This window comes from Panthera onca, chromosome E1 (genome assembly GCF_046562875.1).
Source record: "Panthera onca isolate mPanOnc1 chromosome E1, mPanOnc1 haplotype 2, whole genome shotgun sequence".
Lineage (NCBI taxonomy): Eukaryota > Metazoa > Chordata > Mammalia > Carnivora > Felidae > Panthera > Panthera onca.
In genome coordinates, this window is record NC_138352.1 from 25083672 (window position 1) to 25155184 (window position 71513).

General features: G+C 49.6%; 1 protein-coding gene across 2 annotated transcripts; it reads right to left on the bottom strand.

Moving 5' to 3' along the window:
- Positions 1-23471: 23471 nt before the first annotated feature.
- Positions 23472-56026, bottom strand: PMP22 (peripheral myelin protein 22). 2 transcript variants are annotated; one of them, XM_078437726.2, is made up of 5 exons: positions 55849-56026; positions 51165-51276; positions 49706-49805; positions 33048-33188; positions 23472-24839 (listed from the first exon to the last, which is right to left on the bottom strand). In XM_078437726.2, the coding sequence occupies exons 2-5, from the start codon at positions 51240-51242 to the stop codon at positions 24676-24678; spliced, it is 483 nt and encodes a 160-aa protein (XP_078293852.1). In that variant the 5' UTR covers positions 51243-51276; positions 55849-56026; the 3' UTR covers positions 23472-24675. The 2 variants fall into 2 exon arrangements, with proteins under 2 accessions (XP_078293852.1, XP_078293851.1); XM_078437725.2 differs by lacking the exon at positions 55849-56026 and adding an exon at positions 53048-53197.
- Between the last annotated feature and the right edge of the window lie 15487 nt (positions 56027-71513).

The following is a 71513-nucleotide window of genomic DNA, read 5'->3' on the forward strand; positions in this document are numbered from 1 at the left end:
ATAAATCTGCTCCCCCAGGAGCTTCACCACTGAGGGAAGACTGACCCTCGTGCCGGGAGGGGAGCCTAGCAGCTGACGCCCCACCCAGATCTCATCTGATCTCCCCTGTTCCGTTGCGAGATTAGAGGGCCAATTTGATTACTTTCCTTTTTCAGCTGACTTGCCCAGAGTAGACCCTCCATAACTATTTACTGCAGAGCGAAAAAATGAAGAAACTGCAGTTCAGGGGTGGTATGTGCGTGCACGTGTGGGCGTGTGTGGGCTCGGCCCCAGATCGCACCAGGCGTGAAAGGCAGAACCCATGTTTTCTGGCATCCGGCCAGAATATTTGGCCTGCCAACGGTAGTCTTTCCTGAGCCTCTGTCTGCTGGTCCTCCTGGCAAAGGATCCAAGCGAGCCCCAGGTCTGATCAGGACCCGTCCCAAGGTGAAAATGTCAGGAGTCTCGTGCAGGAGCAAGTCAGCTCTTTCAGAGCTCTGGGTCCTTGAGGCCAAGTCATGTCCTGGACAGAAATGATGACGTTCAGCCGGATCACCAGGCAGAAAAAAAGGGAGGGCAGGAGAAGTCTCCGCTCTGGAGAGCTGGATCTCTTGATCTTCTGGGAGACGGTGCTTTTAATTTTCATCAGTGCAAGACTACGTCCCCAACCAGAAGGGGTTTGCCTAATTCATCATGCTCCCTGGCCACACAATGGGACCCTTGACAAGCAGAACATTGGAGAGCGAGAGAAACGAACATCACCAGTGCCCATGAATTGCAAATGCTTCTTCCTTAAAGGATGGTCTCTTGCTCGGGACCATCTGCTTGATGTAACTGGGCCCAGGTCCTCGGGCTAGCAACATCTGCCACGTTAATAATTTTACCTCTTAATTAAAGCCCAGCCACAAGGGGGCCACGCCTAGCTATGACCTTGGACACAGCAGACATTCGCCATACCGAGGGCAAAATGCATCTGCCTCCAGTGCGGCACGAATGAGAACACATAGGTGTGCCATTCACCCAGTGTCTGTGCTCCCTACTGAGATACCACAAATCCAGGCAAAGGGATCCCCTTTCCCCATTGACTTCGTGTGTCATTCCAAAGATACTGGCCTCCAGATTTAACTGATCTTGCCCTGCTAGGGCCTCCTGACTGGTTTGTTTTTCTGCCGCTCTGCCCTACACCATCCTGGTCACGTCGTTAGTGACCTGGACATAAACACTTGGAGACTCCAGGCGGTGGGGGGGGGATGTTATTTAAGGGAACCCTGCACGAATCCTTTTGCCCCACGAAGAATTCTTTTGCAACGCGAATAGACGCCCTGTAATTGATCTGTGTTGTGAGCCCAGATCTTCAGATTAATTTCAGATTTTCATATCAATTTCACATCTGCTATCCCGGGGATACTGCGTGGAAACACTCCAGTACATACCCGGTAAAGCACTGAATAGCTAAATGGCGGATGGCTCTACGATGTCTCCCTTCGCCATCCGCCCACATCATCTTGGACTCAGGTCACATTGTAAGCACGCCAGAGATTCCGAGCAGGCCCCTGTCGACCCCCACCCCGTCAGTCTGTGGTCTCTTGAAGAGCTAGGCACATCGCCTTTATTTTGTTTCTCCTCTAGCTGTCTTGTACTGAGTTCTGTACTTCGGGAGTGGCTGTTGCCAAAGCGATTAAGGAAGAGGACCCGTCGTTTGCGCATCTGCTCATTCGCTCAACAAACACTTGTTCGCCATCTCTTTGTGCACCGGGAACGTAGCCATAAGCGAGACACGGTGAGGCCTTTGTAAAGCTTCGGTCGAGCGGACAGCCAAATAAATACGTAAGTAGAGTGCTCAGTAAAATACCGGTAAGAAACGCCACCTAAGTAGAATGAAGCAGAAGACGGAGGCGGAGAAGCTGTTTTAAGGAGGCTTGGTCATGGAACACCTACCTCAGGAGTCACGAAGAACACTGAAGCATGCCATGGGGGTGTCGTGTAGAAGGTGCAGCCAGGAGAATGGCCCTGGGGTCCAAGTGTGCCTGGCATCTCTGGGGAACAGGAAAATGAGACCTAATGGATGGGATGGAAGGGGTAAAGGAGACGATGGGAGGAAGTGAGGGTTAAGAGGTTATGGAGGGGCCAGATCATGTCAAACCTTGTGTGTATCGTGTCCCAAGACCTATAAGAGAAGACATCATGATATTCTGTTCGGCTCCTTCTCTGGAGGAAAAGACTACAGCTGGATGATTATGAAACCCCCAACAGCATTTACGAGCCTCTAAAAAGCCACCGAGGCATCTAAAGCCGCCCAAGTGTCAGGGGGGACCCTAACAACCCAGCTCCCTCATTTCACGGCTGTAGCCTGAATAAATTCCAGTATTTTATGTGATCCAGGCTCAAGGGAATGTCTAGCGACCGATAGTAATTAAAACGTCAGCTATTGACTCGGAGAATTGTAAGGGAGATTACGTGTATCCTGAAAGACTGCTTAAAACCCCTCCCTTCTCCCATCGTCTCACACTCCACCCCTGCTTTACTGCAGGCTTTCCCTTCCTGGTTCTCGCCGTTTCCTTCCCCCAAATCTCACAGACACCCTGAATCTGCGGGCTCAGCTCTGCACCGAAACACCCTGCACTGCCTCCCTACCAAAAGGCATCACTCCTGCCCCCGGAAGGGACTCTGCCCGCACCTGCTGGCTGTGTAATGCCTGCAATGGCTAAAGGGACCCAGAAGTTCCACACCCCAACCCTCCCTCCTTCAATATTCCCTGGAGGATAGCTCTTCCCCCCCCTTTCCAACTGCCTTTCTCAAGGGAACCCGGTGGGGAATCCAGAACAGAAAATCATTCATTCCACTCCACAAATGAGCAAAGACTGTGCTCAGAATGGGGAGGCGGGATGTCTAGGGCGTAAAATTAAGATCTCTCCGGGTTTCAATGCAGCACTTTTTCCGGGATGGATAGAACACAACCTATACGCCAGGTGCCAGACATTTTACACATGCACCGTTTCACGCAGTCTCCTCCACAGAGGAAAGTATTCGGGCTCTGAGGGGACGGTTCTACATTCCCAACGACACCCAGCTGCCATGTTCAGAGCCTGCATTGGAAGCCTTGGCTACTGAGGACTAATCAAGTTCTCTTACATCTGGGCTTCTGACTTCAAACCCCGTGTTCCCGCACTCAAAGGAAGGGATTCACCGTCTTTAGCCTACAGGCAGAGACTGTCAAAAACTCGGCTCCTTTTTCCCCCTTGAGGGAAGGATTTGAAAGAATAGCATTGCCTGCTGTTACCTGCTTTGTGAATCATGGGTGTCCCATAGCTTATCCTTCGGGGCTCGTATGTTTGTGTGGATGGGCAATTCAGCCACCGTGCAATATTCAAAGGGTACGTATGAACGGGCTAAAGTGAAAAGTAATCATCCCTGCATTCTCCACAGTTATCTGGGTCCCGTCCCTACGTATTTTTTCCAGAAGTATTCTGTGCATCTACACACGATAGATTGACATATCGATGATAGACTACTCAACTGATTTCCACCTTGGGGTTTTTCAAACCATGTAATGTTTCCTGCATTGTGTTTTCCATAGGAATGTATCTTAGCGCTTGTTTCATATCGGTACCCAAAGAGCTTTCTCATTCTTTGTCAGAGATGAATAATGTCCCATCAGGCGGAGGCATCACACCTTCCTTAACCGGTCCTCTATTGACGGGCATGTATATTGCTTTCACAACTTGACTGTTGACAGATCTTGCTGCCATATTTAATTTCACATCATTTCTCATGTGGGCAACTACATCTAGCACGTTCCCAGTAATTACGGCGCTTGGGTGGCTGAGTTGGTGAAGCGTCCGACTTCAGGTCAGGTCAGGATCTCATGGTTTGGGAGTCTGAGCCCGCGTCGGGATCTGCACTGACAGCACAGAGCCTGGAGCCTGCTTCAGGTTCTCTGTCTCCCTCTCTCTCTACTCCTTCCCTGCTTGCACACTCTCTCTCAAAAATATATACATATATGCATATATATACATATATATGCATATATACATACATATATGTATGTACATGCATACATACATATGTATATATATGCATATGTATATATACATATATGCATATACATATATGCATATATAATATGTATGCATATATACATATATATGCATATATAATATGTATGCATATATATACATATATATGCATATATACATATGTGTATATATACATATATGTGTGTGTATATGTATATGTCTATGTATATGTATATGTATGTGTGTGTGTGTGTGTCAAATAATTTACCTAGCTGGGAATTGCAGGATCAAGAGTATAGCATTTTTCATTTTAATAAACACTCAGTTGCCAAATTGACCACAACCTGCACCAACTTGCACAGCAATCAGTGAAGTGTGAGCAGGTAACACCACTTTTGTCCTGAGTTAAAACTCTCACTCCTGGACAGACACCAAATTGTCTTCTTAACCACGCTTAGGGGAGGTGATTTAATGTTCAGCTAATGCGGAAGAGCTAATCGTTTCGGCAAAAATGTCTACTGAAAGGTAGACACAACCACGTGCTCTTTACAAAACATTAGTATTTACGGAGAAAATGACAAGTTTTGTACTCTCTAATTTCTTTTTTTAATTGTTTTTTTTTTAAGTTTTTCAGTGTTTACTCGTTTTTGAGAGAGAGGGAGAGGAGACAGAGCACGAGCAGGGGGAGGGGCAGAGAGAGAGCAAGACACAGAATCGGAAGCAGGCTCCAGGCTCCGAGCTGTCAGCACAGAGCCCAACGCAGAGCTTGAACTCACAGAGAGATCATGACCTGAGCCAAAGTCGGACGCTCAACTGACTGAGCCACCCAGGCGCCCCGAAGATGTATCTTAAAACCCTGAAGCACTGAAATACAAAACAAAGAGCTATACCAGGTAAGTCCACAAAGGAAATAAAATCCTATGATGGTTTTTGGTGAGTCAGCTTGGCTGAACTAAACTCCCAGAACAGGAGGAAGAATAACATTTTGTGGCACACACATACCTCTCCCAGTGTTCAATCAAATGCTGATGGGGATTTGCAGTGAAGGAATATAATTACCGTCTCTAATCCATTGGCTTTAATAAAGAGATTATCCTGGTGGGCCTGGCTTAATCAGTGGAAGCGTCTTAAAAGAAGGCTTAGGCGGTCCCTGAGCCAGTTACTAAACAACAGTTGACTCTACAATTGCCCTCTTTTGGCTGGATTTTCCCTTCCTGACTGCCTGTAAACAACAGCTTTGGCCCATGTCTATGGCGTTCGAGGCTACTTATGATCTCTTCTAGACTGCCTGTCTCATGGATTTCAGACTTGCTTAGCCAGCCCCCATAATTATCTAAGCTAGTTTCTTGTAATAAGTATCTATCATCCATCCATCTATTATCTCTCCCTCTCTCTCTCTCTCTCTCTCATCTATTCATAGGCATATGTATCTCCAACCGATTCTGCTTCTCTGGTTGAACCCTGAGTGATACTAATGGAATCATTAAAAAATATTCTATTAATCCCCCCAAAATCAAACTTTCTCCTAAATGACCAGATGGTGAATATTTTAGGCTCATGGACATATAGTTTCTGAATCAGTTACTCACTTTTGACATTGTAGTAAGAAAGCAGCCATCTACAATGCATAAACAAATAAATTAAGTTGTGTTCCAATAAAAATTTATTCCTAAAACACATGACTGGCTCACAGGCTGTCGTTTGCCAATCCCAGTCTAGATAGACTGACCTGGAAGAGACAGAACACAAGTAACCAACATCAAGACTGAGAAACATGCCAGCCTGGATTATATCACGCAGATGATAAAAGGGAAATTAGGAAATTTGTAAACAAATTTATAAATTTTATGGATTATGTAATTTCAATGAAATGAGCAAATTCCTTGAAAGACCCACCCTACCATACTCATTCAAGAAATAATAGAAATCTTAATAACCCTATACCTATTTTAAGAAATTGGGGCTCAGGGCTGTCAACTTAGAGCCTGCTTCGGATCCTCTGCCCCTCTCTCTCCACCCCTCCCCTGTGTGCACACTCTCTCTCAAAAATAAATAAACATTATATAAATAGATAAATAGATAGATAGATACAATGTATATATAATATATACACACATATATGTGTGTGTGTGTGTGTGTGTGTGTGTGTGTGTGTGTGAAATCAAAACCACACTCAGATATCACCTCACGCCAGTCAGAGTGGCTAAAATGAGCAAATCAGGAGACTATAGATGCTGGAGAGGATGTGGAGAAACAGGAACCCTCTTGCACTGTTGGTGGGAATGCAAACTGGTCCAGCCGCTCTGGAAAACAGTGTGGACTTTCCTCAGAAAATTAAAAATAGATCTACCCTATGACCCAGCAATAGCACTGCTAGGAATTCGCCCAAGGGATACAGGAGTGGTGATGCATAGGGGCACTTGTACCCCAGTGTTTATAGCAGCACTTTCAACAATAGCCAAATGACGGAGAGAGCACAAATGTCCATTGACCGATGATTGGATAAAGAAGTTGTGATACACATATACAGTGGAATATTACTCAGCCATGAAAAAGAATGAAATCTTGCCATTTGCAACAACACGGATAGATCTAGAGGGTATAATGGTAAGCGAAAGAAGTCAGAGAAAGACAAATACCATATGATTCCACTCATATGTGGAATTTAAGAAACAAAACAGATGAACATAGGGGAAAAAAATAAAAGAGAGAGGCAAACCATAAAGCAGACTCTTAACTACAGAGAACAAACGGAGGGTCGCTGGAGGGGAGGTGGGTGGGGGATGGGTTAAATGGGTGATGGGTACTCAAGAGGGCACTTGTGATGAGCACCGGGTGTTATATGTAAGTGATGAATAAACTGATTTCTACTCCTGAAACGAATACTACACCGTACGTTAACCAATTGGAATTTGAACAAAAACTTGAAACTACCAAAAAAAAAAAAAAAGAGAGAGAGAGAGAGACACTGGTTGAAAGCAAGCACATCAAAAAATGCTGGACAACCTTCAGACGAGGGTGCGAATTAAAAGCAAATTAAAAAGGAAATGCGAGTGCATAAGTATTAGAATGTGTCTAAAGAAAAACCCCGCTCAACTTCCCCGTCCCGTGCGGAGGGGGGAGAGAACCTAGGTGTTCCCTACTGTGTATTTCTCCTGTGAGTCTCCTTAACTGCTGACACAGGAACACTGCATTTCTGACATTGCTGGTCACCAAACGTGAGGTTTACGCCACATAAGCAATTCACTGCAACACCAACTAGGTGTGCTACCATTCACTCAATGCTCACACTACCTACCTGGAGGTAGCATCAGATCGCACAAGTTAAGGGCTCGGTCCCACAAGACTGTCCCCCTCAACACACACACACACACACACACACACACACACACACACACACAGCGGAGGCCAATGTCAGTCACCTGTGCTTCTGACCTGCCGTCTGTAGACAGTTCCAACTACCCCCTCTTTTGGTTCGCTTAACTTGCAAGAGCATCTCACAGAGGTCAGGAAAACAGGTTATTTATGTTTACTTGTTTATTATAAAAGGGCACAACAGAGGAGACAGATGAACAGCCACAGGCAAGAGACGCATCGGACAAAGTGTGTGGGAAGGGCTGTGGAGCTGCCATGCCCTCTCTGGGCATGCGACTCTCCCAGACCTCCTGGGGCTCACCAGACCCGAAGCTCGCTCTCCAAACCTCATGCTTTGGGGATTTTATGGAGGCTTCCTCACATAGGCATGATCAATCATACACTTCATCTCCAGACCTCCTCTCTTCTCAAGAAAATGGGGGCTGGGGCAGAAACTCCAAGCTTCTAATGTGGCTCGATCTTCCTGGTGACCAGCTTCATCCAAGAGCCATCTGGGAGCCCATGAGAAACAAGACCCTCCAAACCCCCAGGAAATGGCAAAGGTTTCAGGAGCTCTGTGCCAGGCACAGAAGTCCAAGACCAATAAGAAATAAAAATCTGTTCTTAATACGCAAGCGTTTTATTTAAAAAGAGCTTAATAATAGGGGCACCTGGGTGGCTCAGTCGGCTAAGCATCCAACTCGGTTTCAGCTCAGGTCACATCACAGTTCGTGAGTTCAAGCCCCGCATCGGGCTCCACAAGGACAGCACAGAGATTGCTTGGGATTCTCTCTCCCTCTCTCTCTGCCCACTTTCCCACTCGTGCATGCTCTCCCTCTCTCTCTCTACAGTAAAATAAAATAAGAATTTAATTAAAAAAAAAGAGCTTAAGAATATATGCTATAAAATGAGAAAACACAATAAATGATATAATAATAAAATAATCTCACCCAGATTTAATTCTTGCATGACGAGTCAGTGCAGTAGAGTAAAAAAACTTTGCAGTTAGGACATCTTGGGTTTAGAAGTGACACCGACTAGCTACGAAGTAGGATTGCCAGGACAGGAAACGCAGGGCACCCAGTTAAATTTGTATTTTCAGATAAAGAAACAAATTTTTTCTTGGTGCTAAATATATTCAACTGTTGCACAGCACCTACACGTACCAAAAGTTATTCGTTGTTTATCTGACATTTACATGCAACCGGGCTCTCTGTAATCTGTTTTGCCAAATCTGGCAACTCCACATTTAAGTCACTTACCTTCTCTGATCTGATTTCCCCTGAGAAGTGCATAGAATTGTTGAACGTTTGTATTGGACCCCTGGGGCTAATATAACACCGTACGTTAATGAACCTTGAATTAAAAACGAAAAACAAAAGAAAGAAGATATAAAAACACCTTAACTCTCTGAGTTTTCAAGATACGATCTTGTCTCATATGCTGGTGCGGCAGGCGCTAACTGTCCCGGAAATCTAAAGTCACGGCTGCTCTCTGCATGTCTCCTGTGGTCTAAGGGGATAGGACACCATTTCACAGACAGGAAATCAGCACCAAGTGTTCTCATCACTTAGGAAATTACAAAGGTTTTAGGAGCCGTGTGCCAGGAACCGGGGGGGGGGGGGGGGGGGCATCGACGCATCTATATTTTCAATGGCCTCACAGAACGGCTAACATTGACGACTGACCACACGATGGCAAAAATGTGGAAGGACCAGCGCTCTCATATCTCTGCTGGTGGAGACTGAACATGATGCAGTCACTTTGCAACACAGGGTGGAAGTTTCCTAAAAAGTTAAACTCACACCAAGCGAAGGATTCAGTCATTTCAGTCCTAGGTTATTTGCCCAGGAGGAAAGGAAACATACGGTCATTCAAAGACTTGTGCACGCGGGTCCATAACAACCTTATTTGTAATTGTCCCCAAACGGAAACAACCTTAATGTCCACTAACAAGTGAATGGATAAAGAAGGTGTGTTAGTCATACAATGGAACGTTTGTCCACAGTGAAAAGGAATGGGCTATTTGTACACTCAACAAATACATTTTACAGTACTTTCCAAAGTGCACAATCAGACAGATGAAATCAATTTCAAAAATATATTCTGTTTAAACCAGTATATCTAAAATATTTGCATTCCAACGTAGAATAAGTATATATAAATACTGTGGTTAAGGTCAATGTAAATTAAATTTTGTCTTCTTTATTTAAAAATTTTTAATGGGTATTCATTTTTGAGAGACAGAGAGAGACAGAGCGCCAGCGGGGGAGGGGCAGAGAGAGGGAGAGGGAGAGACAGAATCCGAAGCAGGCTCCAGGCTCTGAGCTGTCAGCACAGAGCCCGACGTGGGGCTCGAACTCACGAACCGTGAGATCATGTCCCGAGCCGAAGTCAGACGCTCAATCGCCTGAGCCACCCAGGCACCGCCACTCACCCCCCTTTTAAGTTTATTTATTTATTTTGAGAGAGAGAGAGAGAGATGTATATTAATGATAACTAAATAAAGTTAAAAATTCACTCCCTCGTCACACTGGCCACATGTCAAGGGCTCAATCGCCACCTGTGGCTGGTGGCTCCTATAAGGAGAGTGCAGACATAGGCCGCTCGCAAATACTCTGAAGTTTCTCAGTGCTCGGTATTTATGCAAAAACCAAAGCTCAACTCTATCCTTCAAGTACATGCAACCCACCTACAGCAAATGACTGAGGCTTCCGAGGTTCCCCAACCTCACCCCCACCTTCCCACCTCTCATTCTAAGAGGGGGTGCGAAAGTATCCGAAAAACCTGTCTCGGAACTCCAGTCTCTTCACTCCAGGTGTCTGGACTTTCCTTCCACCCAAAGGGCAGATTCTATAAAAGGTTACGGGAGACAGAGAGCAAAGTCAGCTTTTAAAACTGAGGTTTTGCAACAGCAAACTCTTCTTTTGTGAAATCAGGAGTAGGAGGGACTCTCTGGAGAAATCCGGTAAATAGAGGCAGTGTAAAATAATCCAGGAGGCCCAGAGCGCATGAATTAAAAGCTGAACCTTGATGTTGAGACTTAGGCTAATTTATTTCGTTTGTATCACGTGGGTCCTGAGAAGATTACATCGTTGTACACACAATGACCACCCTCTCCCTCATTTGGGCGGCCTCTGAGTCTGCGTGGCTTTTAACGGCAAGTCGGATCAGTTCCTAAAGCTAGCCACTTCAAGAATGAAAAGAACAAGCAAACACCGTTGTCGGGCATGACGGACACAACCACGGGATTCAGTCGATGACGAGTCCGGCTTTTTTTGTCTAACTCGGAGAAATCACTAAGAAACCACTTTGATTTTCTTCCCCAGACAGCGCTCATAGAATGCTCCCACCCCGGAGACAATGGATGAGCCCCAGGCTCGCACCTTCTTGCTGGTCCACACCTGGGATCCATCCTGCCCTTGACTTTACTCCTCTGAGGCTTTATCTGAAAACTGCATGGTAATTAAGAAGGTTTGGATGAATGTGATTCCAAGGTACATGCCAACCACCCATTCAAAGCCTCTTAACTGGTTAATAATTAGTATGTATCTTTCAACTGCAAAATGAGTACAGTAAGCCCCCAGGACAGATGGACGGCGCTCAAATATTCGATGCTTTGTGGTCAATCACCAGGCACCAAAGCCAGGGTCTGGAATTGGTCCAATCCCAGGTTGGGGGATTCCTGTCCTGGGATCTAGACAAAGAATCAGTAATTTGGTTCCTTTCAAAGAAAAAACAAATCTTGCGGTTAACGTACAAATAGACCCGAGGGGTGGAAAAATATGAAAATGAATTCTACCCTAAGTCTTTACTGTGTGAATTTTGATGAAGGTGACAGGGACAAGGATAGAAATGGTCCCCCCATTGTATTACCCGAGCAAGGGCTCCCTCTACTGGAAATCTATTTTGAAACCCGTGAATTGTAATTGATTCCTTGAAATGCCTATTTCGTGGTAGAAAAAGCACCCATAATTTAAACTTTTGAGACTGACGTCACCTGTCTACCTGGGTAATGATAGCTTTTCAAAAATACTTTTGAAGCTAAGGCACTGATTTAGTAAAGTAAACAATATTCATTTGATTTAGGATGAACATAATGACTATAGGAAGACGCTCTAAGTCTTGGGAAAATGCTCCCGAAGAATGCCTTTTTGTTGTTGCTATCCTTAATTTGGCGGAGCTATAAAATTATCCCGGGAAATACTTTATGGAACTCAAAGTAGTTAAAAAGAGTGAAGGGCATGAGTTTTCACTCAACACCCTGATGGCTTGGCCGCCATCCATCTGAGATGTGGACTCACTGACTTTTTCTCAGAGATTTAGACCTTGACTAAATGTGTAGGCATCCCAAGGTGGTCACCCTACCTCTCCAACTCTTAAACCTACATGCCTGCCCAACCTGGATCAGCACACTGAAGATTTTGTATTCTAAATCTACGATGTAGTGAAAGAGGCTGGGCGTTTTAAAATCTTATATTGCCTTCCTCCGGGCTCCATTTGTAATTAAAAAAAAAAGAAAGAAAGAAAGAAAGAAAGAAAGAAAGAAAGAAAGACTGATATAAACTCCAAACAATGTCCACTTGAAATGCTAAACAGGTAGAGTGACATTTTGGAATCCACAGATTAGATTGTGAATGATCGCGTCTAAAAGACATTATCAATTATGTCAAACCAATAGGTCGATCAACCGTGAATTGTCTTACAATTCCCAGCAGTCAGGTGCACAGAAGTGTAGAAAGCCAGTCTTCCCATTTGTGTGGCCAACAAAACAAACTGACATTCTCGCTATACAGACTGAGTTCATACCGTTTCCATCCTCAACTCACACACACACACACACACACACACACGCACACACACGCCAATAATACTCATGTAATCTAACCAGTTGAAAGCAAAGGGTCACAATTCAATTCAACAACATTCACTGAGAACTTTCTGTCAATTCCATGAGAAATTTGTTAGCAGGAGCGATGTCTAAAAGGCAATGAAAAGGACAGAGGGTGAGATGTGTCCACAAGTAAATAACATTTTTGAGTGTGAGTTAAGGAGTTTCTTCATTTTCACGTTGACGTGGAGATCCATGACTCTATGAACACTTTGAGATTTTTGTTATGAACCAGTTTTGTGGCAGAGAAGTGTTCTCCCTCACAAAGAATATAGCCTTATTTCCGTAAATCTATTATAATGTAGTAGATAATCGGGGTGCCTGGGTGGCCCAGTCGGTTAAGCGTCTGACTTCAGCTCAGGTCATGATCTCCGGGTTCATGGGTTCGAGCCCCACGGCAGGCTGTCTTCTCACAGATCAGAGCTTAAAGCCTGCTTCGGATTCTGTGTCTTCCTCTCTCTCTGCCCCTCCCCGCCTTGTGCTCTCCCTCCCTCTCAAAAATACATAAAGCATTTAAAAAATATACAGTAGATAATCAATAAAAATGTGTAAAATTGAAATGAGCAGAATTACATTAAAATGGTGTTTTATGGGGCACCTGGGTGGCTCGGTCGGTTGAGCGTCCGACTTCGGCTCAGGTCACGATCTTGCGGTCCGTGAGTTCAAGCCCCGCATCGGGCTCTGGGCTGATGGCCCAGAGCCTGGAGCCTGCTTCCGATTCTGTGTCTCCCTCTCTCTCTGCCCCTTCCCTGTTCATGCTCTGTCTCTCTCTGTCTCAAAAATAAATAAATGTTAAAAAAAAATTTTTAAAAATAAAAAAAATAAATAAATAAAATGGTGTTTTATAACCAGCTTTCTTCATTTTACAATGCATTCTGATTATATGTCCGTTTTTATAAATATTCTTCTACGTTTCATTTTTAATGGCTGTCTGGTAGTCCTCGTATGCGTGTATCATAGTTTATTGAAACAGTTTATTATTATTTCCAAGTTTTCTATTATAAACAAGTCTGACATTAATATCTCTGAGGCTAAATCTTTTCACACAGCTCTGATTACTCTCTTAGAGTAAAACCCAAAATGTAGAATTGCTAAGGCAAAGGATATTTTCACATGTAATAATTTTGATGTATGTTAACAAATTGCCCCTCCATAGAGGTTATACCAATTCATAATTCTACACTAACTTTTTTTTTCCAATTCGGCAGACCACAAAAAAGGATCTTGCTTTAATCTTTATTTTTTGATTCATGTTTAGCACCTTTTATGATTTTTTATAATCACAAATTTCCTGCTTTTAACATTCAACCATTTTTCCACTGGTATGTTTGTTATTTTTTATTTATTAGCAAGACATTTTTACAGGCAGCATTGAAAATAAGAACCCTTTGGGGCGCCTAGGTGGCTCAGTCGGTTAAACATCTGACTTTGGCTCAGGTCATGTTCTCACGGTTCGTGAGTTCGAGCCCCGCATCGGGCTCTGTGCTGACAGCTCGGAGCCTGGAGCCTGCTTCCGATTCTGAGTCTCCCTCTCTCTCTGCCCCTCCCCTGCTCATGCTCTGTCTCTCTCTCAAAAATAAATAAAGGTTCCAAAAAAAAAAGAAAAAGAAAAAATATGCAAAATTAACAAAAATAATATTTTTTCAGAAAATAGGAGAGGGAAACCACCACCATGGCTCATCAAGAAAAAGGAAGCACAGATGTGCAAAATTAAGAACAAGAAAGTTGATACAGAGGGTTTAAAACTATAATTAGAAACGCCTGTATAACTTTAAAAAGTAAGTTAGAAAATCTGAAGAAAGTGGATGATGTCCTAGAAAAATATATAAATCATCAAAGTAAATTAAGAGTCCAAACACTTCCATAGGAAACAAATTGTGAAACAGAAAACTGAGGAAGATACCAGGGCTGTTCCAAAGCTCACAGGATCACTCTGCTAGAGCCAGAGAATTTCCATTGCTGACCCCATAATACTTGTATTTACAGAAGTCCCGTAACGAAACATAACAAACAGAGCTGTCTCCACTCCTGTGACAGCCTGTATAGAACCCTAAGACTAAAACGTATTAAGAAACCACACCAGAAACTTCAAAATCAATCTAGTTTATAAATATAAACACCAAAAAAGCCTCAATAAACTATTAAAAATAACCCAACAATTCGTCAAAAGAATAATGGCCCCATGAAAAGGTAACTTTTAGTTCGCTAGCAAAATGGATAAGTCGATACTAAGAAAAATGTGGATAGGATTTCCCGTCAGAGCTGATTGCAAATAGAAAAAAAAAACAAAAACAAAAACGGGTTCTTGATAAAGACTGGAAAAACCTGGTCACATTTAATATAACTTCTCAGAAATTAATTAATTAATTAATTAATTCTTGGTCAAAATTCCTATCGAGAATCAAGAACTACATACTTGTTGGGGTGCCTGGGTGGCTCGGTCGGTTAAGCAACCAACTCTTGATTTTGGCTCGGGTCATGATCTCACAGTTCGTGGGTTCGAGCCCCGCGTCGGGCTCTGGGCTGACAGCTGGGAGCCTGGAGCCTGCTTCAGATTTTGTGTCTCCCTCTCTCTCTGCCCCTCCCCCACTCATGCTCTCTCTCTCTCTCTCTCTCTCCCTCTCTCTCTCTCTGCCCCTCCCTTACTCATGCCGTCTCTGTCTCTCCCAAAATAAACAAATAAACTGAAAAAAAAAATGAAACAAAAATTCAGACGAGACAGGTTAACGACAGAAGAAAAACCCAAAGTTTTATTACACAGGCATAGAGGCCCAATAACAAAATGGAGACCCAAAGAAATGACAGAGGCGGGCAGGTTTTACACCTTCTGGACAAAGAGACATTAAATTTGTGAGAACTTTACAGGATAAGGAGAATGGGTGTTTGGGAGTTTTAATGACTAAGGAATTCTAAAGCAGAACTTGGGCTGAGTTAGTAAGTTAGTAAAAAAAAGTAACAAGGTTTGTTTGTACAGCTTTCTCAGCTTTAAAGTCCCTGTCTCTGGTGTCTTTAAAAAAAAAAAAAAAGTGTATTTATTTATTTTGAGAGAGAGAGAACGAGCAGGGAAGGGGCAGAGAGAGAGGGAGAAAGAATCCCAAGCAGGCTCTGCATAAGTGCAGAGACCAGTGAAGGGCTTGATCTCACAAATGGCGAGATCACCACCTGAGCTGAAACCAAGAATCAGATGCTTAACCAACTGAGCCCCCCAGGCTCTTTTTACTTCGCAATATAGGGAGGATGTTTCCACGTGGGAGATTTATGTCCTGCTTTCAGGGGGAAGCAGAGGGTCCGAACGCCCTTCCTGCATAGGCTGTCTCTTAAATAACTTTCATTTAATATAATCAACGTGACAAAGTGGCACATTTTGGGGCAGGCCGGGCTTGACCCCTCCAACCCACAAGGGAAGATATGGTTTTTTTTTTTTTTTCCGAATAAAATCTATGAAGTTAACATAAACCCTTTCAAAGTAAATAAAGAATTTTTGTTTTCAAATTAAAAGGGGCTTCTTGTACAGCAGCTTGTAGCAGATAAATTCTCCTGGCTGAGAACCGTGAAAACAATCGGATCAAACGTCTCAAAATCTGTTTGAGAGCATCATTTTGACACTAAGACCACCAGGATTTGCGCCAGCAGATCAGAGAAAAGGAAACCCACTGCGGTGAGCCCACCACCAATTCCGAATTTCCCCAAAGCAGCAGACCAAAGCGGGGCACTTGAGTGGCTCAGTCGGTTAAGCGTCCAACTTCGGCTCAGATCACGATCTCACGGTGTCTGAGTTCGAGCCCTGCCTCTGGCTCTGTGCTGATGGCTCAGAGCTTGGAGCCTGCTTCTGATCCCGTGTCTCCTTCTGTCTCTGCCCCTCCCCTGCTGGTGCTCTGTCTCCCTCTCTCTCAAAAATAAATAAAGATGAAAAAAAAATTTTTTTTGAGAGTATATTAGCAGCAAACCAAGAGCTTGCAAAACTGTCTAGAAGCAGATGCTAAGGGCAGAAAGACTAAGCCGTTTTCAGGCCCTTGAAGACTTGCAGACAAGATTGGAGTTTAGGGTTTACTAAGACACGAGGGTACTAAATCCTGGAGAGAAAAGAAAATGGAAGAAAGCATGCCTGACGCCCTGAGGTGCTCCTTCGTTCCATCCATTTGCCATTTTGTAAACAGGACACTCCCCAAGTCTGAACGCCCGGCAGAAGGCGGCTGCTAAGAGGGCGGTTTCTGATCAAAACTCCATTTGTATAAATTCCTGACATTGAACTATTTCTCAGACGAGCTCCAGGATGGAAAATAAATGTCATCAAAACAGTCCCCTGGGAAAACCCAAGATTCTTAATTTTTTTTTTAATGTTTTATTTATTTTTGAGACAGAGAGAGAACAGAGCATGAGCAGGGGAGGGGCAGAGAGAGAGAGGGAGACACAGAATCGGAAACGAACTCCAGGCTCCAAGCTGTCAGCACAGAGCCCGACCCGGGGCTCGAACCCACAAACTGTGAGATCATGACCTGAGCCAAAGTCAGACGACGCTCAACCGACTGAGCTACCCAGGTGCCCCTGAAAACCCAAGATTCTGTTAGTGAAGAAATATGTAAGCTGTTCATCTTCAATATCCTGCCTTGCTTTTTATTGCTTAGAAGAAATAAGAATCTTGTCCCTTTTGGATGGGGAGGTGGGGGGGAGCGCCTGGGTGGCTCAGTTGGTTGAGCGTCTGACTTCGGCTCAGGTCACGATCAGGGCTGACAGCTCGGAGCCTGGAGCCTGCTTCGGATTCTGTGTCTCCCTCTCTCTCTGCCCCTTCCCCTCCCCAAAGATAAATAAAAATTTTAAAAATTAAAAACAAAAAAAGAATCTTGTCCCTTTAGGAGAAAAAATAACCCAAACCACGAAAATAAAAGGCGGATTACTTTTCAAACAGAAAGAACAGACTTAATGAGAGAACAAGGAACAGCAGGAACAGACAACCGTCTCTTTTCTTTCTTTTTATTAACAGCTTTATTGAGATATAATTATCCTAGTACACAACTGACCTATTTAAAGGATACAATTCACTGGTTTTTAGTATATTCACTTCCAGGAGAAGATATGTAACCATTACGACAGTCAATTTTAGAACATTTTTATCACCTCCAAAGGAAACACGGTTACCTGTGAGCTATCACAACACTGCGTTCCCAGCCCCGCTTCCCAGCCTTAAGTCGTCACTGATCTACTTTCTGTCGCTGTAGAGTTCCCCACTCTGGACTTCCAAGGAAATTGACTGACACGATACGCAGCCTTTTGCAACTGACTTCTTTCATTTAGCATAAGGTTTCCAAGTTTCACCCACGTTGACCGCATCTCCCGGCATTTGGATCTATGACGTTTTATTTATGCACTCTTCAGTCGACGGACATTTGGGTTGTTTCCACCTTTGGGCTGGTATGACTAACGCGGCCATAAACATCCCTGTACCAGTTTCTGTGTTTTGTGTGTTTGTGTCTCTCAGGTATATTCCCAGGACAGAAATTGCTAGGTTATATGGTAGCTCTATGTTTAATCCTTTGAGGAACCGACAATGTTTTCCAAACGAGTTGTGCTGTTTACATTCCCGCCATCCGTGTATGGGGGCTACAAATTGTCTACGCCCTCACCAACATGTGTAATCAATTGTCCGACTTTCTGATTCTAGCTAACCTAGTGGGGTATGAACTAACATCTCCTTCTGGTTTTCATTTTCATTTCCTTGATACTTCCAATGCTGAGCCTTTTGGTTGGGAGGGGGGTGTTTACTTGCCATTTGTATTTATTCCTTGGACCAATGTCTGCTGAAGTCCTTCACCCCTGCTTTAATTGGGTCATTCATCTTTTTTATTATTGAATATAAGGTTCTTTTTTCTTAATTTTATTTTAATGTTTATTTATTTGTGAAGGAGAGACAGAGAGAGACAGAGCGTGAGTGGGAGGGGGGAGCAGAGAGAGGGAGACACAGAATCCGAAGCAGGCTCCAGGCCCTGAGCTGTCAGCACAGAGCCCGATGCGGGGCTCGAACCCATGAACCATGTGATCATGACCTGAGCCGGAGTCGGACGCTTAACCAACTGAGCCACCCAGGTGCCCCTAAGGGTTCTTTACAAATATATTCTAGATGTAGGTTCAGCATCACATACGTGACTGGCAAGTACTTTCTTCTATTCAGTGGTTTGTCTCTTCACTCTCTGGATGGTGTTCTTTGAAATACAATAGCTTTTAATTTTGATGATGTCCAATGTATTGATTTTTTTCTTTTGTTGCTGATGCTTTTGGTGTTATAGCTAAGATGCTTTGCCAAACCCAAGGTCACAAAGATGATGCCTAAGCAGTCATCTTTCAACAGTTTTATACTTTTAGCTCTTAAATTTGGGTCCTTGATCCATTTTGAGTTAATTTTTGTATATACTGTTAAATAAAAGTCCAATTTACTTTTTTTGTTGCATGTGGATGTTTGGCTATTCCAGCCCTATCTGTTGAAAGGACTATTTTTCCCCATTAGATGGTCTTCGCACCTCTGTGAAGATCCAGTTGATGGTATTTTATGATCATAGAATTCAATCAAATATATGTGGGATTATGATACATGATCATAGACATATGGGTTTACTTCTGTACTTTCAACCCTATTCCACTCATTTATATGTCTGTTGTTGGGCCAATACCACACTGTCTTGATTACCATTGTTTTGCATAGGAAGTTTTGAAATCCAGAAATAAGGGTCCTCTACTTTGTTCCTTTGCCAGATCGTGTTGGTTATTTTGGGTCTCTTACCATCCCATTTGAGTTTTAGAAACAGCTTGTGAATTTCTAATAAAGAAGGCAGCTGGGATTCCGATGGAAATTGCCTTGAATCTGTAGAAAAATTTAGGAGCATTTTCCTTCTTAACAATGTTAAAGTTTCCAATCCATGAACATAGACTATCTTCCCAATTACTTAGATTTTCTTTAATGTCTTCATCAATGTTCCATAATTTTGACACGGTAAGTTTTTCACTTTTTTGTTACATTTATTCCTAAGTTGTTTTTTTTTTTTTTTTTCCCTTTTTGGATGCTATTCTAAGTGGGATTACTTTCTCAGTTTCATTTTTTAATTGTTCATTGCAAATATAAAAATACAACTGATTTTTGTATGTTCATATTGTGCCCTGCCTCTTTGCTGAATTCATTTATTAGTTCTAAGGGGTTTTTTTTTATTGGATTACTTAGGATTTTCTGTATATGAGATCATTTACCTGTGAATACAGATAGTTTCAGTCTTCCATTTTAATCTTGATGACTTCTGTTTGTTTAATCTAATTTGCCTAATTGTCCTAGCTGGAACCTCCAAGTTAATGTTAAATAGAGACAGACACACTTGTCTTCTTCCCGATTTTAGAGGGAGCACACTCACTATTTTACCAATACATATGATGTGAGGTGAGGGTTTTTTTTTATATAGATGGACTTCATTAGGTTGTGGATATTCTCTTTTATTCCTAGCTTGTTGGGTGTTTTTATCATAAAAGAATGTCAGGGCCCCCAGGTGGCTCAGTCGGTGAAGCGTCCAGCTTCGACTCAGGTCATGATCTCACAGCTCCTGAGTTTGAGCCCCGCGTCAGGTTCTGTGCTGACAGCTGGGAGCCCGGAGCCTGCTTCGGATTCTGTGTCTCCCTCTCTCTCTGCCCCTCACCCGCTCACGCTCTATCTCCCTCTCTCTCTCAAAAATAAATAAATATAAAAAAAATTTTTTGGGGGGGCGCCTGGGTGGCTCAGTCGGTTAAGCGTCCAACTTCGGCTCAGGTCATGATCTCACAGTCCATGAGTTCGAGCCCCGCGTCGGGCTCTGTGCTGACAGCTGGGAGCCTAGAGGCTGCTTCAGATTCTGTGTCTCCCTCTCTCTCTGACCCTCCCCTGTTCATGCTCTGTCTCTCTCTGTCTCAAAAATAAATAAACATTAAAAAAATTTTTTTTTTTTTAATTTTAAAAAAATGTTTTTAAGAGCGTTGGGGGGCGCCTGGGTGGCTCAGTCGGTGGAGTGTCCGACTTCGGCTCAGGTCATGATCTCACGGTTCACGAGTTCGAGCCCTGCCTCGGGCTCTGTGCTGACAGCTGGAGTCTGGAGCCTGCTTCGGATTCTGTGTCTTCCTCTCTCTCTGCCCCTCCCCTGCTCATGCACGGTCTCTCTCTGTCGCAAAAATAAGTAAAACTTTAAAAAAAAAAAACTAATTTACTGCCAAAAAAAAAAAATGTTATCGTCTGAGATTTTAGCAAGGCACAATCCCTGGTCACAGATCACCGTAACAAATGTAATACTGAAGAAGACTGACATATCGCAAAAACTCCCAAAACGTGACACAGAGGCACAAAGTGACCAAATGCTGACGGGAAAGCGGCATGGGGAGACTCGCTCAACGCAGGCGCCACAAACCTGGAATTTGTAAACGATGCAAGATCTACGAAGTGCGATGAAACGAGGTATGCTTGTATTTAGTAACCGACTGGATTATTTTGGTGAGGTCTCTTTCCTCCGCACAGTGTTCAGCCTCTGATGTTCCTTGGTGGGGGGGGGAGGGGGGGGTGGTTAGGGATGCTTTGGAATGTTCACCGTGACAGGGGATTCATAGGGCTCTCTTGCTCTCTTTCCCAGACCACATCCCGTTGTCAGACGCCATTTATTCACTGCCGGTTTCTCTGCTGTTTTCAGCAACGCCTTGGGTCGTCAACTGGTCTACGAGTTCATCCAGTCAAACTTTAACTCCTTTGAAGGAACAGTTTCTGTTCCTTCAGTTCTGTCTTGCAAACCAGTGGCCTATAATGCAGCCTGGGCCTTCAGCGTCCTCCCAGCTGCCCTCTCCGAGCACTGCCACCATGCTTGGGAGCACCCCGAGGCTTGAACTTCACTCTCCGGGGCAGCTGAGGTCCGTTCCTTGGAAAGAGAGTAGCAGCTACCCGTTTTGTGGATGCGTCTCCACCCAGGCAAAAAGCGCTGAGCCAGGGCTTAGGGAGGCTTGACGAACACGACGCAGAAGCTTGCGAGAAATCCGGAGCTCGTTGAAAAGAATGAGGTCTGTGCTGAGGTAGAAAGATCTCCAATTTGGATCATTAAATGAAAAGAACAGCTTGGTGCAAAACAGTGTGGGTAGTCTGATCCCTTTTCAGGTACACGTTTTATTGATTTCTTAAGTTTTTTTCCTGTTTATTTATTTTTGAGAAAGAGAGAGAGAGAGACAGAGCGCGAGCAGGGGAGGGGCAGAGAGAGGGGGAGACACAGAATCCGAAGCAGGCTCCGGGCTCCAAGCTGTCCGCACAGAGCCCGATGCGGGGCTCGAACTCACGGACCGTGAGATCATGACCTGAGCCGAAGTCGAAGTCGGATGCCTAACCGACTGAGCCACACAGGCGTCCCTTGATGTGCTCTTTTTAAATAAATGGACGGATGTGTCTATGTTGGCATTGCCTTCTTCTCCCGGAAGACATCATAAGCTATGTCTTACGTTAGCTTTGACAAGACACTATGGGGAGGTGAAAAAGAGGCTTTCACGTGTTACTTTTCCCTCCAGATGTCTTTAGGATGTTATGCTCCTTGATATATATTACTTTTTTTTTTTTTTAATGCCAAAAACGCTACCTGGGCGGGAAGATTTGGACCACTTTTGGTTTTCTTCTTTGATCTCACATATAGGCACGTTCAACTTTTAGGTAAATATTATAAAAACAAGTTTGTGACATGAAAGCCGACTCTTCCAAATACAAGTTGGTGAGGTTGCCAGTGTTCCCAACCACCTACGTCTCCCGGGCATAGGAATGGCCATCTGTACCACCTGACCCGTTCTACCCAAGTCACAAGCAGAGTTAGCCGGTCACTACTGAAAACCTGGGAAGGGGGAAGCCCTCCTATCACCGGGGTTCAGAGACAAAAGAATATGAAGTGCCTAAAGGTGGCTTCATTGTGGCCCTCGCTGCTTAAAGCATGGTCCGGGGGACCTGGTCCCGGGACATCAGGATCACTTAGGCAGGAACTGGAAATGCAGAACGGAAGTCCTCACCCCAGACCTCCGGAACCAGGATCTGCATTTGATAAGCTTCCCAGGTGATTCATCAGCACACTGAAGTCTGAAAAGACCCGTACAGGCTTTCAGATCCATCAAGGCAGGTGGGGGCCAGCACAGACAGAAGGAATCCAAATCTCTGGGGCGGCCCCCCGCATGGGAGATTCTCGCGTTGGGCCTGATATTGACAATCCCTCAGAAGAATCGAGATCTCCTCTCGGTACACCCCAATCGTCACATCTGTGATAATCACTGATTTGCTTTCGAATTACCGATCACTGTGCTAGGCACGTTACACATTTCATCTTTTTCCTGTCTACCATCCCATAAACTTGGCCTTGGCATCATCTTACAGGTGAGGACGTGGGATCCTAGAGTCGTAATAACCTGTCCAGCCTCCTACAGCAGGTAAGGGGCAAAGGGCAGGTTCAAACCTAAGGTGCCTAATCTGTGTGCTCTTCGCTACCGTATGGCTGTCTGCATACGCCTCTTCGCGAAACCATCACCCTTTGCGATTAAGAAGTATGCGATCCTTTCTTGATCCCTGGTGCCCAGTTTCACACAGATGCGCAATGAGAACTGGGAAAATACCGAACGCACCGGGAGCTCGATGTATCTCGAACGCGCAATAACACGTCAACGGGTAAACGTGGCTATGAGCGAGACGCAGCCCAAAAACCTGGAGCTAGACGGCACGGTCGGCCCTCTCCCTCCCTCAGGACCACACGCAGAGCGGGAGCTCTGTTGGTGCTAACATCTCACCTGAAAGCCCAGCCTCAAGTCACCAACTTGTCGCCTTCCCACTATCAACACGTCTCCCCTCCTTGTACACGTTACGGTCTGTGTCGCTCACGCCAACGTTCCCCGAACGTTAGGTTGACGCAGCCGTGACACGCCCCCTGGTCCCCGTGCGGATCACCAGAGGACAGCGAGAGACAGAGAGAGGGAGCTGAGCTAAATGAACACGCAAGCCCCTTCTGGTCCATGTCCAGTTTGTTTCGGCTGCAATTCCTGTTCTCCCTCAGTCAGGAGACATCTGCACAGGCTTACGGAAGGCATACGGCGCTCCCTGTGGCCGGTTAGGGAGCCCAGACCACGAGCTCAGCCTTGCTCTCTGCTACGGCTCTAAAGTGCACCGCCCCCCCACCCCCCCCCCGCCCCGCGCGCGCGCCGAGGTCCCCACAAAATCCCAAGAGAGATCGTTGAGTTACTCTGATGTTTATTTGAATGCATCTTAGTCCACACTTGGTATAAAATCAGAAAAAGCCAAGCCAAAAAAAAAAAAAGGAAAAGAAAAGAAAAGAAAAAAAGAAAAAAAAAAAACAGGTCTGGAGTCTTAGCATCAGAAGGGCACCTTATATACAGGTACAGTCGGTGGCCAATACAAGTCATTGCCAGACAGTCCTTGGAGGCAGAGAACAGTCTAGACCCAGAGGAGTCCTGGGAATGCACGGTCCCGAGGGGTCTAGAGGCTGGTCCCGATGCTCCGACCGTAAGAAAAATGTGGGAGCAGTAAACGCTGTGTTTATTATTTATTTATTATTGTCATAACTGCAGCCTCGCTAGGTACAAAAGCAGTTATAAACCATTTATATGACACAGAATTACTCAGGTGTCCATCCTACTTTATGTCGTAAAACCGTTAATTGAATTTCCAGTGAGTAGTTTAGACGATTAGTGATAATAAGGAATGGTAAATCCATAGCACCATTTCATAGGTTTGCTGTCACCGATTTCTCATCTAGACGTGCGGCTGAGACACTCACGGCCAAGGGCAAGTGTTCCAAAGCCGAGGGCTCCAGTTTGGGGGTTCTGTCCATGGCTTCGCATGGAGGTGCGGGCGGGACCTGTCTCTGCGCGACGCACCGGGTCGCCCGCCAAGCAAAAGGGCTTCTGGCCAGTCGGGGCTCCCACCCACGCTTTGGTTTTCTGAATGAGGTGGAGTGAAGGGAGGTATCTACTTTCCGATAAAAGGGAAGGGGCAAGATGGGAAGTATTTTACGTCCGGGCCAAACAAAAAGAACAACAAAACAGAACAAAAGAACAGAGCTCCGTTATACGGTTAGGAGGTAAAAGTTCCTTAGCTACTTCTTTAAGATTCAACACAAGGCTGATGGTCAACATAAAAAGCGAACGATACTATGTACATATATGTAAAAAGTGTTATAAATAGGTTTTATAAACCATAGATATTATATACATCTTGAGTCAACACGAACCCCCCCCTCAACTGCTTTCTGTTTGATTTGGTTTGAGTTTGGGTTTTTTTGGCTAGCTCTTTTGTTTGGATGGTTGGTTTGGGTTGGGTTTTTTTCTTTCTTTCTCTTTTTTTTTTTTTTTTTCTGGTTTCCTTCCTCCCTTCCCCCGATGTACGCTCAGTGCCTCAGACCAAACCGTCTGGGCACCTCATTCGCGTTTCCGCAAGATCACGTAGACGACGCCGCTGAGAAGGGCCAGAGGGAAGGCCACCCAGGCCAGGATGTAGGCGAAGCCGTAGGAGTAGTCAGAGTTGAGATGCCACTCTGGGTGCCTCACCGTGTAGATGGACGCTGCACTCATCACACACAGACCTGGGGAAAGACAGGGACAGGTAGGGGGAGGGAGGCGGGGAGGGGCCCCCCTGTCCACCTCCCCGCTGCAGATTCCACAGGACTCCGGACACCTGCCCACACCATTTCCTCTCTCTTGACACACACACACACACACACACACACACACACACATACACACACATACCAGGAAGAAGGTCACCCAATCTTCCGCAGATAACGCTGTGCTCAAAGAGCATGTCTGAGGGGCGCCTGGGGGGCTCAGCCAGCTAAGCAATCGATCAACTCTTGATTTCGGCTCAGGTCACAATCTTGCGCAGTTCAGGGGTTCAAGCCCCGAGTCAGGCTCTGTGTTGACAGCGTGGAGCCTGCTTGGGATTCCGTCTCCTTCTTTCTCTGCCCCTCCCCCCTCTCGCTCTCTGTATCTTTCTCAAAATAAATAAATAAGTAAGTAAATAAACTTAAAAAAAAAGAAGAAGAAGAAAAGGGGCACTTGGGCGGCTCAGTCTGTTGGATGTCTGACTCCAGCTCAGGTCATGATCTCACAGTTCGTGGGTTCAAGCTCTGTGTCCGGCTTTGTGCTGGCAGCTCAGAGCCTGGAGCCTGCTTCGGATTCTGTACCTCCCTCTCTCCCCACCCCTCCCAAAACTCACACTCTGTCTCTCTCAAAGATTTAAAAAATTAAAAGAAGGAGAAGGAGAAGGAGAAGAAGAAAAGCAGCTCTGATTCTGGATCTGGCAGCAGGGAAGGGCCTCGAAGATACAGAAACAGGGGAAAGAATCTGCTCTCTGCTTCTGATCGAGGTGACCCAGACCAGCATCTCCAAGGTCGCTTGTCATCTTTTCTGCCCTATTTCTCTTCCTCGGACTGTCGCCAACGCCTCGTCGACAGAAGGATGTGGCCAGCAAGAATTCGACTCACAAGATAAACCCACCTAGCGCTCTCCAGGGAGGGTTGGGCATGGGAGCGCCTGGAAACCCATAAAGCACTGTTCAAATGGGTGGTGATGTTATCTGAACCGGTAAAGCGAAGGGGCACTTGGCCACGATCTGAATTGTGCCAGGGCAAGAGCACTGGGGTCCAGGCAGACCCCAGAGCCCCTTGGCAGGACTTCCACTCAGGAGACCAAGCAAGCAATGCCAACGGGCACCGTTAGGCAGACAGAGGATACAGAGAGAGGAAAAAGAAGGGGGGGGATAGGATATGAGTGGGAAGCCGAGAGAGGAATCTATCAAGCTCCATTGCACCCGGTCCCTTCTAACAGTTCCTGGTGCCCTCAAGGTCGGGTCTGAACCCCCAAGAGTGCAAGATTATCGGGTCGAGAGATAAATCAGGTGGCCCTTCCCCTGCCCACCTCTGCAGCCCTTTGGTGTGGGACTCTTGAAGCAGGCAAGTTCAAGAGCGATGGTCCGCGCCCACAGTGACAGTCAGCATCCCCCTGCAGGGAGGGGTCCCGCGATGTCAGCACCCCAGCCTGGCGCCCCACAAAGCCCGCTCTGTTCCCTCTGTTCCCTCCTGAAAACAGGGTCTTTGAGAGGCTCTGAGTGACTCTATTATAAACCCAGCGTGCTATGTGGGATTCCTGTGGTTCCAAAGCTCCCAATGTCCCCGACCACCTACATCTAACCTCCCTGCTATTTCACTGGACACTGTAAACTTTGTTTGAACAAAGCACGTAAGTGGGAATATACTACATTCGCCACCCTGATAAGACCGTCCTTCTCCCAGTCAGAGGAGAAAGCTCCCACTTGAGTGGCCCCTGTTGAGAAGGCCACACAATAGTCCCGCAGCTCCCGCGGGATCGGATCCAGGACCTGCTACCTACAGAAAGTTAGGGGGACAGCGCGGATGCCCGGGGTAGAGGGAAAACCAAGGGCCGGCAAACTGCCATTCAAGGGCTCTGCTGGGAACGTGCTTTATTTGCCCTGGCATCCGCGATCCCCGATTATCTTCCCCAACGGCTCCGTGGCTGACCTCCGCAAGGTGCAAATTCTTGTCTTCAAGAAATACTTGAACTTCAAGAATACCGAAGTTGTCTCTCGGCTGATACCCGACTACCTCCTGGGGGCAGGGCTATAGAAAGACAAGTGTGACCCAGGGAACAGAGTGCCAAAAGGCCAGGCCCATGCTTGTCATGCTGGCGAGGCTTCCGAATGGGGCCCGCGTCTACCCAGCACGGGCAGGAACAAAGCCGCGGTGGCTGTGCAGACCAGCTGTGCCCAGATTTCACCGGCAGAGAGCACACGTTCTGTCGGCGACCACGGGGGACAGGGGGAGGCGGGACACCCAAGTGCGGTGACTCACTAGACGGCCTCGTCTGTAGGGTATCCGTCGAGGAGTATCTCGGGGGTTAAATGACCTTGAGCTTCGCTGCCACGAGCCACCGGCTGAGACGCTCGCAAAGCCAAAGAGCAGATATACGCTTCGTAATTACGGTCGTCGGGAGACTGATGCTTTAGGGTATACGCGACGACAAGGCGGTCTGCGTGTAGTGCCATAGCGGTGCCCTGGAACACGGGGAGTTAATGCCATACGACAGACCTCCCAATGTCACACAGGTGTTCCCATAAATGGGTGGTCCCCATAAAGTCGCTTTCTCAATGACCTGTAGGTGGGGGCGTGGTGATGAAGGTCCTCCCCACCCCCCCACCTCGTGGGGAAGGTGAGGGAGGTTTCGGTCACACCAGCAGTGTCCTGCCTTCTCCAAGGACGAGCGGCGTGTGCCCCGGCAGTGACAGGGATGCCCTGGGAGGGGCCCGAGTCTGGGAGGGCAGGCAGCTGTGAGTGGGGGACTCTGACCCTCTCCAGACAACACAGAAGAGCTGGCCACTCAAGAGTCTATCCCCGTCACGGGGCGCCTGGGTGGCTCAGTCAGTAAGTGTCCGCCTCTGGGTTTCGGCTCAGGTCACGATCTCGTGGCTTTGTGGGTTCGAGCCTTGCGGAGGGCTCTGTGCTGACAGCATGGAGCCTGCTCGGGATTCTCTCTCTCTGCCCCTCCCCTGCTCGTGTGCTCTCTTGCTCTCTCTCTCTCTCTCAAAATAAATAAACTAACTTAAAAGAGAGAGAGAGAGCGTGTGGACATCAGTGACCTCTGTGGAAGCTGTTCATTGGAGGGCCCAGAGCGCAAGCCTGAAAGAAGTTGCTAGAAAGCACGCAGCGGGGGGGGGGGGGGGGGGGGGGGGGGGTTGAGTTGCCTTGTGGCGATGGTTGGATGAGTGAACACCTGTGAGTCACATCCCCCCACCTCCATCCTGAGGGTGACAAAATGTCGTGGGAAGAGGCTAGAGGGTCCATTCCTCTGAAAGCGTTGGGCTCTCTGTCGGACCCACACAGAGCCTTCTCTGCACTGCCGAGCCGGTTTCCACTTTCGGCCCCCAAATGCTGCTTAGAAAATCACCCCCACAGCATTACTGGCTTCTGACCTGGGCACGGCTGGAGTAGCATCTGAAACAGTTCATCCCTCTTTTTTTTTTTAATTTATTTATTTTGGGGGTGGGGGGAGTGAGAGAGAGAGAGCACAAGCAGGGGAGGGACAGGGAGAGAGAAAGAATCCCAAGCAGGTTCTGAGCTGTCTGCACAGAGCCCAACGTGGGGCTCAATCCCACGGACCGTGAGATCATGACCCGAGCGGAAATCAAGAGTCGGCCGCTTCACCGACGGAGTCTCCCAGGCGCCCCTGGTTTAGTTCATTCCTAAGGGGGGGGGGGGGTTCTAAATGTGGTGTCTGACCACAGCTGCCTTTGAGCCCCTCGGAACAGGGAAGGCATCGTGCTTTTACGCATCCCCAAAATCCTTTCGTTCTAAAGCCCTAGATCTCTATCAGTCTGTTTGACGAAACAAACAGAACAAACGGAAACCCTCCCTCGGGAGTCCCCTTTGACCGGGTTTTCTGTTCCTCTTAATCACAATAAATAGTAAGCTATACACACGTGACCCGAGTTCGTGGCAAGGGAACACAATTATCCAGTAATCCAACAAGTGGGTTATTCAGGGCTTTCTATGGAGCCTTCGATGCACGGAGCTCGGTGCGGGGCGTCAAGTAACGAAATCAGTCAAAACGTGCATCTGTCTTTCGGGTCTGTACTTCTGCGAATTTCTTGATGTTCTCCCATCGAGGGCAACCCAGCCCAACAGAGCTAGGGCCAGGGTAAACGCTGTCTGAGAACAGACGGCTGCAGGTTCTGGAAACAAAAAGGACTCCAAAGTCCAGACACTGATTCAGAATGGCTCTTCTCTAAGAACGGGGTTTGGAACAATCTATGGCTCCTGAGTGGGAAGAGTCATCAGCAGAGAAAGTCCAGAACAATCTATGGCTCCTGAGTGGGAAGAGTCATCAGCAGAGAAAGTCCAGTAAGACCAGACCGAGGGATAACAAAGAGCTCGATGGCCACACCAGTGGTTCCTAAGCCCTGATCAAGAGTCACCCAGGGAGCAGCCCCTCCCAAGAGCTCTCCAGGGACAAAGGCTGAGCACTGGAATTTTCTAAAAGCACCTTCTTTATTCGGGGCACCTGGGCGGCTCAGTCGGTTATGTGCCCGACTCTTGATTTCAGCTCAGGTCATGATCTCACACAGTTCATGAGTTCAAGCCCCACATTGGGCTCCAGGCTGATGGCTCGGAGCCTGGAGCCTGCTTCGGATTCTGCATCTCCCTCTCTCTCTCTCTCTCTCTGCCCCTCCCCCGATTGTGCTCTTTCTCTCTCAAAAATAAATAAACGTTAAAAAAATTTAAAAAGATGGGGTGCCTAGGTGGCTCTGTTATTAAAAAAAAAAACCCTGGGGCACCTGGGTGGCTTAATCAGTTAAGCATCCAACTTCGGCTCAGGTCATGATCTCATGGTTTGCGAGTTCGAGCCCCACATCGGGTCCTGTGCTGACAGCTCCGAGCCTGGAGCCTGCTTCGGATTCCGCGTCTCCCTCTCCCTCTGCCCCTCCCCTGCTTGTGCTCTGTCTCTCTCTCTCTCAAAAATAAACATCAAAAAACATGTTTTTATAATATAAAAAAAAAAGCAATGAACTAGATGAAGACACCTGTTGCTATATCCCCCAAAAGCAGCCAACCTGCGAAGTATGTAATCAAGGGAAGACAGCTCGTAAATGTTAAGACCTGCTAATTACGACACGCAGAAGGGAATCAGGCAGACCAATAAGCACACACAGACGTGTAATCTGGAGAAAGGCAGAGACGGCTCCCTACATGGACAGTCAGCCCCGAGAGCCCCCCACACCTTTCATCCGCCTTTCCTGCACCCTCGTGCGTGTGACCTACGAAGACCACAGCTGGATCCTTCCAAGGGAAGCGAGGCAGAGGCAGCACAGAAAGTATTGGGAGACTCAGAAAATATTCCAAGGGCTTCCGCTTAAAACGGCTCAGTGCTTTGCAGAAGCATGGAAATCTTCAAGTGAAGCCTCTTCTCCTTGAAGTTTTCAACCTGAGTGGGAGGACCCTGTAGATCAAGTTCGAATGCAACGTTCGGGGGGGTGGGGCGGGGAACCTGCGGCTCCCAGACCACCTGCTTTCAGCTCCCGCTAACTGGGGTGAACAGTTCAGAACAGAACATTCCTTAGGGCTGGTAGATTACAACTGCTACTGTGGCTTGACTTTTCTCATCCAACATGACTTTCTATTCAAACCGGGGCCGCCAGGCTGATGAACTGATAACTGAACACTGGATCCCATGATAGATAAGAAGCTACGTTGGAAGGGGAGAAATGAAGAACAAATCATGTGCTTTTAGACATAGAGGGTTTTTTTTTTTAATTTCTTTTTTACGTTTATTTATTTTTGAGAGACAGAGAGAGAGCGCCAGCGGGGGAGGGGGAGAGAGAGAGGGAGACACAGAATCCGAAGCAGGCTCCAGGCCCTGAGCTGTCAGCACAGAGCCCGACGCGGGGCTCAAACTCACAAACCATGAGATCATGACCTGAGCCGAAGTTGGATGCTTAACTGATTAAGCCACCCAGGCGCCCCAAGCGTTTTTGTTTTTTTTTAAATAGTAGCATTCTAAAAGGCTTGTATCGAGTTCACAGGCGATTCAAAACAGAGAAGTGAGGGTGCATCAGGAACTATATTTTGGAAAAAGCGGAGTTTCCGCCCTGCATTTTCCGTTCTGTAGCAATTCGGGCGGATTCCGTTGTCTCTAACCATAAGGAGGTTGCTAACTATATCGACTCCACGTGGTATCGGAGGAAGTGTGGGCTTCTGGTTGTTCCTGCTTGAGCTGGGTGACCTTGGCTATTCATTATCCTCTCCTGATCTCAGTTTATCAGTAAAATAACACCCTTGTATAGGTCTCATATATATATACACACACATACACACACACACACACACATATATGCATATGTATATGCATATGCATATGTATATGCATATATGTGTGTGTGTGTGTGTGTGTGTGTGTGTGTATATATATATATATATATATATATTTTATGAAAGTTCTGGTTCCTAAGTCTGTATTATTCTCTCTTGAGGACAGATCCACTGATGCAACAGATATGATCATCAGTCGACTTGACATTGAACTGTAAATGGTAAGCCAAAAAAAAAGAAATCTCCAGACCACGTTCCAGTTTTGTGTATTACTTTCAGAAACGGGAATGACTAATTGATAACTCTTCTTCTAACACACCTAGGAATGACACTGTACCGCATAATGAGTAACTTAATAAAACCGGCACCACTCTAGGAGCTTGGCTTGCTTGGTCGAACTAAACCTATGCAAGCAGCAAAGCCCTATTAGGTTTTCACATCCTAAAACTGCACGTACCGGAATGCCATATTTAAGTATTTCATGAGAAGTAGCTGTCCAATTCCCCTCCTTTTTCCAGGGAAGGTGGCGGGGGCGGGGGGGGGGGGGTACTCTCTGGCTTCTAGAAAAGATCATCAACATCTAACCTCAGCCCGTGTCTTACCGTACGGCCGTGGGTAAGCCGTTACACCTGCACTCACCAAAGACGTGTGGGCTGTTATCAACCCTCCAATGACTGCCGCTGAGCACAGGGTGGTGATTCAGCACCACGGACATTCTGACAACCAACTAAAAGAAGAGAGGACAGCCTAGCCCTCCGCCTACTCAGCCAGCCGGCATCTAGAACATCTCACAGTACAGAGATGCTCTCTGGTGCACCGGGAGCGTGTGACTTGTTAACACGGATTATAGGATCCACCACCGCATCTCTTAATTCTCTCCGGCGCCTTCTGACTCAGTCAACTGGCAGTCAATAGACAGGAAGAGAAGAGTCAGTGAAGGAAGACACTGGCCAGAATCTAGAGACAAAGTTGGAAGCTGTCACCCTCTATAAGAGAAGCTTCTCGGACTCTGCACATCGTACATACGGATAACCTATCCGGTGGGGGAACTGGAAGGTGGTTTAAGGAGGAGAGGAATAGGGCGGCTCAGTCGGTAAGCGTCCGACATCAGCTCGGGTCGCGATCTCACGGTTCATGAGTTCGAGCCCCGCGTCGGGCTCTGTGCTGACAGCTCAGAGCCTGGAGACTGCTTCCGATTCTGTGTCTCCCTCTCTCTCTGCTCCTCCCCCACTCGCGCTCTGTCTCCCTCTCAAAAATAAACATACATTAGAAAATTTTTTTAAAAAAAGAAGGAGAGGAATGAGACCTCTCGCATGTTGTCACGGCCCCATGTTAGGAAATGATGCCGTGTGGGGGGTGCCAAAGTGAAGACACCTAAGAAGGACAACAGTAAGCCAAAGCCCAGTGGAGCCCCGGAGCTGGGGTAAAGGAGAGTAAGAATGTGCCGTGGCTTCACCACTGCTTGGAGGTGGGAGACACGTATCTGAAAACAACCTCAGCCGCCCACTGGGGCCACTTTCCGTGCTGAAGGAAGGATGGTTCCTTGGGGCTTCGCACAACGTGCAGGGATACAACCCTCAAGCGTGGCCTTTGCTCTACTCCTATCCTTATTAACATTCACCTCCGATGATGTGTCCAGACCGTGGCTCCGTCCCCGGTATTAGGTCTGGCTGGGTTATGGACCTTCGTTCTCGAGTCCCTAAGTCCTATTTCCCATCTACCCTGTTCCCTGGGGAGGGAGAGAGTTCTCAAATTCTAAGGTGCATGCGTAGGTACACACACACACACACACACACACACACACCTGTACTTTATAAAAACCACCCAATGTGCAGACTCACAAACATCAGTCACTCCCCAGCCTTGGAGACCCAGGAACAGCTTCCCCCGTGGAGTTTGTCATCCCCAACTCACCGGCAAGGATCTGGAAGACTCCGGTGATGTAAAACCGGCCCCCTTTGGTGAGAGTGAAGAGCTGGCAGAAGAACAGGAACAGGGACAGAACGCTGAAGATGATCGACAGGATCATGGTGGCCTGGACAGACTGCAGCCATTCTGGAAGGGGAGAGGCACTGGGGTTAGGAGAAGTCAGCCTGAACTCAGACGATCCACTTTTGGGATACCTGCTTGCTTGTGGCCGTTTTAAGAAAGGGCTGCAAGAAAATACTAGCGTCCCGGAAAGAGGAGCTAAACTCCAGTTAAAATCTATTGAACGCCTTCCCAGTCTTTTCGCCAAGGGTCTGAGCCCCGCCCACTGCCTCTGAGCCCCGCCCACCGTCAGCTCTCTTCTTGCCCTCAGGGGCTTGCCAATTGGAACCCCTGTCTTCCAAGCACAGTTCAAAACCACCGTCCAAAATATCAGCACCCCCCACCCCCGCAAGGAGAGGTGGAGATCGTGGGGCTGCCTGGGAAGAACAAACAGTGCTGGTCAGAGCCAAAGCCAATTCTGCAGGAAACTGGAAGAAAATGTTGAGGGAGAAGACCCTGCAGCGAAACCCATTTGCTCAGCCAAGCTGGATCTTGGCCGATCTCGATCCTACTCATGAACCTCAGCGCAGAGCAGCCCGTGCTCCGACAGGTCACCGGGTGGGACGCTGGACGACAGTTCCGCATCTTTGTTGAATGCCTGACCCGCCCCCCCTCCCCCAAGCCTCGGATCAAATCTCCACGCTTCCGACTAAACTTCAGGCGGAAAAGAGAATTCTGTAGTTCACCATCTATGGTAAAACAGTGCCATTTCCGGAAGGAAGGGAGAGGAGACGGCCTGGGTTCAGCCTACGGAGGGAGCCTACGGTGTCCTACTCGAAGACCCGCATGTGGCATTGCCCGCCTGTCACCCACGTCCCTTCTTCCAAGTGCCAAAGAAATCACCGGGGTGGGTGCTCCTCTACACAAGGCAAAGCAACTGGAGAAGCCACAGGGCCTTATCTTCTCCGCTCAGTAACTGGCTACTTCCTAAAGGCTTAGAAAAACACACACTGCTGCTTAACGCGGTACTCAACGCTACGAAAGCTGCATGATTTATAGTCAGTCACTGAATAAGATGAACCTGGGTTGAGTTACCAAGAGATCATGGCAGAATCTTAAGTGTGTTGGCTGGGTTAACTGTCACCGGAGTTTCAGCATAAGACTTTTCCAGACACGGTTGGAAGAAGTGTCGGATCCGGATCAACTAATCCAGCTCCTTCGTACGGAAAGAGATGTCTGGAGATGTTTGGATGGGCCCAACTGGGCACGATCAAACCTGAGAGGCCCTTGATTCCAGTCTAGCATCTTTTTCACCGTGACAGAACATACGTTTCTTTTGTGTTTTCAGTCTCTGTGTCAACTCAGGTAGGAAAAAGATGTCCCGGGTTGGGTGCCATCTTTCTCCAGCATATTTAGTCCCTCTAGGTGAGCCTGCCATGAAGTCAATGTTGCCGGAATACCGTCTTTTCGAGAGTAAACCAATTATCCGGGACTCTGGTAGGGGAGTGTGGAAACACAAAGATACGTGAGACCCAAATCCAGAACTGAAAACAGTGATTCAGTTTTGCTGGGAAACGTTCTTCAGTTTCCCTCCCAGGGAGCATGGCTGATGCAGACAGTACCCTGGATTTCCTCCCCCAGTTCTGAAATCTTTACCCCCCACTAACCCCTAACAACAGACCTCACACTTCGAAAAGACCTCAAATCTTTGACATTAAATCTACACGAAGAGGAAAGATCCCTTAGAATTAATAAGGGAACTTAAAGCCTTCTCGAGAACTTCTTTTACCAATAATTTGAGCGTTAGTCCCAACCCCATTACAATGGGGGGCTTTTGCCGTACGTGGTCAAATCAGATCAGAATCCTGGGGTCAAGGAAGGTGTTATTCGATGAGCATTTGTTGAACATCTACTGCTGCGAGCCCAGCTCTCAGGTTGGCTCTGGGAGATACAGAGTTGAAGAAGAAGCTTTTCAATCATAAGTACAATAAATAAATCACATATATGAAGATAGTCCAGTCAAATCACCGATCACAATACACGTGAATGGGTTCGAGTCCCTCGCTGACACAGAATTTCACCTTGAATTACATTAATTCCTGTCTATAGTCTGAGACAAGAGATACATCTCAAACAAACAATGGTAGAAAAATCAAAAGATTTTTAAAAGAGGCTCCAGGCAAATATTAACAAAAAGAAAGCAATTACAGTAATCATAGCAGCAGAAAAATAAAGCGGAATTTAAATTGAAAAAGATGAGGGGTGCCTGGGTATCTCAGTTGAAGCATCCGGCTCTTGATTTCTGCTCAGGTCATGATCTCACGGTTCACGAGTTCAAGCCCTACATCGGGCTCCACACACTGACAGGACAGAACCTGCTTGGGATTCTCTTTCTCCCCGACTCTCTCTGTCCCTTCCCCGCTTGCGCAGGCACACACACGTTCTCTCTCTCTCTCTCTCAAATAAATAAACTTTAATAAATAAGTAAGTTGAAAAAGATGAAAGGGGCCAAAGAGAGATACTTCCTAGTGAAGAAAGATCCAGTTTACCATAAGGAAATGGCAGTCATAAACCTTTATGCATATAATAACACATCCTGGAAAATGTATAAAGCAAAAGATAATTGGAATACGAGAAGATATTGACAAAGTCACAATCACGGTGAAAGACTTTGGCACACTTCTCTCAGAATAGATAAATCAACTAGCAAAAAACAAAAACAAAAACACAGGAGCAGAGAGATTATTCATAACAGGGCTAACAAATTCAACTTAGTAGATACATAGACAATTTGCATCCAGATAATAAAGACCGTGAATTATTTTCAAACGCACGAGGAACAGTCTTACACACTCCGTATCAGGCATCAAAAAAATCTCAATAAATTTCAAAGGAAGCAGAAATCATACCGGCACAACTTGAGGCAAACACAAAGTAGAAATTAAAAACAAACTGGCCAAGATAACGTTGGAAATTTAAAAAATGGTATCCGGACAGAGAAATCGAGACAAAAACCAAAACTTTCTTCAGCAAGGATTGCCGCTGTACCACGTGACAAATCTATAGGCGGGTGGCCCAAGCAATACTTAGCATTTAATGGACACCCTTAGAACAATTACTAAACAATAAAAAATAATGACAAAGAATGAACTTTCAACTCAAGAAATTAGAAAAGGAATAATGAATCCAGAATCAATGGACTCATTACTGAGAAGGGCAGAGATTAATAGAATTTAAAAATGACAAAAATACAACTGATTAAAGAATCATGTTCTTTGGGGAATCCAAAGAACATGGGGAATCCATGTTCTATTGGAATCAATAAGGCAGACAAATTTTACTAAATCACACAGAAGACGTGCTAAAGACACAGAAACATATTATGTCCCCAGACAGAAACACTCAAAGTCATAAAGATGCCGCTTTTCCCCAAAGCAATCTACGAGTTCAATATTATCCTAAATAATATCCCAGCCAGAACGTGACATGTGCTTTAACAACTTATCTAAAGGGCAATAAAGCAACAAGAGCCAAAACATGTTGAACCAAACACAAAAACAACAGGAAAAAACAAAACGAGACAAACAAAAACAATGAGGCAGAACATCACCTACCAGATATCAAACATATATTATATATATATATGTATATACAACATATATACATGTATTATTATATATGTATACATAGTATGATTATAACCATAAATTATGTAATATGTATTTTTATGTTACTATATTTATATTAGATTACACTATATAGCTTATGCTACAAGCTTATATTATACTTATATTATAAAGTTTTAGCAGCTCAAACAATGTGGTATCAGCCATGAAAGAAAAATAAAACAACAGGACAGAATTAAGACTTTGTGAGTACACCTGTGAATTTAGTCTATAATAAACACAACATACAACTCAGTAGGGAAAGGATAGAACAGATACCAAGCGGTGTTGGCCATCCATTTGTCAAAAAACCCAAGTAGATCTCTAGCTCACATCATCCACAAAATTCAATTCCAGAGGCATCAAAAGGCTCAGTGTAGAATTATAAAGCCACGGAGACACGCGATTCACAAAAGAGAAATACGAACAGCCAATAAACATATTTAATGGTGCTCATCTTCATTAGCAACCAGGAAAACACAAGTGAAATCCAGAAGGGATGTGATGCCAATGTTTACCTATCACACTGGCTGAAATCAAGACGACTGATAATGTCAACAGAGTGCACATATGAGAGATACGTCTGTATACCGTTCAGAGGGATGATAATATAATAATTGTTCTGTGCCCAGCAATTTGGCAGAATCCATTTGAATTTTTAAATGTCAGGGTGCCTGCGTGGCTCAGTCGGTTGAGCGTCCGACTCTTGATTTTGGCTCAGGTCATGATCTCACTGTTTGTGGGACTGAGCCCTGCATTGGGCTCTGTGCTGATAATGTGGACCGAGCCTGCTTGGGATTTTCTCTCTCCCCCTCTGTATGCCCCTCCCTGACGCGTGCCCTCTCTCTCTCTCTAAGTAAATAAATAAACATTTAAAAAAATAATAAAAAAATAAAACTTTAAATGCCAATACCACGACCCCACGGTTTAATCACTACATCCCGGATAAACATTTAAACATAGGCTCCAAGAGAAATGAATAAGGATGCTCGCTGTGGTACCACTCTTCGGAGTGGAAATAAATTAAGGTAAATCCTTGCAATGGAATGTTCTGCAACAGTTAAAAAATCATGAGTTAGAAAATGAATAACCACTGAAAAGCCCTCAAGACAACGAAAAGACTCAGGTGTACACACGACGTGATGTCATTGTGTAAATACACACCAAAACACTATATATGCGCAAATGCGCACGCACAGGTGTGAACGTGTGTGTGTGTGTGTGTGTGTGTGTTCATTGAAAAAAGAGCCAAGGACGTGCCAGATTGATATCAACGATTGCCCCAGGAACTAGAGCTGGAATGGAGAAGAGTTTGTCTTCTGTCAAGGTCTATACTGTTTTGGGGGCGCCTGGGTGGTTCAGTCGGTTAAGCGTCCGACTTCAGCTCAGGTCACGATCTGACGGTTCGTGAGTTCGAGCCCCGTGTCGGGCTCTGAGCTGTAGAATTAGCTCAGAATCTGTCAGCAGGTAGCCCACTTCATATCTTCTGTACCCTTCTCTCTCTGTCCCTCCCCCACTCGTGCTCTGTCTCTCTTTTTCTCTCTCTCAAAAAATAAATAACCATTAAAGCTATTTTTTAAATGATCTCTATCAGTTGGTTTGTTTTTAATATGGAGAATACTCTCATGTAATCTTTGAATAAACTGAAACTAATTTAAAAGATCACAAGGTAAAGAAAACCTCGCAGGCCCCAATAAGTGAGGATTCCGAAACTCAAAGAATGGCTGGAATCTGGACAGGACCGGTTTTCCACCTGCAAAGAGTAAAGGGACTTCACATTTCTTCAAATGCCATCAAATCAGAAGCCACATGTTGACAGAAGGGAAAAAACAGCGCTGAGCCAGGAGGGAGAAGTTTGCGTTCCAGCCCCAAACAGGCCGGCTGAAGGTTCGAGAGCCTGGTCAGTATTGTTCCAAAGGAAGCCGATGATGTCCTGAGGGGATTCTGAAGTTCACAGGACATTGGTCCAGAGCCAGAATCCTTCATCTGGACTGGACTAGACCCACGGCAGACAGTAATGGAGAGCAGGTATCTATGCTCCTGGCATGGCAGGTGTTCGATCCTCTATGAGGATATATGAAGCCTGACCACCCAGTGGTCATTCAGTCCAGTTACAAAGGCCCAGGGGACGGCTCTGTCACCCGCTTCTGCTGACCGCCCCCTTCACTACCACTTGCCATGTTTGGGGCTCTGAATTTTTCTTCTCTAACATGACGTACAATCTCGTAGAGCGGTCGCAAGGATCAAACAAGCTGATATAAAAGATCTGTCAAAAGACGATACAAATAACCCGATTTAAAAAGCCGATGTTGGGGCGCCTGAGTGGCTCAGTCAGTTAAGCGTCTGACTCTTGATCTCCGCTCAGGTCATGATCTCACGGTTTATGAGTTCAAGCCCCATGTCAGGCTTTGTGCTGGCAGCACAGAACCTGCTTAGAATTCTCTCTCCCTCTGTTTCTGCCCCTACCCTACTCATGCTCTTTCTGCCCCCTACTCTACTCACACTCTCTCTGCCCCTACCCTACTCATGCTGTCTCTGGCCCCTCCCCTACTCATGCTCTCTCTGGCCCCTCCCCTACTCATGCTCTCTCTGTCCCCACCCTACTCATGCTCTCACTGCCCCCTACTCTGCTCATGCTCTCTCTGCCCCTACCCTACTCATGCTGTCTCTGGCCCCTCCCCTACGTATGCTGTCTCTGGCCCCTACTCTACTCATGCTGTCTCTGCCCCTACCCTACTCATGCTCTTTCTGCCCCCTACCCTACTCACGCTCTCTCTGCCCCCTACCCTACTCATGCTCTCTCTGGCCCCTCCCCTACTCATGCTGTCTCTGGCCCCTCCCCTACTCATGCTGTCTCTGGCCCCTACTCTACTCATGCTGTCTCTGCCCCTACCCTACTCATGCTCTTTCTGCCCCCTACCCTACTCACACTCTCTCTGCCCCTCCCCTACTCATGCTGTCTCTGGCCCCTCCCCTACTCATGCTGTCTCTGGCCCCTACCCTACTCATGCTCTCTCTGCCCCTACCCTACTCATGCTGTCTCTGGCCCCTACCCAACTCATGCTCTCTCTCGCTCTCTCTCAAAATAAATATATAAACTTAAAAAAAAAAAAAAAAGCTGATGTTGAAGATCAGGGTAAGTAAGCAATTACAGACTGTTCCAGGGTTCTGGGGGTACCTCCATCCGGGTGACTCCAGTCATGATAAGGGGGGGACCACAGGGCTCACACCAGCCATTTTATTAGGGGACCAACCAGAACTCCAAAGTATCCTGGAACAACGTTGACATCAATCCAGAATATCTCACTTTCAGCTCAGAGTCCCGCAGACTATTTGTAAAGAGTCAGATGGTCCATATTGTTGGCTTTGCAGGTCACACGTACGGTCTCGGCAGCAACCATCGGGCTCTGCCATCTAGCACCAAATCGGTCTTGGCCAATGTGTACGTTTCATCCAATGAGGCCTTACGTACAAAATCAGGGAGCGGTGGGCCAGGTCCGGCCCGCAGCCTCTACGTGGCCAAGCTCTGCTATCGCAAAGCCAATCAGACGTACAGGAAATCATGCTTAGGGTGGAGGGACGTCTGATACAAGGCACAGAGCTATCAATGACGGATCGATGTCAGACAGAAAGCCTGATTTATACGGAGCACGCCTAACGTCAGGCCAACAGGCCAAGTGACAGATCCGCACCCCCATCCCGGCCCCAGCGCGGGGACACGCTGTCTCTCAAACTGCAAGCTGAGCCCACGTTGGGCACCCACAGTCTTCCTCACTCGGTGGCTGGCCCCCAAGTGGATACCCGGTAAATCCTAGCAGAACTCCGGCGACAGTGTTTGGGGCAGAGCACAGGGATTTAAAGCCCTAAAAACTCTTTGGAGACCTTGTTCTAATGAGAGTGCCGCATCCAAGAGCTTTTGGACGGGTTGCGGATGTGGGCCGCGGAGGCAGGGCGACCCAGCGTCCCCGGCAGAGAAGGGCAAGCTTGAGTTACTCCGCGATCAAAGCTCGCTTCAAGGTCAGATTCCTGCTGCCGGGGCAGCTAAGCAATGAAGGAAATACATCTGCCCCCGCAGCTGTATTCTTAGCCGGGGCCTGGAGTCCAGTGAGTTACGGGCTCAGAAAGGATGAGGCGCTTTTCAAAGCACCAGATCATCTGGGCCCTTCTGCGGCTTTCATTACCGGCACAGAGTCAGTCCCCTGCCTCTCTCGTCCCCTGCCCACCCCCCCCCCCCCGGGGTCCCTCTCTGAGCGAGGCACAAACGCTTTCTGTTTCCATCGAGAGAACAGCTTTTCTTGGAAGGGAGAGGACAGACAGCTGAGGGAAAGTCAGAGCACACACCAGGGAGGCCGTGAAAGAAACAAAGCCTCCAAGAAGCCACCAGAGGGGCTAAATCCCAAATGCAAGAGATGCGACAGGCACGTGCACACCTGGGCAGAAGGCTGGGCTGTTTGCAACAGCACGTGACCAACAAGGCCGGGCTCTGCGCCCTCAGACCGCCCCGCCCACGGCCACCACACAAATTGCCATTTTCCTCATTTGTCACTATGAATGCCATTCCAGGAATAGCTGACACGCCGAGGGGCCTCTATGCTGAACAACGTGGCCTTTGCCCTTAAGGCTTCACCCACCCGCTGGAGCACCTGCACAGCCCCCCACGTGGGTCTACACCCTGGCGGGGGGGGGGGGGGGGGGTCTACACCCACACAAGAGGATACAGAACCGCCCAATACGGAATCGTGGGGGCCTGTTAATTAGAGCAAACGAGCGAACACGCCCATGTCAAGCAGGTGGAAAGAAACTTCGGGTCAAGGTGTTCCTGCTTAAGCCTCATTAACTGGCTCAGGGGTGGACAGAGGAACCACTCAAACTGGAGTTTGAGACCACAGTTTCATTCTGCTAACGAGACCTTGGGCTCCAAAAGGGAATGTAATATGGCACAGAGGATACCAGCAAACACTTAAGGCGGCTTAGGTTTCCTTTGGAAAATGCTCCGGCTGGAAAAGTCTAGAAACTACAGGATCAGGTGAGGCTAGGCTGTGTCCCTCGAAGAATTATTGTGCTCTCTCTCCCTCTCTCTCTTTGTGCCTCTCCCCCTCTCTCAAAATAAATAAATAAATATTAAAAGGAAAAAAAAAAGAGAATTGTTGTGGGACCACTTACCCACCGGTTGACTAAAAAAACAGAAACAAGGGACGGGTCCCACGGTCAAGTACGTTAAGCTCCCCCCTCGGGTGCTAATTACAACCTACAACGAAACGTTAAAGGCTAAGAGAATTCTTGCCATCAAAGAAGCAGCCCTTAGCTTTTAGTGTTCTCCGATTTTTCCAATGGACTTATCAGAAAAAAAAATTTTTTTTTTTTTTTTTGGAGCGGACCACTTGGAAATGTTGGGTTTGGCCAGAGAAAATGGCAGCAGGGGGACAGAAAGGCATTGTGCGTGAGCTGCAGTCTCCGATTAGCCAGGAGTGTGTAAGGGGTGAGGGGGATGCCCGGGTTGTTTGCAGGATCTTTGGGTCTGAGAGGCTTTCTCTGCAAAATAATAGCCAGAAGCCCCCTCTCCTTTTGATTCCTAAAGCCTTTTCGAAAAGGCCAAGCATCGTGGTGGTCAAGAGCTAGAACAGAGCCCCTACCCCATCAATCGCGGTAATCGCCCTCCGTCACCTAGCACAACGTCCTTCTCTCCCCTGCACGCCTACCGAAATTCTCCCCAACGTCCAAAGCCCAGCTCAAAGGTCACCTCCACTCTGGACACTCCCCCACCATGTCACAAGTACACCCGGAACGAGAAGACACTCTGGGACACGACGTGGTAGCTGCCTTTCCATGCTCACTCTATTCGGCACCCAGGGCACCTGCCCCAGATTCCCAGTTGGTTAGACAAAAGGCAAGATGCCCAGGCTACTGGGTTTTCAACTTCGACACACACGGGGAGAGGTGCGGAGAGGGTCAATGACGTGTTTGAACTCTCTCTCGCGATTTAAATGATCCTACGGCCTTTCTGTAGGTTTAAATTCACGGAAGCTGGACAGGGAAGAGGGAGCACGGTGTGAGCTTCCCCGATTCTCTGCCCGCCCACCTGGCAAGCCCACGCACCGCCCCAGCTCCAGAGGGACAAGGAGAGGCTGGGTGCCTGCCCTCTACAGGCGGTACCTGACGAATCTTCCAGCCCGGCCCTCTGCCACGAGCTACAGACTTCTCGATCCCAGTGCCTGGCCGCCAATCCCTACTCTCAACCTAACGGCCAGCCTGAGCCCTCGAAACACAAATCGAATCCCGCCCCTCTTCTGCTTAAGATCTTTCAACGGTGTCTCACTTGTCCTTCTCAGTCTGTGGCCTCTGGGGCCCTGGCAATACGGCCCCCCAAGCCCCTCTGCCCCCATCACCTCACTCCCCTTCGTCCAGCCAGCACACTCAGTCACGCCGGACTCCTCCCCGCCTCGGGGTCTGGCCCCCTTGCCATGACCTCCTGGAATATTCTCCCTGTGGTCCTTCACGTGACAGGTCCCTCCGGTCTTGAAGTCGAGAGGGCAAGAAAGAGGCCTTTCCGTAACCAGCCTCCCCCACCGTGGGTGACTTTCGAGGCCACCATCCCGTCTCCTACAGGGTCCTTTCCACCCCCCGCCCTCGTTTATTGTCTATTCTGTGCCTCCCCCAAGGACCCGTGCGCCCCACTAAAACAGAGACGTGGTCTTTCTGGCTCGGTCTGTGGGGCTGGTTTGTGGAACAGCGCCTGGTACACAGGATGCGCTCGGTACGTTCAAAAACTAAATGAAAGGATGCTGCTGTCAGCGCTTGGAAAGTGCAAGAGGTTCTCTTGAAAGGTAGTGAGTTCCCCATCACGGGCAGGATGCGCGCGTGGCGGGCGTACTGGAGTGGGGCCTGAAGTGAGGCGCGGCGGGAGAGGGGCGGACGTGATCTCCCAAGTCCTGCCCAACGCTGGGAGTGCCCGTGCATGCCCACGATGGATGACACGCTCCGAAGGCTTCTCGCCAGACATCCTTCTCTCGGGCACCGAAAACCCACGCCCACAACCTCGCGCCACAGTACGGCCAGGCCCCGCTCCCCAGACGCAAGAGAGACGCCTTCTCGACCCTACGGAAATCCTGGGAACGCAACTTAAATTTTTTTTCCAGAAGCGAAGACTGTGAGCGTCAAGGGCCACGTGGCTCAGGCGCGGGTTTGCACACACGTTCGGAATTAACTCCTGGATGCTGGTGGCCAACGGGGAGCTCCGGGGGCTGAAACATCAGCATTACGGCACCACCTCCCCACCCCACCCCGGCCGCTCCCTGTCCCGCCAGGGCCTTGGCAACCCACACGGGCCTGTAAAAGCAAGAGCCATTACTTGGGCAGAGATTGTGGGTTGGTCCACGGAGCCACAAAGATTTCAAATTGCAAAACACGACCCCGTAAGGGCAGAGGGCCTCCGGTGTCCTCTAAAATCTGCCCAAGCACCGAGCCGCAGACGAGGAAATGCTCCGATGCCCTTGCGGGAATGACGATGCCACCAGATGGATAGGTCTGGAATCGTCGAAAAGACCCAGAGAATGAGTGCCCCCGAGAGGCTCAGGCTGGGGGGGCCTCGGAGACTGGCGAGGCTTAGATTGTTCTAATTCTCAATGCAAAGCATCCATCGAATGCCGCCCACGAGCTTGACTGGCACGAATTTATTGTGGCCGTCGTTGCTTGGAAGGGAAAGGAAAAGCATCGAGGGCTCATTTTCTTAGCTTGTGATCCTGGCCCCAGCCCACACTCTGGGACAGGAGGCCAGCCCGGGGTCACTGGCAAACGGGGGCACCTGTGTGCGGCGTCCTTCCTTATACACCGGAGGGGACGACGGAGGCTCCGGGGGACAGACTGCAGGAGGGCCTGACTTTTTGCCTTTATGCTTTCGTGTCGAGCATGGGCCCCTTCTTTCAAACTGAACACACACGGGGCACCCGGGTGGCTCAGTCGGTTACGCGTCCGACTCTTGGTTTCGGCTCAGGTCATGTTCTCACGGTCCGTGAGTTCGAGCCCCGCGTCGGGCTCTGTGCTGACAGCTCGGAGCCTGGAGCCTGTTTCGGATTCTGTGTCTCCCTCTCTCTCCCTCTGCCCCTCCCCTGCTCATGCCCTGCCTGTCTCTCTCTCTCTCTCAAAAAAAAAAATAAATAATAAACATCAAAAAAGAAATTTAGAAATGCATTTATAGGCGCCAAACTGTTTATTAGGCTCTAGAAGGACCAGATAGGCCTGCCCTCTGTCCCTCAATGCTGCCAGGCCCCTTTCCTACATGAGATGGTCCCCTCTGCCTCGAATCGGCCCCAGATGCTCCTGTGGCTGACTCCCGGTCACCCCCAAGGGGTCACGCCCGCACGACGCCTCCCTTCCCTCATTACACATGACCCTGTTTTCGTTCTCGTTGTAGTTCCCATCCCTGCCCCCAAATTTATTCATGCTTATTGGCTGTTTTGCCCAGTAAAATGCAAGCTTTTGTTCATTCTTACATCCTTACTGTCTACAACAGTATCTGGTATATGGCAGGCAGCCAGGAAGTAGCCGCACACGAAAAAACAGGGGAAGGGAGAAAGGCAGAGAGGGGGCGGGCCCCGGAGGTGGGAAGTTCATGATCAAGGAACTAAGAGAAGGCAGAAAATTCCAGGAGATGAGGTTTCAAGGGAATGGGTCCATTCAGGTCGATTCCTATGGGATTTAGTAAAGATTTCCATCTGAAGTTTAAGGCCAAGGAGGGGCCCTCTGAAAGGCTTGAGATCGAGAGTGACAGGGCCGGCTTTGTATTTTTTTAAAATATCACCCTGGATTGGGTGTGAAAACTGAGTTATAAAGAAATAAGCAAGGTGACGGGTTAGGGGGCAGCCTCAGTGGCTCTGATAAGTCCTGCAGGCGTGGCGACCCACAAGGAAACAGCCAGCGCCCGGGGGGGCGGGGGGGGGGGCAGGCTGAGGAACCAGAAGGAAACACATCCGCACGGGCTGCAGACGTTAGCAGCATTCTCTAAAATACTAGGAATTGTCAAAGAGGTAGATTTGGTGGAGGAGAATGGAGACTGACTGGTTCGGGATGCCCCTGAGACATCCCAGTGGAACCGTCTAGAAGGAGGCTGCATATGCAGATCTGGAAGGTCAGGAGAGGAGGCCAGGCTGGAAGGAAACACAGATCCGAGAGACACGATGAAACGAGGAGACTTAGGGACTGGAGGTGGGGAGAACAAGAGGAAAGTCCAAAGGTCGCACGCTTTCCAATATGGATCTCTGTGAGAACGGCCGGTGCGGCTCTTAGAGCCCAGGATACAGGAAGGAGGAAATATTTGAATAATCCTAAAATAACGGGGCTCTGCCCAGAAACTGCCTAGGACCCAGCGGAGCTATGGTAAAGAGTATGACGGGGTACAGAGGGGGGAAAGGTCAAAGCCCCGGAGAGAAGTGTTTCAAGCCAGGCTTACGGGGAGTGCTTGCTGTTAAAGTTCTAGGAATCGAGAAGCCATGCTTCCCACGAGGCCAAGTGACTACATCCTCAGCCTCCTTGGTAACTAGGTGTGGCTGTGTGACTAAGTTCCTGTAAAAGAACACACACAGCAGTGTGAGTGAGGTCTCTCTGGAGACATTTCACGAAAAGGGAAGGGCGCACATTCTCCTCCTCCTTTCTCCGCCCTATCGCTTGAAGCCTGGATGAGATGGCTGGAGCATCAGCAGCCCTTGCGACCATGAGGATGAGGACCACATTCAAGAGAGAGCAAAGGAAAGAGCTAGAAAGTGCCTGGGTCTCTGACAACTTCACGAAAGCGCCGTAGCGCTCTCTTCTCAGGCCGCCGACCTCCCGAGAGAAAGGAAACTGTCTTATGGAAGCCACGGCCACTTGAAGAGGTGCTGTTACATTGCAGTCAATTTTAATCCTCATCCGAATACTAGCCGACAGATCCAACACGTCCCCTGCACTGCTGTCCCCTTGCTGTGGGTCACGTCATTGCCTTGGTAGGGATATCCTCCTCCTTGCCTGTATTTATTTAAATCCTGCCCATCCTCTGGAGGATGGATCAGATTCCACCTCCCACACGAGACTTCCTCCCTTGAACTCTGGCGCTGTCTGCCTGCCCCCACTCCTTGGGCATCTGGCCTACGCTGCCTTCCCAGTGATTCACCCCCCCACACTTATCTGCTGGCTCCTCAGAGAGGCTCAGGCCCCTCAAGGGCAAGGTCCACCATTTCCTAAGTGCTCGTATTCCCTGGGCCCGGGGAGGCCGTCAATACAAGGTCATGATGAACAGGCCCCCCCCTAAGGTTCTTCTCGCCCCCCACCTGCAGCCAAGTTAAGGATGGACCCAGAAGGTATGGAAACGAATTCAGAAAATGAGAAGGCAGGTAAGACAGCTAAAACCACTTCTCATAGCAAGAGGTAGCTTGAGGGAAAGATCTAAGACTTCTCCCTCAGTCTATACAACCCAGCTGGTTGACCTCCATGAGGTTCACGCGGCAGGGGGCACCGTTCACACAGAAAACGCGGGGCAGATGTCACGCCCCGGGCCCCGCACGGACCAACACAAGTCCCTTCGGTAAAAGCCAGCCAGTCAGGTCAACCGACACGTTTTCACCTAACGCTCCTGTAACATACTTAGCGATTCGTCGCTCTCGGTAACAAATCACTTTGGAGGACCTCATCCCAGAGGATGTTTGGAACAGCCTGAGCACAAACGCACATCTCAGTTCATTCGTCAAGGCGGTCTAACGTTTGTAACTGCAGATTTTTGCGTCTGTGGTTTGCCTCGGAAACTGTTAGACTCGATCGGCCAAGCACAGGAGGCCCAGAGGATCCCCCGCCCCTGGTCAGAGCTGAAGTCCTAACACAGGCTGACAGGCCGGGGAGCCGTCAGCGGAGATAACAACTACTGGGGAAGCTTCCATGGAAACGTCTAACTTCGAAGAAGCCCAGATCCCTCAAAACATCTGAGAAGGCAGGCTCAGGGGAGAAGGCAGGCTCCCGGGTGGCCCTCGGAAAGCGACCACGTGGACTTGGAACCCACGCGAAAGACCCCAAAGCTGTCGTCAACGGACCCAAGACGCGAGCTTGGCACATCAGGAGCCAATTGAGAGATGAGAAGGGGCCTGCTGAAAATAACACGAGATGGGCTGCTGGCCGGAGATGACAGCCATTCCCATCCAGGTCAAGTGCAGCACCAGGGGTCAGTAACCGGCCCCGAGGTGAAGGCTGCCCTCCTTCCCAGGCACGGCCGGAGCGCAGTCTAGACAGCTGAGCCTCTGCCCCCGTCCGGACCTCAGAGTCCAGGATTTCACGCCAACCCCGAGTGGCATTTGACGCCTGGGGAGGCCTGGGGAAAAACCACTCTCCGGGGCAGCATCACCACTGGTGACCACCAGGTGTCAGTAGTGAGCGGGGGCGCCACCCATCTGGAGTCTTCAGAGCACTTGAGCCAGATCCTGGTGGGGGGGGCACCGGATGCTGTGGCTTTGGGGGCAAACAGGGCTATCACCGCATTCTCAGGCATGCACGAGTATTTCATTTCAGTTACTCGGCTGTCAACTCACCATGCAAACGCGCTGCGCCCCGTCTAGGATGTTTTTCATCCAATATCCTTCATGCACTCCGAGAAAAGATTCCGGGCTGCTCACGTCCATGAGGACAGAAGCCTCTCTGTTTTCGCCCCACCCCCCACCCCCGGGAAAGCTTAAACGTAAAGCAGGATTTTCTACTCCTCGCCGATCCTTCCCCCACAGACACTGCCCCGTAAGTGTTCTAGAAGTTTCTCTTCATACAGAGGTTCGAGATGTGGGTTTGCAATGCTTCAGTGACAGCTTGGGGGTTACCCGGTGCGGAGCCCGCAGGGACACAAAGCTTGTGCACCGTGCAAAAGCCAGAGCGGAGGGCCCCTTCCCTGCCTGCTTTATGGAGCTGGACCCAAACTGGTCTCTGTCAGCAGTTGTAACATCTCCAACGGAAATACTAGATCATGAGTAGCTTCAGCAACAACGGAGGCTGTCCTTGCTCGGTCTTTTAAAACCCGGGATGTCAGGAAAGCTTTGTCAAATCCTACAGCGACTTCCCTCTCCAGGCTGGGGACGTATCCTTCGGACCACGGGCCCATGCCAAGCCCAGCCCACGATGTCCTCAACACCAAGCACTAGGGTCCCTTTCAGGGTCCACAGTGACACTCAACAGCACCCAGCCACCCCAGAGAAGGCACCCCATTTACCGCTGCCTCTCCATATCCAAAGACGTGGGGGGCCCCTGCGTCTGAGCACTCCTCTGAGTACAGGAAGTGTCTAGCGGGTCTCTCACTGCCAATTATCCCTTAACTGGAATCCAAGTAAGCCCCGCTTCAAATATCTCACAAGCAATGATGCCGAGGACAAAGGAGAAACACAGTTCTCCGCACGAAGGGCACTCCTAGGCTTGCGTTTAGCATTTTGCAAATAGCTTCGAGTCTCCATCTTGCCGCAAGGAAACACCCAAAGGTTGGAATGCCAAATGACATCACCACTGAGGCCCACGACCTCGAAAAGCGGTCTTGCCAACGGGGGACCAAAAGCTGGCCCAGCTACCCCCTGGGACCGTCACTGAAACAGGAAGTGGCAGGACCTTTCTGGATAGAGATAGCCACCAAAGCAAGGATACCAGTTGGGTCAGGAGACCCAACTGCCTAAGGTCTTGCCATGGTGCCACATTTATGGCTTATCTGTGCCCACGTTTCTTTGCTGACAAGAAGCACTGTGCTTTCTAGGGCATCTTTCCGGGGAGAGATCATGTGCAGTGAGAGCCGGGGTCTTAGGTCAGCCAGGGAAACTTCTGCCCTTCTCCTGTCTCGGATTCCCGGTCCCCAATTGCATTCTGCCCCACCCCAGCAACAACTTTTGAGCTGCGTCTTCCAAGAACAAGGGTTTCCAGGTCTGGACTGAGAAATATGGAGCAAAGACCCAGTCTCACCATTTGCTGATGATGAGTAGCAGTGGTGGACGTTTCCAGAAGAAGAGGTGCTACAATTCTGCCAGAGGTCGGTTGCATGTCCATTGCCCACGATCCATTGCTAGAAAGAACCAGACATCTTCGATCAGACAGGGTGGTGAGGGGCGAAGGGAAGGGGAGAGAAAGGGGAAGGGAAGGCAAGAGCGGCGTCATCCGCCTGTCTACCTGGCCTGCCCCTGCCCTGCCCAGGGTGGCCCAGCCAGAGGCCACAGTCACGCTGGGGAAAGGAGAGAGGTGGGGGTCTGGCTCAGACATGGTGTTGGGCAGAGGGCCAGCGTTTCACAAATGAAAAGCACTTTGTGAACAGAAAAGTTCACACACACACACACACACACACACACACAAGCTAGTACGTGCAGAAGTATGTCCTATAGCAGAAGGAGCCATGAACTCAAGCCAGGACACCTGCATTCAAGCCGGCTCTCCTCACCCCGGATCTCCTGGGTGTCGCTCCCCCAAGCTACTGCCTCTCTGAGCCTGTCTCCTGGCTCCTAATTCCTATCAATCCCACAAGATTAAGAGGTTGTAAAAATGCTTACAAACGATGAAACAATCCACAGATCCCCAACATCACAATCTCTCACTCTGACATGTTTCTCAACCTTGGAAACGGACAAGAATATCACGTCTGGGATACGCGCCTTACGTTAAGAAGTTAAAACCACAGTAGGGGTGCCTGGGTGGCTCAGCCGGTTAAGCGTCTGACTTTGGCTCAGGTGGTGATCTCAAGGTTCCTGACTTCCAGCCCCGAGTCGGGGTCTGTGCTGACAGCTCAGAGCCTGGGGCCTGCTTGGGATTCTGCGTCTCCCTCTCTCTCTCTCTCTCTCTGCCCCTTCCCCACTCACGCTCTGTGTTCATACAGAGGAGGCTTTAGAGTGGAAGGTGCTATGCCCACATCACAAAGCAGACCGGGGGCTGTGAACTCTTTTCCGGAAGAGCCTATTTTAACCTTCCCATTTCCAGCCCTAAAGGGTGTTCCATGACATGTGGAGAAAAACAAACCTTCATAAATACTCCACTTCCTTCCTCAAGGAACCTACGGCGCAAAAAAAAAAAAAAACCCTGCAATTTTATCAAATGAAGGTCGGGAAACCCTGAGGTCTCTGCACTGAAATTATTTGGCTTAAATGGAGGCCTGCGCCGCTCACCTAGTCTGGCGATCGCCTCCCTCCTACCCCTGAATCTGCTCGGGTTTTCTCCAAACAACTGAAAGGGGGCAGCCTGCCAGAAACTGCAAAAACGCCCCGGGGGCCGCCTGAGAGTTTCACGTCGTTTGCAAATCAGGACGCGGCGCGGACCTGGAAGAATCGCCGCCCGGGAGGCCGGAGCCCAAGGGCGGTGGGGGGGGGGGGGGGGGGGGGGGGAGGGGGTCCGGGTGCCCCGCCCGCGCCCACCTCCCCGCTGCCCGCCGGGCACTCACGCTGACGATCGTGGAGACGAAGAGCAGCACGAGCACTGCGACGTGGAGGACGATGATGCCCAGCAACAAGAGGAGCATTCTGGCGGCTGGTTGTGCTCAGCGGAGTTCCTGCCTGCCGGGAAAGAGAGCCGAAGCTGGACGTGAGGCCCAACCAACTGGCCCGGGCGAGGGAGGGAGGGAGGGAGGGAGGGAGGAGGAGCGCGCGGAGGGAGGGTCCCCGCGCCGGCGGAATGCAGGGGCCTGGCTGCGCGCCCGGCCCGGGTCGCGGCGCCCGCACGCCTCCCGGCGGCCGGCCGAGAGAGGGCAGCAGCCGGCCGCAGCATCCCCGCCCGGCAGCCCGCGGGGGGCCCGCCGGCCACACGACACCTCTTGCTTCGGGGACGAGACGAGGGGGTACGCACGTCTAAGTCACCCCGGGAGGAGAGCTCTTCCCAGAATGACCAGCGGAGGCCACGGCACACCTCCACCCACTCGGGGTTGCCTCCGGAGCACAGCCCCACGTGGGGAAGGAGGCAGGAGGAGGAGAGAGCCCCCTTTCCCTACGGGGTGGCGGTTGGGGGTCCGCGCGTGGGCGCCCCGATTTCTGCCGGAGGCCCGGGGACGCCAGCGGCACGCTGCGAGGGAGAGCGCGCGGCGGGGAGCTGGTTTCCCAGGCCCGGTGCGCTCCGCGTTCCGTTAGTCTCCCAAGTTTCCACCGGGTTCTGCCAGCGCCGGGGAGCCGTCCTGGCCCCGGCTCAGCCTGGCGTCCACACCGGCGGCTCCGGAGAGGAAGCGCAGAGCCGGGGGAGTGTGGGCAGGAAAGAAAGGCCCAGAGGGTGGCGGGACCCCTGCGCTTCCCGCCCACCGCGCGCTTCACACCCCCCCCCCCCCACGCCCCCGCCCAATCCCCTCCCGCCGCAGCCCCTGCGGGCCGGGCCCTGCACTCCCGGGCTGGCCTCTCGCCGGTTCTCCCCGGTCCCGGTTGCGCCCCCGGCACGCGGAGCCGAGACACGACCCGGTTCGGCCTCGGCGCGCCGGGACGCGCGCCCAGGAGCCTGCACGGAGGGGGGTGGCGGGGGGGGGCGGTTGGTGGCAGATGTCGGGTGGGAAGGAGAGGCGGAGGGTGGAGGGCTGAGTCCCAGGAGAACCGCAACCCGCCAGAGCCGGCAGGACAGCTTCCCTCACGCAGCTATGTGGTCCTAGCCCCTCGTTTTACAGCTCTTGGGGGGAAATGGAGACTGGGGTGACCCGTTAGAGGGTACTATGGCTGTGGAAGCCCAGCTGCATTAGGGGGCACCGTCTCAGCACAGGGTCTTGAGCCAGGGGAGACCACGTTTCAATAGCTCCGTTTTAAAAGTCCCCAATACCAGGCCCCTCCGCTGCTCTCCCTAAGCAACACAGTCCAAGGAACCCCTGGAATGTACGGGAAGAAATGAGCACGGCTTTCGGATTGTCTCCCAGACGGTTTAAATTAAATCCAACGGCTCCTAGAGCCGGGAGGGACAAGAGAAGGATAATCGGGTATATGGCTAGAAATGGGGGGACCACGGGGGGCCAGCAGCCCCATCTCCGGGGTCCACCGCAGGGACTGCTTTGTCAATGAGTCCCCAAGTAGGCGCGTCTCCAGCGAGACCCAAAGTGCTCAGCCCTTGCCGCATATCCCCACACCGCCACCCGCGCCCCTTACGATTTAGGGACCGTAAGGCAAGGCCACACGGTGTCCCTACAAGCCCCGCAAGAACCAGACGAGCCAGACGGTGGTCCGCCTGTCCGAGCTCGGAAAGACAGCTCGCGGGCCTGGCCAGCCCAGTGCCCGCGCCTGCTCCGCGCTTTCTGGCACCATCGACGGAAGATGCCCACGTTTCTCCTCCATCTCCTCCACTTGTCCCTACCAAAGCACTTACAGCCCAAAGGGATAGTTGTCCCCGTTCCTCCAAGTGGCCTCGGGCACAAACTCGGCGCGGCTGGCTCGGCGGCTGGCGTCCCCGAAGACAGCTGCGCTGCGGGGCTGCGCGCGCGAAGCGAGGGGCCAGAGGGAGGCTCCCGGCGTTCCCCTTTAACGGGAACAACGCCCTGTCTGCGTCGCTGCAGTAGGGTGTGTCCCTGGGTCAGCGTGTGCAGGGGGGCGGGACTCGGGGGAGGAGAGAGGGCAGGAGGGAGGGAGGGCGGGAGACAGTTACTCGGCCTTCAATCCGCCTCGGGAGAAAGTCGATCACTGCAAAACCGCTGGGACTTTTACTCGCTACTAGCCGGCGGCTGAGCTTTCTCACCTCCGCTTCCTCTGGCTCCCCGAGCTCCTGGAGACCAAGTGTCGGCCAATAAACTGGCCCTTCCGCCCCCTCGGCCACGTGGGAAAAGCCCTCCCGAGGTCGCCCCCGCCGGGGCGCACGCACGTGCACTGCGCCCACGCGGGGACCGAGGCCGGATTCCTCTCCTCCGGGGAGGGGGGAGCCGGCACTTAAACGCAGGAAGACGGCCCTCACCTCTCGGGTCCTGGCGCGCCTGGCCTGCCCTGGCATTTGTGCTGGCCACACCTGCACCGCGCCCTCCCGCGCTGTCCGTGTCTGCGCCCAGGCCGCGTGCCGGCTCCCTAGGACTCAAGGGACCCACTTTGCGGGCCCCGCTTGGGTGACAATTAGCAAGAGGAGGGAGAGTTCCGCCGACTACAGCACAGCGCGCCCGGGGGAAGGGGGTCTGGCTCCTGCTAGCCCGGACCACAGCCGGGTATGCTTCAGGCGAAGTTCGCCTGGCCCGGCTCCCAGCCTCCGCTGGCGTCCCCAGGCCATTGGGTGGGGAGTTGGCCATCGAGGTGGGGGAAGATCAGCCAGGGAAATCCGCTGATTCATAGTCGCCTGAAAGAGGTTCGCCCGGCGTCACAGGGACGGAGAGGCTAGCCCTCCTGGGCGTGGCGCAGGTGGGCCCCAATACGACTCTCGATGGGGGAGTGGGTGCGCAAGCCCAGAGCCTTAATGTGGATTTTAAATGTCTTTACTTACTAATGCCGCAATTCACACACACCCGGACTGCTAGTGTCCTGTCATAAAACCTCATCATTCCAACTGATTCAGACAACTCCATACTATTTTACTATTTGAAACCAGCTGTTTAGGGGCGCCTGGGTGACTCAGAAGGGTTAAGCATCCGACTCTTGACTTGGGTTGAGGTCATGATCTCTGGGTTCCGAGTTTGCCTCTCCTGGGGCTGACAGCGCAGAGCCTACGTCGGATTCTCTCTCTCTGTCTGCGCCTCCCCCGCTCATGCTCGCTGTCTCTCTCTCAAAAAATAAACAAAAATAAATTTTTAAAAAGTACCTGCTTATGGTAGCTGATTGCATATTCTTGTCTTTAAGTCAAAATACATTATCTGAAATACTCTTCAAACCACGGTCTTTTAAAAACTCTTATATTAGCCAATTAAAAAGACGACATATGAAAGTTTGGCTCAATGCACATTATATGACAGGTGCACACATGGTCTGGGAGAGGCGGTGCAGGGCAACGCTTAGGCACGCTGGCTCTGGGCTCAGACAAAGCTGACTACTCAGAGTCGTGAATTGGGGCAAATGCCTGAAGTTCCACAAGCTTCCATTTTTGCATCTACAAGCAGGACTGACAATGCCTACGTTAGAGGTGGCGAGTAGGGGGGGACAAGGTGTGCGAGGCAGTTTGCATAGTGTCCTGAACGTAATAGGGACCAGGACCCAGTAAACTGTCACCATGGTTACCGTTATATCACATTTTGCCCTCACATCAAGCAAGGCTGAGCCCCCACCCCATCCCACCCCACCCCCCCCCCCCCCCCGCCAGCCCACCCCGTGAGCTAAAATAGCTTATGCCAATAGCATAACCAACCACAGGAATGACAGTGTGTTCTCTCCTCCTGGGTCATTTTATAGGTCAGGTATGCCCCAGGAACTATGGCCTCTCTTTATGCCATTCAGACTTTTATTTTACTTATTCCACCAGCCCTGATGTGGACACTATGTACCCAGTACTGTTCTAAGCACTTTCCAGATAATTAGCGTATTTAACTCAGGATTTTCTTTCTCTTCCTTTTCTTTTTTTCTTTTCCCAAGTGACCTTTTTACCGGCGTACGCATCTAGAAAAGAATACACGTCGTAAGCGACAGCCTGCCTCTTCCTCTTCCCAAGATTTTAGTCCCTAAGCGGGTGACACCACGCTGTGAGCTTTGGAACCCATGAGCTTGAACCCTTTTTTGCTCCTCCCTTACTGCCTCTTGCCTGTCTCCTGCCTGCACGGCTCCCAGGGTGGAAGACGAAACACCACCCCCGGCAGTGTCCACCAGGCTTGGCCACACCCAGGGCCAGGCCAGGGCTTGACTACCGGTGGATGCTTCTCCCTAACCTGCTTCCAAACCCAAGGTCCCCTGCCAGCCAGCTGTGTGTGCAGAACTCCGTCCCATCAGGAAAAAAAAGCATCGGGTCCCCTTTCTCCCTTCAAATCTGGACGTGCTGGGGTTTCCAGACGCTCTCAGATAGAGCCTCTCCCCTCCCCAGCCAGAGTATATACCCAGCTTCTAAAGGAGGAGTTGAAAACCCTCTGACTGTCGGTCATCTGCAACACAAAAGCCCTGTCTCCCTGCAGCCCTTCCCATTTGTGATTTGCAGGGGGTGGGGGACTGGGCAGTTCTCAGAGAAGCACAAGCTTCCACTCTGCAGAGGGACAGTGTGCCAAGAAAACTCACCGGGCCGAATGGTGTAACCCCTTCCTCCACGAGGATTTCTCCGCTCCAAACACGAGGGATGCCAAGGCGGGTCCCTCCCCACAGGGCAGCTGAGAGACCAGCAGCTGGCAGGTTGTAAGCCCCACTGCTTCCAACCAGGCTCCCCGAGATGTTTCCCCCGGGGGTGCTCCGTGTAACTGAAGCCAGGCCAGGCGTCTTTCCAGTTTATTCAGGGGCTGGTCCAATGCTGGGATATGTCATGGTGGCCTGAGAGCTTCTCAGCCTCTTCTGCTTAAAGAGACAGCGCCCAGCTTGGTCTACAGTGATCCCCAGAGGCCCTGCTCTTTTCCTCTGAGGAGGAAACGCGCCAGTGTGAGGTGTCCTATGTGTTAATTGCAGATAAGTTTCTTTTTTCCTTTTGTAAATCAGTATCATCATTTGAAAGAGCGCAGGCATCCTGCGGATGATGTTGACCTCCGTGAGATCATTAGGTCCAAGTCAACAAGACTCGATTGAAGGCATTCGAACCATCAATAGATAGGAACGATAGGCTGGGAGGACAGTTGCAAAGTTATGGAGCGTTGGACCAAGGAGGCCACCAGTTTCTTCAGGCTCTTTGCATTATATGCGTCCTCCAGTCTCCTGGGTGGAAGTCCCAAGACAAGGGCACTTAGTTTTATTGAAGGAGTCTCCTGGAATTCTGGCAGTTTCCCCACCTCTTAGGACAGGGATGCCAATCCGTAGTGCCCTGTAGAGTCTGGGGAAGTCTCTCTTGGCCGCAAACACCTTATGTTTTGTCGGGCTCCACAGTCGGGAGGGGGGTCCCAGAGGCCCACTGCCCGTTCTGCTATCAGCCAGGATCTTTCCAGGCGCAGTGAAACAGTGTAACCCGGCCTGGCCTCGGGTCTCCTTACCTCTGACTGCTCATTAAAATTACGGACAGCTTTGCACGCAGCCTGGCCTGGGCCTGTGTGCGAGAGTAGCTGACTCAGTGGTCCGGGCTGGGGCTCGGGTGTGGGTAACAGACGGTCAGAAGGCATCGGACGGTCACTTGTTTCTGCCTCGCTGCCTTCGGTCACGGTGCCCAAAATGGAAGTAATGCCCAGTGAGGGCTGTAGCGCCAGACAGGTTATGCTTCAGAGCCTTGCCAGGTAATAGAGGGGCGTAGGTGTATATTTGGTGTGCGTGAGAGAGAGAGACAGAGAGAAGAGAAAGAGAGAGGAGCTCCCTCAATCTTCCCCTGACTTAGGGCGTGAGGGAGGGCCCAGCGAGCAACGTTTTCAGCTTCCCCAGACAACCCCCTGCCTTGATGTCCCCAAGATCCTGCTTGAAGGTTGCGGCTGGCCCTCAGGCCGGAAAGCCTGAAGACGTCTGAGAGCCTTTCTGCCCAAGGGCTACGAATTCAGAGGAAGAAAGGGTGGGGTGGGGCAGGGTGCAGGTGGGAAGCAGGGAGTTTGCTTCTGGCTGGATAGTGCCAATCTGATCAGCCCTCCATCCTTCCAAGAGCTCCTTGTCCCAGGACCTGCTGTCTTGGCCCCGTGTGTCCTTCGATCCCCGCCCCCCCATCTCCTGCAACCAAGCCCTGAAAACCAGCGGGCTTTGGCTGAGCCCTCTTTGATGAGCTCCTTGAAGCTTCCAGCCCCCAGAGCTGGTCCCTGCTGTGTTCCAGCAGCCCATCCATCAGGCCCTCGCACCCCTGTGTCTACCCACCTGGGCCAGGCTCTCTGCCTCCTCCTGGGCCCCCTCTTTCCTCACTCTGGTGTCCCCCCTCAGCCAAAAGAAACCCCAGCCTCTCTGTTTTGAGCTGTGTGTCCTCAGAGACATGGAGACTATCCCCTGGGGTCCCTTGAACTGCCGGGCACCGTTCTGAACATTCCATGTGATTATTAATCTTTACAACAACCTTATGAAATAGGTGCCCCATCACCCTTTTTTCATAGGAGGGGAAACTGAGGCCCGGCAAGACACTGAGTGGCTTTCTCCAGACACCCCATGAGAACATGACAAAGGCCATGTACGAACCAGGCATGGATCCTGATACGGTATACCTATCGTTACAGCCACCTTTCTTTTTCCCGTTAAAAAGGCAAGAAAGGGGGCACCTGGGTGGCTGAGTCAGCTGAGTGTCTGACTTGAGCTCAGGTCATGATCTCGCGGTTTGTGAGATCGAGCCCCGTGTCGGGCTCCGTGCTGACAGCTCGGAGCCTGGAGCCTGCTTCTCTCTCTCTCTCTCTCTCTCTCTCTCTCTCTCTCTCTCAAAAATAAATAAACATTAAAAACTTATTTTTAAAAAGGCGAGAAAATATCCCAAAGCCTCCACTGTTTCCGCTAGTCCTGTGAGCTCCCCTTTGAAGGTCCTGCCTTGTTGTGCCAACCAGGCCTCCGGGTCGCACACCCATCCAGCCCTGTGCCGGGTGGATCTTGCAGGTGTGACAGTTTGGTTTCCTAAGACCATCGGTATTGTCCACGGGGAGTGGGATCTCGGCAGCCCCTAGAGGTGGAACACAGCCCGTCCTTCCTTTTCCTGCATTTAGAGCCGCTGCCCTGCCGTTGCATATAGCGTCTCGTTCAACAGGGAGGGACCAGGACCGCCTTCCTCGCGGAGCGGTCAGGGCTCGGGGCATTTGCAGCGTGTCCCCTGGCCACGGGCGAGTACAGAGTTCCTCCGCTTTCCAGACCTGTGATTTTTCCATTATGTGGACGCCCCTCCCCCACAAGTGAAAACCAGAGGTGAGTCTTAATCGGGCACTGGTCCTGTTGATGAAGCTGTCGTCAGAGTGTCTGTCTCGCCAGGCACTGACTGGGTCGATATCTGGGGAGTGTTTACATGACAGATGAAGCCTTTCCTGTTTCGGTGCAGCCAGCAGCCTGTGTGGGCGTTCTTGGCCAGGGCTGGACACATCTGGTCGGAAAAGGTCCTCCAAAGTGAGGTTACTGCCTCATCAAGACTCAACTGACTCTTTTGAGCAGCTTAGTGTTAAAAGCTCCAGCACAGCGGTGGCGGGGGGAGGGGGGGAGGCAGAGGGGAAGGAAGGAAGGCAAGGAGGGAAGGAGGGACGGAGGAAAAAAGAAATGGAAGGACCCTCTTTGACTTCCCTGAGCGGATCTCTGTAAACAGACATGTTTGGAATTTGTGGCAAATCCAAGCCCCCAGAAGACGTTCTCTACGAACCGCAGGAACAGGTAGAAGCAGCCTGAACACACATCACACACACACACACACACACACACACACACACACACTCAAGCTGGCACAGGGCTGTTCCCTAAATTACCTCTTTAAAAGTTACAAATGTATCATCTCCAGCGCCTTCACCTGGGGGAGCGTGAAAGCACAGAGCGATGGTGTTGTGCCATTGGAACGATGCAAAGTACAAGGGGTTCTTTGTCCCCGGATGCTTGTTGCTTAGGAAAGCCAGATTCCACTGATGCCAAAGGAAGGCGAGGAAGTGGGCTTTTCTGACACGTCGCGAGCCAGCAGAGAAAGGATCCGGGAGCCACTGAAGCAGGAAAGGGTCCGAAAATGATTTGGGCTGGAGATGAAAAACTCTGAAACTTTTCTAAGGCTCTCCCTCCTCGGGGATGTTTTTCTGCTCCCGGGGGGAGAGAGGCCCCCGGAAGGTGGGGAGGGTGATGGATCTTGCCACCCAGCAATGGCTAGAACAGGAGGGAATGGACAGATCTTCTGGGCCCCTCAGTCCAGGCAGGACAATGCCAAGGACGGCAGCCTGGGCTTCATGTCAGAGGTTGTCCTCTTGGAAGAAGGTGGACAGAAAGGTCTGTGATAAGCCAAGGCAATGGGTGATTCAGGTAGAGGAGGCCACACCGAGCCGGGGGGTGGGGGGCGAGGGGCATCACTCTCCCGCAAGAAGAGCGAGGTGTGCACAAGCCATCCTGGAAGGCAAGCCGAGTGAACAAGTCCCAGGGTGCATCGAGGTATGGCGTCTCTGAGCTGCAGGCACTTGCACTAAAAATGAACTTGGGCACAGACGTTTTCTTCATCTCAGAGTCCCTGAACCACATATCAAGTGTGAAACCTCGGCTCAAGCCAGAGAAGTTCACAGGCAAAGGTCAAATCCCTTTGTGAGGTTCAAGGCGGTTCAAGTACGTCTGCTCTTGGTTGTTAAAGGCCAGCGAATATCTATCCAGGGGATTTCAGTGGTAAGCCTGGGTTTCGTGCGGCAATTACCTTAGAATTCTGATCCAGAAATTAAAATCCTAGAACCGTATCTTACAACAGGGACGGATATGCAAAAATGTGGCTGTGACAGCTCTTTTTACGATGAAGGAAAATGTGAACATCCCGAATCTTAAGCAATGGGGAGAAATTTGGGTGCGGTCATTAGACGCAATATTATGTAGATACTAAAACTAATGGGGAGGGGCCGCCTGGGTGGCTCAGTCAGTTAAGCATCTGACTCTTGATTTCAGCTCAGGTCATGATGGCACGGTTCGTGGGATCGAGCCCCGCATCGGGCTCCGCACTGGGGGCGTGGCACCTGCTTGGGATGGTCTCTCTCTGCCCCTCTGCTCCTCCCCTGCTAGTGCAGTCTCTCTCTCTCTCTCTCTCTCTCAAAATAAATAAATAAACATTAAAAAAAATAATGCTGAGGAAGGGTATTTAATGAAATGAGGAGAAGTCGACAATGCATGCTTAGTGGAGGGAAAAGTTACAAAGTGCTATACCTATAATTTTGGGGGGAGCTTGCTTCCCGGGGCGCTGTGCTAACCCTCTCATTTAATTCCTACAACAATCCCTGGGGCACCGAGAGGTTAATATAGTGCCAAGGGCACACAGCTGGCAAAAGGTAGAGCCAAAGTGTCAACTTGGCCATTCCGAAGACAAGGCCCGGTCTTCTCAACCTCTAGACGCCAACAGACGTATACCTTCAGACATATCCCCAGTTGCACGGCGACAAAAACGAAAGCCATATCTGCAAGACTGCGGAGTTTGGAGAGCGGAGCGCAACACGATGTTTCCAAGTTCAACATAAAATGGGAAAAACACATTTGCGTGGAACGGAACGTACCGCCGGGCGAGTCGTGGTTGATTATCACACGTCTCAGTCTTGTGCCTCCATCAGACGAATCTGTGACATTCTGGCTTAGACGGAGGAGGTGGGCACTGGGCCCACCCCAGGGAGGGGTCACGTGGCCCAGAGCCACGGGCAAAGTCTGGCTTCATCTCTTGTACTGTCCCCAAATGGAGTCACACACCCAGACACAGAGGTAGCAGGTCAGTGTTGAATTAAGTGGCGCATCTTACGGTGAAATCGATTGCACATCTTACAATGTCGACGGTGAAATGTAAGCATTTATGCGGACCGTGAGTTTGGCGACCTTATTTGGTACTTATGTAAATACATCAGGAGACTCAGGAATTCAAAACAAAAGAAAAAAAAGGAAGTGTCCTGCAACCATGAATGAGCCAACCGTCCATTGGTCTAGTTACGAGACTTTGAATCTGAGAATTTGTAGGACTCACAGCACAAACATGGTCAGATGTACATCGGATGAGTGAAAGTGCACTGACCAGTTATGGTCCATTATCCAAGGGGGAGAGTCTTACACGGTTGTCAATGGTCTGTCACTCACCACATTGTCTTCTCTTCCTCTCTTGCTCTCTCTCTCTCTTTTCATGCCTCATTTATCCCTCATGGTGTGCAACCATAATGAAATCAAGATACGATTACTATCTGAATTTCACCACCTCGTGAATTCCTCAACCTTTGGGAGATCTCAGGACCCTTTTGAATGTCCTTCCCAGCAAGGTATTTGCAAGAGAGTTCCTGGGCGGGGGGGGGGGGGGGGGGTGGGGGGACACAGTCTTGTGCCTCACTCCTATATGATCTTGGATCCCTGAACACACAACTCTGTCTTGGGACCCTTTAGGCAGGGACCGGATTACGAAGCCTTTTTTAAATTTACTAGACCACACAATTCTTGTGCCCAGATTCTCTCCAAGAGGTAGGTTCCCTGGAACCTCACTCTTGGAAACACTTTTCTTGGCACACTGGGCCATGTGACTTCTCCAGCTCTGACATTCTTTCTGGTCTTTACCAATGAGGGAAAAATGGAAGAAATGGCATTCCTTCAAACTGACTATAGACATTTCAGGAAAGGAAGAGACCGATTTGAAGGCAGGAGCCTTCAGCGAAGGACTCCAGGCCAGCTAACTTTCCCCCAGCAGGGAAGAGAAAACATCCACGGAGGCCGACCAAGAGATTCATCAGTGTGATCCCGAGTAAGGAATTGGGTGGACGTCCTCTGAGGTCATGCCGTGCCACGTCACTCCCAGTGGCCATTCAGGACCTCCCTTGTCACTTGTTTATTCTTCTATTGGAGAAGACCACGTTGTTTCAACTCCGGGCGGTGGCCTCATCATGGTCTTTGGAAGAACACCGCGGAACCCAGTTATGGTGTTATATGAGCCTCCCAAAGGTGGCTTTCTCACTGCAGACTGAGACCTGTTTGCCCAAAAGACTGCTGTGTCTAATTCAAACTTTTGCACATCAGATTATTTTTTAAAAATAACCCCAAAGAGCAGATTCTTATCCATCTAGAACCTGTCTGCTTTGCATACACCATGCGACCATCTGGAGGCCATCAATGACATGGAGGCTTAGAGTTATAAGACCCCAAGCTGCTATGGCCCTTCAGAGGTCTGACCCAGAGACTCCCCATTGTGTTGATGAGCAACATCGCCGAGACACGTACGCCCCCTTTTGGAATCCTGTCTTCCAGGACTTTCTTCTCCCTCTTCCTTTTGGATGGCAGCCTCTGGGCCCACGACAGCCTCTGGACAGTCTCATGCTAAGAGGGACCTACCCGAGCACCACCTAATAAAGTGTGATACATGTTACTCCCTCTGGTGACCCTGTCTTTTTTTTTTCCTAGATCCATCCCAAAGTCCCTCACACGAACCCCCACCTACGCAGAGAGAGACGTGAGTCACAGAAGACACTGGAGCAGACGCACGGAAACTCAGCGATGACCCCAGGATCCACGCACGCAGAGAAGGGCAAAACATCCTCCAGAGAAACCGAGGAATCCCAGCGGTAGCATCGCACAGGCCGTTCCCAGCTTCCTAAGATAACCCAGCTTCGTGGCTCCCATTTCCAGAGAGGCCGGAGTGAAGGTAGTTGACACGGATTGCCGGGGTAGACTGCCAACTGGAAGACCCGAAGAAGGATCTGCTCGCTCTCGGGCTGAGGGAGAGCACCTGTTACGAGGCTGAAGGCATGAACTATTCAGCCATGGAGCTCTGACTAATAACCACGTAGTACATAGACCTGTACATAGTCTCCTGACAGTCCACAGAGCCCTACGCCGTTAAGGTGGTCTCCAGCTCAGGTGACCGATGGACCCGTTGTGTATCCAGGAATTTCAGGGGCAGATCCTTACCCGCATGGCTACGTGTGAATGCCTGGTAAGGCTGAAATCGGCTGGTGGCATCAGCAGCTGCACAACGGAAGCATCAGTTCCCAGGCTACACTGGTGGTTGCTTCTAGAAAGGAAACAAAAGCCATATAGTTCCTCTCACTAAGGTCACCGGACTTTGCTGGCTTCTTCCCTGCTGAGAGAGTCAACAGAAAATGACTAAGTGTTCTTGGCACCCAAAGCCAATATCCACAAAGATTCCCATCCCTGCAGACCTGCCTCTGTGCTAGATAGCTTGTCTATTTTCTCCATCCGAAGGCATGATCTATTCCCCCACTCTTTGAGTCTGGACCTGGCCGCGTGAGCCGTTTGGGCCGGTGGAAATTTCTTGGCAGAAGCAGAAGCTTAGAGAGTGCTTGCTCATTGGGGCTTGCCCTCTTACTACTGGAGACTATTCCCCCATCCTCCGAACAAGCCCAGGGAACCTTGCCGGATATTGACAGACCAGCCATGCCAGCTGAGGCCCCGGAAACGTGAGTCACCCCAAGGGAGAACAGCTGCGCGTGGCCCAGACCTTCAAGCCACACAAAGCCCAGCCAGCGGTCAGAATGTGAAACCTAGTAACTTGTTGTTCCAAGCCGCTAAGATTTGGGGCACTTTGTTACACAGAAAGAGCTAGCTGATACATTAAGGATCCTAGAGTTGGGATTAGGTGCCAAATACATTCTTTAGCAGCAGGACTTTATGCCCACAGGGCAGAGGCAGTCAATTTCCTGCTGTAGCAAATTGACTTGCACTCCCCTTTGGCTCTCCGGGGCCCAGAAAACTGATACTTCTTGGCTCAGCTGATTCCCTGAGGGAGGAGAGTGGTAAGGTCAGTGAGATGGAGCAGATTCCCCGGGCTCTGTGGGAATCACTTGACCCGCTGGAAACTCTCCGGCATTTTCTGAGAGTCTTGTGATTCCGCGGAGAGGCTACGGGTCTGTAAAGAGTCCCGTGGATTTGTGGGGGTGTGCTGAGATGCAGAGTCGAGCAGGACCGCTCACCCTAGCTGAGGCGAAGCACCGTGTTTGGTTTTTTCTTCATCTCAGTAAGCTGCCTGACCCCACTGGACATACCAGATGGATGCATCCATTGATGGTGGACTTGGACGCCGTGCAACGCGAAACTACCGCGAAAGCTTCTAAATTCGTACTCCCAGTTTCTGGACTTATCCCACAGCAGCCTTATACCAGTTCGTGAGCTGGCAGAGGTCCCCTGGGCGGACCACACTCGGAGTAGAATTTCTGCATAGACAGCTGAGGCCGGCCCTTACGTACGTAGAGCCCCTGGCCCAGGACCGTGAACTCTCCTCGGTGGCGGGAGCCTGACTATTAAAGCTTTGCTTTGGACACTAAGCCGAATGGCATCTCTTCCACCCCCCGGGGCAAGGCCTATGGAAAATCAAATAACAGGACAACTTTTGTGAAGAGCAGAACCCTCCCTTGGGCCAGGTGCTGAATAACAAAATAACAACTCTCGACGTGTAGCACCTCATTGGCCAGAAGAAGCAGTTGTACTGAGCCCTTTGTTCCGCAACCACCCGTGAGTCACGGTCTTGACAGAATGCCCGTCTGCGTGCCAGCCTTGCCCTGATTCGCCAGGGCAGAGCCTGCAGGAAGGGCGCTCCAGGCAGCCAGATGACCCCCCTCGGCTCCCAGCAACCATTCTCCTCGATGGAACCATCGCTTCCTTAATCTGCGGACGGCAGGAGCATAAGTAAATCCCAGAAAAAAATCTAGAGGGCATTAGGGAGCGTCCCCTGCAGCCTCTTCCTGGGGGAGGGGCTTGCAACATCGGAAAGGGGTACCGGGAACGTGCAGAAGGCAGATGCTGAGGACATGTATTTATTTTTTTATTTGAGAGAGAGAGAGAGAGAGGATGAGTAGGGGAGAGGGGCAGGGGGAGAGGGAGAGAGAGAATCTCAAGCAGCGCTCAGTGCCGAGCCCCGAGGCAGGGCTCGATCCCACGACCACGCGATCATGACCTGAGCCAAAACCAAGCAAGCGTCAGATGCTTAGCCCACCGAGCCACCCAGGTGCCCCCGAAGATGCTAGGGAGATGCTGGGATGTCCCAGAAGGACCTTTAGTGAGCACCAAGATGCTCCAGGCCTTAAGTGCCTAACATACTATTTCTGTGGTCTTTGCGGCAACCAGACGCTCCCAAGCTAACCGAGGCTTGGAGAAATTCAACGAGATGCCCAAAGGCGCACGGTTACCATCCGCTTATAAAGAACAACAATTACGACTTCTACACGAGCCGCCGACAAAATGACTCTCTTTTCCACCGATCGGTGACGCCGCTTTCAAAACGTTTTCCCCTTCAACCTTTTTTGTGCCTAACGTGGATCGTGTCGGTGCCCCCCGCTGAAATACCGTCAAATCCTATTTTACCATTTCTGGGCGTCTGCGGCTCAACCTGCCTCGTCACGGTGTTTCCAAGGGCCAGTGTCTGCACGCTCTTCTTGTGAAGGGCTGTCCTTGGGCTTCTGGACCACTCTACCTGCAGGCACGGAGAGTCGGAGATGCCCGGGAGCTGCCGCACCGGCCTCCCACCCCCATCTTGGCCATCAACCAGACTGCCAGGCTGAGGACAACGAAAGCGCTCGGCCCTTGCTTTGAGTTGGGGCATTTCCGAGGTGCGACTTCCCCTCGAGTGCTCCCTACAGAGTTAGGAGAAAGCTACCCTCCACAGGACGTGGAGCATACACGTCTTCACACCATGGGGCCACGATGTTTTCAACCCGAACTCACTGCCAGCGTTTCCAAGCTGGAGTCATGCGGAAACCTCCATTTCTGTCTGGCTTCCCTGGGAAAACTGGGATGCTTGGGGACACCAGCCAGGATGGCAGCCGTCATTTCCAGCTGAGCAGTGGCTCACCCCTGCCTCGTGTATTGATGACAGAAGGGACTCCGATCTTAGTGGCTTTACCCAACAAAGATCATTTCTCATTCACTCCTGGGCCAGTCGGGGTCCATGAGGGCTCGACTCCCAGCTATGACTCCAGGACCCAAGACTCCTGCTTCTAAGTAGCATCTAAGATCAGTGGGGGAAGGAAGTTTGAAAGAGGCACGCTGGCTCTGAACCACCCGGCTTGACATTTTTCTTCGGCGTCCATTGGCCAAAACTAATCAAGTGAATCCCATCGAGCTGTGCAGGAGACAGGATGATGTAAGACAGTCCTCGGTATCTGGTCAGCATCGTCTCTGCCACACACAGATGTGTTCTCTGTCTGGCCAAATATCCACGGACCCTATTACCTACCAGACGCTGCTGTTTAACCTCTAACACCAGCCTCTTCGCTCATCCCATTACCCTGGGTTAGAAGGAACCGTATCAGATTGGAAAGCCCCTGGATCTGTGGGTCTCTGGACCTCCAGCTCCTCCTTCAGGACTGACGACTGACGGAAGTGGCCAAGGGCCTCGGACAGGCGTCCCCAGGGAGGAAAAAGCCCTCAAGCCCTCGGATGAGCTCCTCAGCCATTGACCAAAACACGCCCGTCCCTGAGAGAGAAGTGACGCCCAGCTGTTCCCGGAGGCCAGACCTGTCACCCACACCTCCCTGTTTCTATTTCAACAGACATCTGGCAGCTGGTTCAAGGACTTTTTGAACAAACATGGTTTCTTCTCTCTGCGTGTAAGCCCACTCGTCTCCTGGGAAAACAACGTATAAGATGGTTATCGTGTCTCCGAACCAGGCCACACAACCTACTTAACACAGCATGTGGTGGGAACTTCCCGCATGTGGCTGAGACCAGCCTTTGTGGGTTAGCAAAGAATGACACTACCAACCAATGCCACAGGAAAAGACCTTCTGGGGCGCCTGGGTGACTCAGCTGGTTGAACGTCTGACTTTGGCTCAGGTCATGATCTCGCAGTTCGTGGATTCGAGCCCCGCATCGGGCTCTGTGCTGATGGCTCAGAGCCTCGAACCCGCTCCGGATTCTGTGTCTCCCTCTCTCTCTGCCCGTCCCCCACTCACGCGCTCTCTCTCTGTCTTTCAAAAATAAACATCAAGAAAGAAAAAAACACATTTCAAGAGCAAGCCACCAACTTATGAATGTTTCTTGCCATTACCGCTTGATAAACTAGAATTTACCTGTATTGAACAATCCGAAAGCAGCTCACGGAGGGTCCATTTCTCCCCCTAGTGTTTTGTGTTAAAATTAGATTTCAGGGGCGCCTGGGGTGACTCATTCAGTTAAGCGTCTGACTTCAGCTCAGGTCATGATCTCACGTGAGTTCAAGCCCCACATCGGGTTCTCTGTTGTCAGCACAGAGCCTGCTTCAGATCCTCTGTCCCCCCACCTCTCTGCCCTTCCCTCCCTTCCTCCCTCCCTCTCTCTCTCTCTCTCAAAAATAAATAAACATTCCAAAATAAATAAAAAATAAAATTAGGTTTCAGACGTTCCTTACCCTCAGAATAGGTCAGAATAGGAGAGGCTTTTAGAAGCTACTAAGTATCAGTCAAAACATGAAAAATCCATTTGCTGTTTTGTACAATTGCAAAAAGAAACTTAAAAAATCCTCTGTATCAATACTGTCTAGATCATAACGGCTTATTTCACTCACTTCCAAATACTTTCTAATTTCCTGGACCTGTGGGTTGTTTAGAGGTATGTCATTACTTTTACAAATATGTGAGGACTTTTCCCAGATCTTATGACTGATTTTTTTATTTACATTTTATTTATTTTTGAAAGACAGAGAGAGACAGAGCACAAGCAGGGGTAGGGCGGAGAGAGATGGGACACAGAATCGGAAGCAGGCTCCAGGCTCTGACCTGTCAGCACAGTGCCCGACGCAGGGCTCGAGCTCACGAACCTCGAAATCATGACTTGAGCCGAAGTCGGACGCTTAACTGACTGAGCCACCCAGGCGCCCCTGATTTTTTTTTAATTTAATTCAGTTGTCGTAAGAGGACATACTCTGTCTGACATTAATCATTTTAAATTCATCGAGACTTCTTTAGGGTCCTAATATGGCTTATTTTGATTAACGTGCCATGTGCACTTGAAAAGCTTAGATATTTCCAGTCTTTGTATTTTTTTAAAGACGTTTTATTCCTTAGTGTACAATGACTGCCTAATTTTTTTGATGTAAACTCATTAAATTCAAAGAAAAATAGTTTTAAAAAGTTTATATATTTTGGGGCGCCTGGTGGCTCAGTCAGTTGAGCGTCCACCTTCGGCTCAGGTCATGATCTCGCGGTTCGTGAGTTCGAGGCCTGCGTCGGGCTCTTTGCTGACAGCTCAGAGCCTGGAGCCTGCTTCGGATTCTGTGTCCCGTCTCTCTCTGCCCTACCCCTGCTTGTGCTCTGTCTCTCTCTGTCTTTCAAAAGTGCGTAGACATGAAAAAACATTTTTTTTGAATAAATAAATAAAATAAAAAGTTTATATATTTTGCAGTTTCTGGGCAGGGAAATGTTAATTCCAAATGTTACCTAGATCCATTTGCTGATAGTGTGGTTCAAGCCTTCTGTATCCTTTCTGATTTTCTATTTTTTTTTTTCTTCAAATATTAAGGAAAGGGGGTTGTAACATCTAATGCTAATGGTGGATGTGGCTTTTCTGTTTTTGCTCCCTTTATTTTGGACTTCTTTTATGTGCATACACATTTATGATTGTTGTGTCCTCTTGATGGGTCGATCCTTTTATTATCGTAACATGTATCTCGGCCCTGAAGTCTGATAGTAACTGTCTGATGTTAACTTAATCACCCTGGCTTTTTAAAAATTGGTCTTAGTATATCATATCTTTTCCCCTTCTTTTCCTTCTACGCTAGTTATGTCCTTATATATACAGTGCGTTTCTGAGATCAATGTTCTTTGTTGCTTGATGTCCAGGGTCCGGTTTACACGTATTTTGTCTGGGTTTTTTTGTTGTTTTTTTTTTTTTTCTGAGAGGAGGGTGTTTCTGGCCAGAGGGTAGGTCCAGTTCCTAACATGCCTTCTTGACCACACGTTAAAGTCCCTCTGTTTGCTTTTTGATCAGTATTTTCCAAACAGCCAAGGGTCCTTATCGCTGGTCCGTACATGACTCATCCGCCAAGAATCTGCTCCCAGATCACCTCCTTCGTGAAGCTTCTCCTGACATTTCCCCCCGGCCCCACACCCTTCGTAGAGAATAGAGTTTGTCTATTCACAAGAATACATTCCAAGCACCTCATGAGTTCCCACAGTGGGGTCCCCCAACACAGCCTACCTGTTTTTCCTAAATGCAGTTTTCTGGATGAGAACAATTGCTTCCTTAGGGATCTTTACCTTCTGGTTTCCATCATTGTCATTAGCAACCGGCCTTTTGTCTCAAGATTGTCTTCCATGACGGTACTGAGATAGGATTTTATTACACTGCGAAGATAATTGTGCCGGGCCCCTCCTCCCCCCCCCCCCCATAGAGAACCCAGCCTCTCTGGAACTTGACTGATGTGTGATCGGCTGGTCTCCTCACTAGTTTGGTGACTGGTTCCTGCCCATACATGTCACACAGCGCCCGCAGCAAAATTAAAATCATTGCGTGTCTAAGTAAGCTGTGGTCCATCTAGACAATGGAAGATTATTCAGTACAAGAAGGAAATGAGCTCTCGAGCCACGAAATGACATAGAGGAAACTCAACTGCCTATCACCCAAGCGAAAGAAGCCCATCTGACCGTATGCCATTCTGAAGAAAGCAAAATTATGGAGACACAAAAAGGATCAGCAATTGCCAGGGGCTTGGGGAGATGTGAGGGATGAACAGCCAGGGCTAAAAAGATTTTTAGGGCAGTGAAATTACTCTGTATACTATGACGTTGATATTGGCAGAGGCGGTCTGTGCGTGTGGGTAGAGCTCTACGAGACATCTCTGTACCTTCTCCTGCAACTCCTCTAAAAAAAAAAAAAATGAAGCCTTGTAAAAATCGTGTGTGACTGTGTGACTACTCACAGGCTGTTGACACTGTGAATACCAAATCCAGTTGTTAAGAGTCTAATTATACTTGGGGCGCCTGGGCGGCTCGGTCGGTTAAGCGTCCAGCTTTTGGTTTCGGCTCAGGTCGTGATCTCACGGTTTGCGAGATTTGAACCTTGCGTCGGGCTCTGCACGGACAGCAGGGATCCTGCTTGGGATTCTCTCCCTCCCCCTCTCTCTCTGCCCCTTCCCCGCTTTCTCTCCATCTCTTTCTCTCTCAAAAGCATATTTAAAAAAACACATAAAAAAGAAGAATCTGATTACATTCGATTACATTTTTATTTCTTCGCGCTATTTCTTTACTGTACTCCTCCCTTAATCTATAAGGCTTGGAAAACTGAGACTTCCCTCGCGTTTCCCGATTACTGTGCCTAATTATAGTCCCTGGCATAAAATAAGCACTTCACTAATATTTGTTGAATGAATGAATGAATGAGAGCATAGTTAGAAAAACGCACGAATCTCCAAACCTCCATGTATTTCTAGAATGCCTGCCCTGTGGTGACCTGATGCTTATATGCACCACCCTTTGGCTGCTGAGCATTGCTTTGAGCTCTTTTCCAACTCACTTATTCACATCGCTTTGAAACATCTAATATTTCCAACCTAATGGTTCACCTTGTATCCATCCATTCTGTCACTCCGACTTGAAGACTGGTTTAAAAAACAAAACAAAACAAAACAAAAGGCGCGCCCGGGTGGCTCAGTCGGGTAAGCGTCGGACTTGGGCTCAGGTCACCATCTCACGGTTTGTGGGTTCAAGCCCCGCATCGGGCACTGTGCTGACAGCTCGGAGCCTGGAGCCTGCTGCGGATTCTGTGTCTCCCTCTTTCTCTCTGCCCCTTCCCTGCTCACGCTCTGCCTCTGTCTCTCTCTCAAAAATAAACGTTAAAACAAAAACAAAAAACAAGAAAGTAGTAGAGTAGAATCATAGGATGTCTCAAGAAGGCCTAGTGTCATGACAGCCATGGTGATAAGGGCCATCAGGACATTATTATCCTTCTCCCATCCTCTATGCTGCTTCCTGAGCACCTAGTGCGTGCCGGGACTTTGAGAGCCTTTCTATGACAAGGTCAAACCTTTCTGCTTTTCAGTCTGATTAAACACTTAGGAGCCTTGCATGTAAAGACTCACTGTTATCATTATTCTTATTCCCATTTTAAACATGAGGAAAAAGAGGTTCAGGGTGTAACCACATTTCCCGAGTCCATTAGCCGGAAGACCAGAATCAGACCTTCCTGTGAGAGCATGATGCCCCTGCCACTAGCTTTCTCTAAAGCTTTCATTTGGGGGGTCGCCCGGGTGGCTCAGTCCGTTA

Excerpts from the sequence above, each read along its gene's own strand:
- PMP22 (XM_078437726.2), bottom strand. The coding sequence starts at position 51,242 with ATGCTCCTCTTGTTGCTGGGCATCATCGTCCTCCACGTCGCAGTGCTC. Across the intron at positions 49,806-51,164 it reads TCGTCTCCACGATCGTCAGC|CAATGGATCGTGGGCAATGG; the intron begins GTGAGTGCCCGG and ends GGTTCTTTCTAG. Across the intron at positions 33,189-49,705 it reads CTACTCATCATCAGCAAATG|AATGGCTGCAGTCTGTCCAG; the intron begins GTGAGACTGGGT and ends CTCCCCTTCCAG.